At 31.8% G+C, this 72,089-nt stretch overlaps 7 protein-coding genes and 1 pseudogene across 8 annotated transcripts; 5 read left to right on the forward strand and 3 right to left on the reverse strand.

Annotated features, from left to right (window-relative positions):
- The first annotated feature begins 974 nt into the window (after positions 1-974).
- Positions 975-3,705, forward strand: LOC115697225 (large ribosomal subunit protein P2y). The gene is made up of 4 exons (XM_030624152.2): positions 975-1,219; positions 1,657-1,883; positions 1,979-2,032; positions 3,385-3,705. Exons 1-3 carry the CDS (start codon positions 1,132-1,134, stop codon positions 2,006-2,008), a joined length of 345 nt encoding a protein of 114 aa, XP_030480012.1. The 5' UTR covers positions 975-1,131; the 3' UTR covers positions 2,009-2,032; positions 3,385-3,705.
- Positions 3,706-5,806: 2,101 nt separating this feature from the next.
- LOC115696718 (beta-amyrin 28-monooxygenase-like) lies at positions 5,807-8,271 on the forward strand (annotated as a pseudogene).
- Positions 8,272-8,924: 653 nt separating this feature from the next.
- LOC115696719 (probable carboxylesterase 2) lies at positions 8,925-16,186 on the forward strand. Its single transcript, XM_030623605.1, has 5 exons — positions 8,925-8,929; positions 11,200-11,663; positions 15,835-15,888; positions 15,982-16,061; positions 16,157-16,186. The coding sequence occupies exons 1-5, from the start codon at positions 8,925-8,927 to the stop codon at positions 16,184-16,186; spliced, it is 633 nt and encodes a 210-aa protein (XP_030479465.1).
- Positions 16,187-18,548: 2,362 nt separating this feature from the next.
- LOC115697224 (large ribosomal subunit protein P2A) lies at positions 18,549-19,695 on the forward strand. The gene is made up of 3 exons (XM_030624149.2): positions 18,549-18,755; positions 19,139-19,368; positions 19,463-19,695. The coding sequence occupies exons 1-3, from the start codon at positions 18,668-18,670 to the stop codon at positions 19,487-19,489; spliced, it is 345 nt and encodes a 114-aa protein (XP_030480009.1). The 5' UTR covers positions 18,549-18,667; the 3' UTR covers positions 19,490-19,695.
- A 5,630-nt stretch (positions 19,696-25,325) lies between these two features.
- Positions 25,326-28,168, reverse strand: LOC115697222 (uncharacterized). Its single transcript, XM_030624147.2, has 4 exons — positions 28,027-28,168; positions 26,772-26,923; positions 26,042-26,196; positions 25,326-25,646 (listed from the first exon to the last, which is right to left on the reverse strand). The coding sequence occupies exons 1-4, from the start codon at positions 28,076-28,078 to the stop codon at positions 25,559-25,561; spliced, it is 447 nt and encodes a 148-aa protein (XP_030480007.1). The 5' UTR covers positions 28,079-28,168; the 3' UTR covers positions 25,326-25,558.
- A 1,728-nt stretch (positions 28,169-29,896) lies between these two features.
- LOC115697212 (protein ENDOPLASMIC RETICULUM-ARRESTED PEN3) lies at positions 29,897-33,443 on the forward strand. 2 transcript variants are annotated; one of them, XR_004007914.2, is made up of 3 exons: positions 29,897-31,565; positions 31,956-32,014; positions 32,575-33,443. XR_004007914.2 is itself a non-coding variant. In XM_030624130.2 (2 exons), exon 1 carries the CDS (start codon positions 30,139-30,141, stop codon positions 31,549-31,551), a length of 1,413 nt encoding a protein of 470 aa, XP_030479990.1. In that variant the 5' UTR covers positions 29,897-30,138; the 3' UTR covers positions 31,552-31,565; positions 31,956-33,443. The 2 variants fall into 2 exon arrangements, 1 of the variants encoding a protein (XP_030479990.1); XM_030624130.2 differs by having other exon boundaries at positions 31,956-33,443.
- A 17,998-nt stretch (positions 33,444-51,441) lies between these two features.
- Positions 51,442-54,454, reverse strand: LOC115697206 (dynamin-related protein 4C-like). The gene has a single exon (XM_030624122.2). It carries the CDS (start codon positions 54,206-54,208, stop codon positions 52,190-52,192), a length of 2,019 nt encoding a protein of 672 aa, XP_030479982.1. The 5' UTR covers positions 54,209-54,454; the 3' UTR covers positions 51,442-52,189.
- Positions 54,455-60,467: 6,013 nt separating this feature from the next.
- LOC115697205 (dynamin-related protein 4C) lies at positions 60,468-62,828 on the reverse strand. The gene has a single exon (XM_030624120.2). The coding sequence runs from the start codon at positions 62,664-62,666 to the stop codon at positions 60,612-60,614; it is 2,055 nt and encodes a 684-aa protein (XP_030479980.1). The 5' UTR covers positions 62,667-62,828; the 3' UTR covers positions 60,468-60,611.
- Between the last annotated feature and the right edge of the window lie 9,261 nt (positions 62,829-72,089).

The raw sequence follows: 72,089 nt of genomic DNA on the forward strand, positions 1-72,089 counted from the left end.
ATAACCTAGATATTTTTTGTAAAAATTTTTAAAAAATAAATTATATTTTAACATATAATTTAGATTATTATTCTTTGTTTATTATTATATTCTTAAAATAATAATTGCTGAACCACATCTATTTTAAAATTGGTTATTTTTAAATCATTTATCTTATTAGATATTTAATTTAATTTGATAAAAATAATTCAAATAAACTTAGATATTTTAAATTAGTTTGAATTTTTAATTTTTGAAAAGATAAAATACCACTTTTGATAATTCAATTAGTATTGGGCTTATTCAATGAATAACAATTATTTAATTGGGGTAAGTTGAAAAATGCCTCTTTTATTAATTAATTAACCAAATTTGCCTCTAATTTTATATTTATTTGAAACATACCTCTTTTTATATGTATTGTACCCAAAATACCCTGACATAAGAGAGTCACATGGAGAGTATCTTGAAGTGACAGGGGCAAAATTGGTACAATGTTTAAAAAAAGAGGTAAAAATGATAGATTTTAAAAAAGAGGGTAAAAATAAAAGAGGATAATATAAAAAGGGTATAGAGTGTAATTTCCTCTATTTAATTTAAAGTTTAATTCTTCTGTTTTGACCATTAGTAGTGGGTACGACGTACTGTAAAACAAAAAAAAAAAAATAAAAATAAAAATAATAGTAGAATAACTAAAAAAACAATAGTAAAACAACAGTAAAAACTTAATATAATACACAATATAAAACTTACCCATTATTTTTTTAAAAAATTCCGCCTAAAAAAATTAAAAATTTGAGTTATAGTGTAATTATCTATTCATTTATGCAAAAGTCCAAAAATCCAAATCAATTGCAAAAGGCCCATGTTATTAGCCCAACCGAGTGACACGTCACTAAACGAGTGAGATAGCAGAAAAAGCCAAAATAGGAAGACGAAACGTGGTGTGCAAGATTCTAGCCAAAAGAAAAAAAAAACCCACCAAAAAAACGTGGTGTGCAAGAAATCTACACATTTATACACTAAACGACGTAGTTTAGCGTTATGATTTGGTATTATAAATACTCCTTGAGTCTTCCAAACCCTACCACCACCAACCTTTTTCAAAGAAAACCCTAACGCCTATTACTCTCTCACGCTAATTTCATCAGGATGAAGATCATCGCTGCTTACATGTTGGCCGTTTTGGGTGGAAATGCTGATCCTTCCGCCGCTGATTTGAAGAGAATTCTCGGTTCAGGTATAATATAGGCCAATCTTTGGATTCTGTTCGTAATCACATATCCTAGGGTAATAATAGTACTGATCATGATGAGGAAACTGATCACATTGTTGGATGAACCAAACAAGAATAATAGCTATATGACATTTGATTTTTCTTTATTAATTTGTGTTAGGTTACGTAATTTGTTATCTGTATACAGAGGAAAGAGCTAATTTCTGTTGAATATTTCCAAGATTAACGAAAAATTTAGGGACATTTTGTTTGTTTGTTTTTCTTGAATGATTCAGTGTTTTGCTTTGTAGTTTTTGTTGATCTGATATGTACATTGAAGGAATATGAATCATTGTAGGCTAAGATGACTGCGCATTGTTAACATATTGTGAAATTTGGAGTTTGTTTTTTTGTATGATTGAATGAGAATGTGGATTGGTCTGTTTTGCTGTTTGTTGCAGTTGGAATTGAGGCTGAGGATGAGATGATTAACCTCCTTTTGTCTGAGGTCAAGGGCAAAGATCTGACAGAGCTAATTGCATCTGGAAGGGAGAAGCTAGCATCAGTCCCATCTGGTGGTGGTGCCGTTGCTTTCTCTGCACCCGCAGGTGGAGCCGACGCTGCCCCAGCTGCTGCTGCGGAGTCGAAGAAGGAAGAGAAGGTTGAAGAGAAGGAAGAATCAGACGAGGTAAGCTCTTTTAATTTATTAAGCTGTTTGGTTTTGATGGTTTAGTAATCTTTTGAATTTTCACTAATGGTGTGTTATGTATTGTTTTGTTTCAGGATGATATGATTTTCAGTCTCTTTGACTAGAAGCTTTGATTGGGAGATTTTGAGGTTTTGCTATTGGACTTTAGTTTTTTTTTTATCCTATTTTTATTTAGATGAGGAGGAAGAGAAATTTGAGACACAGTGAATTGCTAGTTTTCCACAGTTAAACCTTTAATATGAGTACATTGTAGTATTTTCCTTTTAATCTTGCTTTGGCCACCTTTGTTCTGTGCTCATTTTATAACTCTTCTTAATTACTTAGATTGTCTTTGTTCTTGTTAACTCAATTGGTTTGTTATCTGATGTTGTTAACGGCTTTAAGTGAAAACCTAGTTAATTGGATTCGAATTATTTCTAAACAAAACCTCTTAACTCTACTGTATTTGGTCAACTATATAAGATAAAGAATAGGTAATAGCATGTGCTATTTTCTTGAATTATCTTTCATTAGCACCAAGTCTTGTCTCATCACTATAAATACACAATAGTGTCAATTTAGTTTAATAGTACCAACTTTGTCAAAATGCTGAAAGGCTCAGAGTGTCCACTTCGTCCTTATCGCATGGTGCAATGTAACAGCCCCTTGACCTCACCCTCCTGTCACATGGTACATAGGACCATACACGTACGGAACAGGTTCCCAGCAACATGAAAATTTAGGAAGAGACACCACTGTGGGGTCCAAATAAGATGCACCATGCATGCAAAATTTAATGTTTCATACATAATATAAAGACAGATACTTTTATTATTTAATTATTTTTAACTGTAAAAAGATTTATAATTTAGGGATATTTACAGTGAAATTTTTAATATTTGCAATTGTTAAATATATGATACTAATAGAGAAGGTGATGCTAGAAAGATTTTGCCATTAATTTCTTTATAATTTAATAAGTTAATGCAATATTTAAATTTAATTATGTTTAATTAGAATTTTTGCTTCATATATTTTTACATGTATTAAATTACATTCTTGAACTATTTTTTTTTTTTCTTTTAAAGTATTGAGATTATTTAAAGATTTTTGTTTAATTTTTTTTCTTTTTATTTTATTAATTTAGTGATTGTTTATGTATTAAATTATGTTCTTTTAAATTTTAATATCTATTAAATCATGTTTTAATTAGTTTGTTAGTAAAACTCATAACAAGTCTTTTTTTTTTTTGAGATAACTCATAACAAGTCTTTAATTATAAGATATTAAAAATGATATAAAAGTAGTAATATAAAAGCATATAGGCTACTGCAAATTTTGCATAAGCCATATTGTTGTGATTTATATTTAGATAAACTTTTGTCATGTCGCAAATTTGGATAACTTTTGGCACACCATCATATTTTACAATACGAGCTATAATAAATCACCCATTGGAGACTCTAAGAAGCTCTAGACTAAGGCATCTCTATTTTTCTAGGAAACACTTAATGAGATGTGGGGTGACTTATTGGGAGCAAGTAAAAGTGTGGTGATGATATTGATACACACCTCAAAACAACATGTTCATAAGAAAGACGAGTACTAAGTAGTGGAGGCAGAAGATAGTACGAGCAGTAATAGCTCCACTTCCTTGGCGCCCTGACCATTCGTACTCCAACACCATCACCACCCTACGTCCTGTCAACAGGCTTTGCTTAGTACAAGCCACAAGGTTGTAAGTCACCAATAAAATTAATGTAAAAAAAAAAATACACATTTGACAGTAATAAAAGGGCAAGACTCCATTTTGAATTTGCAACCCATTCTTCCAAGTGCTCTTAAGTTTTCTAACTTTTTATTTTTTATTTTCCAACCATAATTGATTGACAATTCTCACGGCCGTGAATAATAATAATTTCATGTTAAATCGTTTAAATAATTACTAATCAAGTAATGTTTTTCAATGAAGTGTTTAAAAAATATCAATTCAATTCAATCAATTCAATCTGTGCCATTCAATTCAGTCTGCAAAGTGTAGATACTTGTGCGGATTAGATTGAATAAAGAAAAGTTAAAATTCACATTTAAACAGACTGAATGTTAATTGATATGTAAAATTAATTAATCTAATCCAATCCAATCCACACATGTTTGCATATATATATTAAAAATATTACATATACATTTAATATTTAAAAATATAAATTAGTAATTTAAAGTTTTAATACATATTATAATACAAATATATTTTAAAATTTAATTGATCAACAGAAAATATAATGTAAAATAAAATTACACATTTCTTTAAAATATCAAAATTTGTTTCTTTGTTATTTTTTTTGAATTTGTTATTTTTAATTTGTTTTAATTTATTGTTGGCGACATAAAATAATTATAATTTATTTTATTTTGTTGATAGTTATGTAAAAAATAATATATTTTTAATAAATACTATAACTAATTCAATATTTGTGAATTTGATGGATCGAATTTGAGCTATGATTGAATCTAAAATATAATATACACATTTAGTGTGAATTGAATGTACTATAAACAAAATAGTGTGAAACCATACCACAAGAAATATACATAGAATGGAACAACCATATAGTTTTGTAGTTACTAGACAAGAAAGGAAGGTATGCAAATTGATAAAGTCTTTTATATATGGATTTAAACAAACACTAAAGTAATGGCATGAAAATTTTGATGTGTTATGATAACCAATAACTTTAACATCAATGAGTGTGATAAATGTGTTTACATCAAAAACACAAAAGATGTACATCTCTCAGGTTTTAAGTAGATGAGTAGCTTACTCAAGTTAGTAATGTTTCTTTTAATTTTGTGAAACAGTCAGCTAATGTAGTCGCTCGTGAGTTTGCTAGAGCTTCTATGTTACATCCTGATCGTGTTTTCAGTATGGGAAATATCCCAACTGAGTTGCTTCCTAGTGTGGTTGTTGAATTTGAAGGATAAATAAAGTTGAATTTCCTTTCAAAAAAAAAAAAGTAGATGAGTAGCAATGAAATGTGTTATACTCAAAATTTGACATCAAAACATATATGACTCATGTAATTTTAGACTAACATGTCAAACCAGGTATTGCCATTAAAATCTACAACCACATTTTTGCTCAACTTCCAAAGAGATTAGCATATCATGAAGAGAAATAATGGTGGTGCAAAGTTATGTATTTGAATTCCAAGGACTATGAGAGTTTCAAAGCTTATCTCATTAACTCATCCGACACCACATATATGGTCTTCATTAAGGCTTCTTATATCACATTAGGGATGTTTATCAAACCGTCACATTCCATAAATTGTCTGTACCGCATCACAATATCACACCGTATAAAAAATACGATTTGAAATTTTTTATGGTACAGTTATAGTTTGCATTTTTACCTAATCGCATGGTACAATACAATTTGTGATTTTAAATTTAATAGTTATAATTCAAACCGCATCACAATATATATTATAAAGTTATTAATTTTTACAATATCATATTTTATTATTTTTCATATAAAAATAAATATATGTATATATTATATTATTTTTTAAAGACAATTCAATAAAATGACTTGATAATTAGTATACATGTTATAATGTGAATATTTTAATAATTTTTTTTTTTTTGTTAAAACTTTATAGATTAATTTTTAAATTTTACTATAATGTTTGATTATAATGATAGTGTAAACTGCTCAAACCGCACCGCACCATATCTTATTTTCGCAATATAGTTTTTACGGTTTTAAGATCTCGCGGTACGATTGTAGTTTAAGAAATTACAAAAACTGCATTTACTTTAAAAAAAATGTTACAAACCGCACCGCAAACACCCCTATCTCATACCCATTTTTTTTTATTTACTTCATTTACAAAGCTAAAATGGAAAGTGTATATAAAACCAAAGCACACTTCCTTTATTATCATTGAAAGTAAAACACCATGGAGACTCTTTATTACCTCATCATCCTCTGTATAGTTCCAGTTTTGTTAGTTCTTTACAAAGTCATTTTCAAATTTTCCAATGACGATCTTCCACCAGGCAACATGGGGTGGCCCATAATCGGTGAAACCATCGAGTTCCTATTTTGCACGCCGGAAAATTTCGTGCTGAAGAGAATGAAAAAGTATTCCCCAGATATATTCAAGACCAATCTTTTTGGAGAGAAAATGATTGTGATTTGTGGGCCCAAGGGCCTCAAATTCCTCTTCTCGAACGAGCAAAAGTACTTCACGAACTTCCGACCCGACTCCATGAAGCGCATGTTCCAATCTCACGAGAAAAAATTACATGGTATACCCATTTAATTTTTATTTCTATTTTCATATTCTTTAAGATATACCTATTTTTATTGATGATATCCCTATTAGACTGGTAAGTTTAATGTAAATTGTATATTAGATTTAAGTAGAGAGTGATGATATATTAGACAATCCACTTAAAAAAAGTAGATATATTTTAAAAAAGTTATGAGAGTATTTTTGATTAATAGATAAAAAAAAAGTATTCTTTAACTTATCCCATTCTACAAACCCTCAGGAAATAAGGCCCAAATCCAGCTCGATCGTGAGAAAGAGGCGAAGATCCTTCGCTCCCCGGGGTTCTTGAAGCCCGAAGCACTGGTCCATTACGTGGCGAAAATGGACTCCATAACTCAAGAACATATGAAGGCCCATTGGGAGGGGAAGGCCCAAGTCAAGACTTACCATGTAACGAAAATTCTGACTTTGACCTTAGCTTCTCAAATCTTCTTGGGTATTGATGAGCCAGAGAGGATTGCTAGGCTACTAGAGAACTTCGATAAAGTAACTGTAGGGATGCATTCTATGGTGGTGAATTTTCCAGGGACAAGATTTTATAAAGCCACTAAGGCTGCTAGCATTTTGAGGAGAGAGTTGAATGGTGTGATTCAAGAGAAGAAGGAAGCCATTAGTCGTGGTGGTCCAATGAATGATGTACTCAGCCATATGATTGTGGCCACTGACCCTTCTGGGAAGTATATGTCTGAGGCTGAGATTGCTGATAAGGTCATGGGTTTGCTTGTTGCTGGCTACCACACTGTTGCCACTACCATGGCCTTTTTCATCAAGTATGTGGCTCAAACACCTCATGTTTACCAAAAGGTTCTCCAAGGTACCTAATTTTATTATTATTATTATTATTATTATTATTATTATTATTATTATTATTATTATTATTATTATTATTATTATTATTAGGCTAATTAAGATTTTTGTCTTCCGAACTTTTACATGTAACAAATCATGCTTTTTGAACTTTTAAAATAGTTCAAAATGCTTCATGAATTATTAAGATTGTTGAATTTAAAGATTTTTGTCGAATTTTAGTAAAAAAAAAGTCTAATATGAATAAAAGTTCAGGGAACATAATTTAATATATGTAAGAGTTCGAGGAACATAATTTGGTAGACATCAAAATCTTAGCAGCACATGTTAGTACATATATAATCGCTGAAATAATAAAATTGAATGAAATTAGACAAAAGTCCTTAAATCTAACAATCTCAATAAGAATTTTTAACAACAAAAAAAGTTCAGGAACCAAAATTTGGTACATAGTTTAAGGGACAAAAATTCTAATTATTATTATTATTATTATTCAAAATAAAATAAATATATATTTTTTTGTTATATTTGATTCAGACTTAACGTACGTGAAATTCATATATAGATTCACATATATATAGATACGTACTTGTTTTAATTGTGATGTGCATGGGAATATGAAACAGAACAAAAGGAGATTTGGGAATCAAAAAAGGCAGGAGAATTGTTAGAATGGGATGACATAAAAAAGATGAAGTATTCATGGAACGTGGTTTACGAGGTTATGAGATTCACTCCTCCTATTTAAGGTGGTTTCAGAGAGGTTCTTACTCATTTTACCTATGCCGGTTTTACTGTTCCCAAAGGATGGAAGGTAATAATAATTAATAATTTTCTTAATTTTTTCAAAGTGAAACTAAATAATTAAATTTGATTTCACATATGATGCAGTTATATTGGACTGTGAGTACAACAAGTAAGAACCCACAATACTATCCAGAGCCAGAGAAATTTGAGCCATCACGATACGAAGATGCAAGTAGTTCTCCTGCAGCTTTTACATTTGTGCCATTTGGAGGTGGGCCTCGCATGTGCCCAGGCAAAGAGTACACTAGACTTGCTGTTCTCACCTTCATTCATAATTTGGTAAAGAAGTTCGAGTGGGAACTAATTATCCCTAATGAGAAAATTGAAGGTGATATGATGCCTTATCCTCAAAAAGGACTTCCAATTCGACTTCGATCCAATTCCATTCTTATGTGAACTTCTACCTACTGTTTACAATAATAATAATAATAGAAATTTCTATAGTACATACTAAGAGTTCGTTTGGTATGCCGTACTACACTGTAGTGTATTGTATAGTATTATATTAAATTGTATTTTATGCCATATTTTTACGTAAAAACTATATGTGGTATTAACTTTTATAGACACTTAAATATATAATATTTTAGTATAAATTAAAGTTTAACATAGTATTATATAAAAATATGATATATAATACAATACAATACGACTTAATACGACGTTACAAACGAGCCCTAAAAAAATATTCTCTAGTACACTCTTTATCTATTACATCATCGTTGTAGCTTTTTAGGACTAGTCTATTACATCATCGTTTTAGCTTTTTAGGACTAGTAATTTTTTTAAAAAAAATCTGAATTTTTTACACACTGCTAAAAATAAAAATATTTAAATTTTATTTTTCTTATTGTAAATTATTTAGAATTTTTTAAAAATTTACAGATTGATTCTAAATAACTATATCGTAGACGATTATAAAAAAATTATATAATAACAAAAAAAACAATAATATTACCAAAAAATTGTAGGCGGGCTAAATAAACAAATACATAGCTTAATAAAAATAATTACACAATTACCTCTTAAACACATCTTTAACCCACATGATCCACACTTCGTGAGATTGAAACCTTCGTGCAATGCAATGAGGTCTGCGATGATGAAAAATCTCCGACAGACGTGGAAGCACCATTAATTTCGACAACGCTACCTGATAAAAACAAACTCAAATCGAAAAGCAACCATAACTGACAGAGAAAAAATCTGCAGAAAAACTGGTATGAAACATGAATTCAACCCTAATTTAAAATTCAAATTACATAAAACCAACCTATAAACATAATAAAAGAAAGAGTTATTTACAAAAATATGAGAAAAAATATAAATTTTGATAAATATGGCATTAAAACTTAAGTGTACAAAATATGTTATTTTAAAAAAAAAAAAAAACTTAAAATGTGAGAAAAATCATTATATATGGAGAAATGCTATAAAAAAACTTTAAAATTGTGTTTTTTTTCCTTTTTTTTTTAAAAAAAAATACTAGAATAAAAAAAATTATGTCAATTGAAGTTTTTTTTTTTAATTTTTTTTTACAAAAACGGAAGCAATACTAAAATAATTTTATTAAAACAATAACTTAATAAACCAATTAATTCTATATAATCGAAAACCGATTTCTTAACGAAAAAAATAATTACAAATACCAAAACATATAAATTTTACATGCTTCTTAAAAGCTCTAAGACTTGACCACCAACGCAGTCGCAAGAGTTACTGTCGTGCCAAAAAAGTTGTCAGAATTTACTGACGGTGATGGAAAGTCACTGGATTTGCTGATAGTGCCGGAAAAGTCTCCAAAATTGGCATCGTTACCAGAAAAATCACCAAAAAAAATCATCTGAGTTATTACCGTCACCGGAGTTTGATGCCAAATTTGTCATCGGAGTTAGACGTTTGAATCTGTCTCACAGAAACTAATTACATTTATTAGCTAATTAGAAATCTGACAATGAAACTAGTTTCTTAAAATAACAAAAAAAAACTTAAACCCAATTACAGAAAAAAACTAACATTTAAATACGAAAATCAGTTATTTAATACAACTAACTATGGTGGCGTTTGGTAACACTTTTTTTAATCAGTTTTCTGTTTTTAAAATTGAAAAAGTGAAAATATTTTTCAAAAGCATGTTCTATAAAACTGTTTCACTTTTTAATTTTTTTAATTGAGAATCAAATTTTAAAAATAAAAAAAGTCACTTTCGATATTTTTTTAAATAGTTTTTTTTCTTAATCAATATTTTAGACTCCGACGAGACCCAAACCCAAATCCTCCCTCCACGGCCCTAGCGCTGAACACGACCTCTGACCCGAACCCGAATCCGACCCCAAATCTAAACCCGACTTAAATAAAATAAAAAAAATTAAAAAAAAATGAACTTTACAAAACACACTTTTGTTTTCTTTTTTTAAAATTGAAAAACAAAAGTAGTTGCAGAACGCAGTTTTGTTTTTCAAAAACAAAATTTTTAAAAGCAAAAATTTTACTTTCATTTTGTGATTAAAAAATTAGAAAATGAAAGTGTTACCAAACAGCACCTAAGAAATTGAATATAAATAAAACAACTAAAAAAAACCAATTTCAAAAACTATAAATAAACAACTAAGAAATTAAATAGACATAAGACACCTAAAAAAACAGTTCCATGTTAAGAAACATATAATATTATGAGAAGATAAATTAAAAATATGAACATACTTCATAAAGAAACAACAATGTACCGACGATGAATCCTTACAACTTGGATCAATTTGCTTTTTTTTCATCTTGATATGGAAGAAGTTTCTTCTTAGAGTCAGCACTTAAAATATTTAGCAACATCTTCCATTGCATTTTTACTGGAGGAATTAGATTCCTCCTGAACAAAAACATAAAAAATAAACTGAAACCAATTTCTTCATGCAACAACAATGAACATTATGAAACCAAACAAAAACTAGTTTCGTCGGACAACAACAATGAAAATTATGAAAACAAAACATAAATGATATACAATGAAAATAACAGAAACCAGTTTCGTTTTAAAAAAAGGGATATTGGCGGCTAAACCACCTGAACGTTACGGTTTGTAACAGTTAACCACAATAACCGAAATTTTGGCAGCATAACTACCTAAACCCTAGTTCCGTTTTGCTCTGTACACCTCTGTCCAAAAAGCACAGTTAAGTGCCACGGTGGACTGTCCATGTGTACACGTGGCAAATTTTTAGTGGTCAACGTAATTTTAATTTTAAATATACTAAAAATAATTTAAAAATTAAAAAAAAAACAATTTATAAAAAAAAAAAAAAATCTTTTTTTTTCTCTTTTTCTTTTTCTTTCTCTTTCTCTTGTGATGACTATTGGGAGGCGCTCAGGTGGGTCGCTTCACATTCCAGCAGCGGCGGTGGTGTCCGGTCTCCGCCCGCGAAGGAACCATGGCTGAAAAACCACGTTGATTTCAACCAGATTTTCCTCGCTGGAGATAGCGCCGGAGCCAACATTGCACACCACCTAATCTACCAAATATCAGAGCAGAACCCGGGTCGAAGACTGATCAAGATATGTGGGGTTGCTTCAATTCAGCCGTACTTTTGGGGAAAAGAAGCTATTGGGTCGGAGGTGCATGACTTAGTTCAGAAGAGTATGGTGGACCAAGGGTGGAGTGTGGTTTGCCCTTCAGACAAGGGAAATGATGACCCTCTCATAAACGTTTTTCCAGAGGAAGCTCCGAGCTTAGAAGGGTTAGAAACTTGTCCTAAGATATTGGTTGTTGTAGCAGGGAAAGACATATTGAGAGATCGTGGTTGGCTTTACTACGAAATAGAAAAAGAAAAAGAAAAAGAGAAAAAAAAAAGATTTTTTTTAATTTTTAAATTATTTTTAGTAGATTTAAAATTAAAATTACGTGGACCACTAAAAATTTGCCACGTGTACAAGTGTGTACACGTGGACAGTCCACCGTGGCACTTAAACTGTGCTTTTTGGACGGAGGTGTACAGAGCAAAACGGAACCAGGGTTTAGGTAGTTATGCCGCCAAAATTTTAGTTTTTGTGGTTAACTGTTACAAGCAGTAAAGTTCAGGTGGTTCAGCCGCCAATATCCTTTAAGAAAACTAGTTTCAAAAACTACAAAGAAATAACTATGAAATTGAACATGCATAAGATACCTAAAAAACTAATTAAAAAAACTATAAATAAACATATAAAACTGCGATAACATAAATCGACTAAAAAATAAACATACTTTAGAAAGAAAAAAAAATATACCAAATATAAATCCTTAGAACTTTGATCAAATACTTTTTTTTTTCTTATTGATATGGAGAAAATTTCTCCTCAGAGTGAGCACTTAATATCTTTAGCAACATCTTCCATTGCATTTTTACTGGAGGAAATAGATTTCATTTAAACGAAAATATAAAAAATAAATCGAAACCAGATTCATCATACAATAACAATGATCATTATGCACTACTACAGAAGTCAGAATTTGCGACAGTCCTAAAAATGCTTTATTTGAGGGACCGTTGCTAAAAAAATTAAGTAACTATTTAAAACCGTCGGGAAAAATTAGTATTCCCGACAGTTTATAACAGTAATTACTGGAATATGCGACAGTTTTAATTGGAATTCGTAAATTTATTAGGCCCTTATACCCAGGGACGGAGGGACTTTAGCCCATGTGTGGGCTAAAGCCCTCACTCAAATATATACATCAAATTTTTTATATGTAGATATATACATATATTAATTCACTTTGCTCAATTTATTAAAGTCCAATTCACAAAAGCCCTCACTCAATATCTTAATCATGATTCATGAGCCTACTCTTATTCTAATCAAGCCCATTTTAAAAGTAGTCCAATACAAATAATAAAAAAAATAATACTTTATTAAAAAATAAAATAATACCATTGACAATATTTTATTTTATTTTTGTCAACAGTATTATTTTATTTTGTTGAAGATGAAAATTTGAAAGATACATTTATCATTATTTTTATTAGTTTTGACTTAATATTTATTCAAGCCCTCACTCAACTAAATTTCTGGCTTCGTCACTGCTTATACCCGACGGTTTAAAATCGTCACCTATAATATAGGCGACAGTTTTAGACCGTCGGGTATAAGGGCCCAATAAAAAATCGTTCCCTACTTCTCGCCACATTTCTCACGTGCCCACCTACTTCTTTTTTATTTCTCACATGCCCACCTATTTCTTCTCCATTTCCAACACCCTAAAACAAAAATCTTAACTCTCCAAAACCCCACCTACGCCTCCGCACTGTTGGGAATATTTTACCAAGATATAAATTCAGTAACAAGTATGTTGAATTAACATTCTAAATATGAATTCTCTAAAACAATGAAATGAACACATAAGTGTTTAAGAAAATCTTACATTGATTGCAGCGGAATATAATGACTCCTTCCGTTTAAGATCTCTAGCCCTTGATTCCTTTTTGTAGCAGAGCATTATCAAGATCTGAACCTGAATCTCTTTCTCTCTTGGGGTTTGGTTACCACAGTCTTACTCACTATGATTGAGTACTTGACTTGCTATGTGTGGGCATGACACTCTTCCACTCGAGGTTCGAATATGGAAGAACAATGAAGGAGGCTGAAATCACTAAGGAAGGAACTCTCTCATCTACTAATTCTCTGACATAGAAAACTAGGTTTGATTTGGTTGAAGGCATCAAGTGGATGAGTGAGAGCATCATGTTCCTTTTATAGTGTTTCAACTAGGGCTTAGGGCTGAATTATATGGATTAAAAAGAATAAAATATTGGGCAAAATAATACCATATTTTATAATTCAATTCTATAAATGCCAAAACTATTTATTTAATAATTATAATTAATTATCAAATAAAATTGTCATTTATATTATTTATTAATTAGACCATACAAAGTCTCTTAATTAATAAATTGACCTTAAAACCTTTTTTCTTCACAATTAAGCCCTTTCTTAGTGAAAATTCATAAATAAAACATAGTCTAATTTTAGAATTATAATTGATTAATTAAAATCTCTGCAAGCAGTATTATCTCAACTAGTGGGGGACCATGAGCCTATATAACCGAGCTTTCAATAAGTAGATCTTGAATTTATTAAGTAAATTCCCTAACTTATTAATTCCGCCTTGCGCCACTATAGATTTGAAATTGAATAACACTCTCAATTATATAGAACTCTCTATATGTAAAATTGGTTACATATACAGTAGAACCTCTATTTAAGAATACTCTATTCAAGAATAACCTCTAATTTGTTATAAAAAAAATGAAGTCCCAATTTGGGCCAGTTATAAATAAAAATAACCTCTATATTGTAATTAGTTATACATTTTTCAAGTCCCGTATTAATAAAATATACCTCTATATAAGAATAATTATATCTTAAAAAAATATATACATATATTTTATAAATTTATTTATGTAGAATTAATAATTTTATTTCAAATTATAGTACATGTATAAATATTATATGTACTCGAATATAATTCTAATATAATATAGTATTAAGAATTGTTTATTGGTAATTTTGTTACATTGATATTTTTTTATATTTTGATTTTTTTTTCAAGCGTAACTCTATTTAGTTATAACCTCTCAATTAGAATATTATTTTCTTGGTCCCAAGTGTATTCTTGGATAGAGGTTCTACTGTATATAGATAAATAAAATCTATGTCTAGAAGTTGAAAAGCTTGTATAGATAGCCATCAAAAATTAGTTAAGTATCTTAATAAAGTAAGTTGCTTGCACTAGAGTAAGTAAATTACCAGACACACCACAAGCCACAGGTTTAGATAAACTCAAACCTTTAATACTAGGAATAGGAAGTTTTGTTATGTCCATTGAATAGACCTATTTTCAAAATTTCATTTCATGTCCTTGTAATAGAAAACTTTTGGTTACTCCATATGAATGGTTTTAACTATAGTTCTCTTGGCTTTGCTTCTTAGTTCCTTATTCTGACAATCCATTACTTGCTTAAACTAACAATGGATTTTGTCACCGGTGTCTTCCAAATTATAACAGGGTGAGTTCCTTGAAACCCTCCTTCTACGACAAGGTACCGTGACTTACTGTCTACGAACATAAGTGGTATTGTCCTCTTTGGTTGTATCAAAACAACAGAGGCAGTGGGACCATCTTATAAGAATAAGATGATAGAACAATTTGGAATCAAGAAAAAAAATATCTCTACTACTTTGCTACTTTATTTTCAGACTTAGTCATATTCTTAGAAAAGTAGTATTTGTTGAAATAAATACTTTCGTATCTTAATGACTATAGGATGGTCCACCCCTAATCACTTAGAATAGCTATCAAACATGCAAGCTTTAGTTAACAGTTCTAGCTTTTCTTAAGGTCACGATCAGGACATCTATGATTCTATTAATGGTTTACACTAAGTACACAACCATTTCATTATTCTAAAATTTTCCTATCACTAGGGTATATCCTTAGAAGGATTTAGGCAACTGCTAGTAACTAATCATAGACCTTATACTACCATCAATATGAAAATCGATTTTCTGGGGAGGTAAGTTTGAATACAATTCGAAGTTAAACTTAACGATCTTTGAACTGCATATCTACCAAATATTTCTCCACCCCTATCAGTTCGCAAGATCTTTAACCACTTACCTTAATTGTTTTCACCATTGCTAGAAATTCATGAAATTTCTCAAACATTTCAAATTTCTTTGCATAAGGTAAAATCTAGAGTGATCATTTTAAGAATTTAATTTCTGTTGAACATTTCCAAGATTAACAAAAAATTTATGGACATTTTGTTTGTTTGTTTTTCTCGAATGATTTAGTGTTTTGCTTTGTAGTTTTTGGTCCCATGGGTTTTTTGTTGATCTGATATGTACATTGAATGAATCATTGTAGGCTAAGATGACTGCGCATTGTTAACATGTTGTGAAATTTGGAGTTTGTTTTTTTATATGATTGAATGAGAATGTGGATTGGTCTGTTTTGTTGTTTGTTGCAGTTGGAATTGAGGCAGAGGATGAGATGATTAACCTCCTTTTGTCTGAGGTCATGGGTAAAGATCTGATAGAGCTAATTGCATCTTGAAGGGAGAAGCTAGCATCAGTCCCATCTGGTGGTGGTGCCGTTGCTTTCTTTGCACCCGCAGGTGGAGCCGACGTTGCCCCAGCTACTGCCGCGGAGTCGAAGAAGGAAGAGAAGGTTGAAGAGAAAGAAGAATCAGACGAGGTCAGCTCTTTTTATTAATTAAGCTGTTTGGTTTTGATTGTTTAATAATCTTTTGAATTTTCACTAATGGTGTGTTATGTATTGTATTGTTTCAGGATGATATGATTTTCAGTCTCTTCGACTAGAAGCTTTAATTGGGAGATTTTGAGGTTTTACTATTGGAATGTAGTGTTTTTTTTATCCTATTTTTATTTAGATGAGGAGGAAGAGAAATTTGAGACACAGTAAATTCCTAGTTTTCCACAGTTTATTTCTACAACTTCTTCTCTCTAGTTCTACCCGAAACTAAACCTAGAAAAATCCACTCACTCACGGCTCCAACTACTCAAAACCTAACCCAGAAAAGCTCACAACGTCACGGCCAAAAACCAAACTAAAAATCACCAAGAACACCAAACACACACAAATACAAATATAAACAATATAGAAATTAAGATGAGAGATACAAACAGAAATGGTAAAGATGGAGACACCAAATTTGATCTCGGAGTTCGCCCAAAACAACCGACCACTTCTCCGTCAAGCTCTCAGCTTGATTCCATTAATTATCAAATAACAGGTTACACTCTTGATTTACAACTGTATGATTTCTCTCTGTTTTTCTCTCTTTGGATACTAACACAACTCTCTCTTTTCTTTTACATGAACACACAAGTGATTCTCTAGGAGGAGCTCGCAAGGAGATGACAACTCTCAGCCAAAATGCTCTCTTTTTCTCTGTTGTTGTTATCTACTGGTTGTGTATATTTACTCCTTGTTGTATCTCTTGTTTTGTATCTGAGAAAAAATACTTCTTTTTATACTGATCTGTGATTCTGATCTAGGGCAGAGCCCTAGTGATATTTGTAACTGTTTCAGTTGTAACTTATTTTATGTTCTTTAGTCTTGATCTTTGTTGTATTTGATGTAAGGGTATATTTGTCAAACCCTGTGAGTAGTGTTATACAACTTAAGGGTGTGTAAGTGAATCTGTAACAACAAGAACCAAGAAGGTTCAATGTAACAGTCGTGAAACAAGGGACCTGGAACAGGGGAAGTATCATAATAAGGCATGGGGACGGGGGAACACTCCTCGCCAATTCCCCGCTCTGTGTAAAGCATCATTTCATAGTTTGGCAATTGATGAATGAACACTTGCTTAGAAGAGATAAACTTAGTCGGGTTATGCATCTTGATTCAATTTTTTCTCCCATTTGTAGTGTTGGGCAAGAGAGTCATCAACATCTATTTTTTACTTTCTAGTTTTCTCAGAAAGTGGTTCAGGCTGTTCATCTTTAGTTGGGATTTTGCATTGGTCGCTTGAATTTGGTGTTTGGGTAAATGGATTCGTTGGTTTAGCCAAGATAAGTTGAGTATGACCTTAGAGATTGTTAGAAGAACAATGGTTGCCACTGTCTATATGTTGTGGTGTAATGGGAATACTTGTTATTTTGATGATAGATGTAATAATGTTCATGTTTTTAGTGAGTTCGATTAAATAGGTGGTTAAGGCTAAATCTAGACTTAAAAAATTGGATCACCTCATTCGATATTGTAATTATTTTGTGTAAATTGTTGCTCTAGCTATTGTTGGTTTTGTTTGAATAAATTTTCCATTCCTTTGCTTAAAAAAAAGATAAAAATAAAAAAATAGATATTTTTATTTTCCAATAATAGTAACACCTCCATTAATTATGGAATTAAGATCTCCGGTTAAAAAAGTGGTGTTTCATATTGTGTTAAACTAATTAAAATTTGACACGTCAATTAATTTATTAAACTTCTAATAAAGTCAACAAAATTAGTTAACATATTTATATAAATTAAATTAGTTAATGTAGACCAATTTTTAACAAACAATCTTGATTCATTAATGTGGCATGGACATTTTATTAGGCAACTCATATTATTACATAAACATTAATTCCATATATTAAGCAGAAAATAAAAGGTAAATACTATTTTGGACTGATTGTTTTTCGTTGTACAATTTGTATAGATACATAACTTAGGCCTGTTTTTTTTTTCAGGTGCTATTAGGATGTAAAAAGTTTGTGAGCTAATACAATTTTCCTGATTCATCAAAAAAAAAAAAAAAATACTATTTTGGACTCTGTGTTTTGCCAAAGTTATTGATTGGACCATGTGTTTTGTTAAATGACAAAATAGACACTGTATTTTCCAAAATAGTAAAAATAGGACCCTGAGCTTAATTTTTGATAATTTTTTTTTAATATAATCAACTTGAAAATAATTCCTAATACGAACAGATACAGAAAATGTAAACAATTTTGTCATAACACTTTTAGATCGGATTATAATTAAATTTTATTTTGACAAAAAATTAATTCAGGGTCCTATTTGTACTATTTTAGAAAATACAGGGTCCATTTTGTCATTTAACAAAACAGAGGGTCCAATTGATAACTTTTGCAAAACACAGGGTCCAAAATGATATTTATCTAAAAATAAATAATAATAATGTTAGACTAAAACGACGTAGTTTTGTGTTATGGTTTGGTATTATAAATAGGCCCGAATCTTCAAAACCCTAGCAAAGCGACTCTCTCTACTCGTCCTCATTTCTCTCTCTCGCTTCAGCTCTCTTTCTCGATAACTTCATCAAGATGAAGATCATCGCCGCTTACTTGTTAGCCGTTTTGGGTGGAAACGCTGCTCCTTCCGCCACTGATTTGAAAAAAATTCTCGGTTCAGGTATGATTAAGTGCCAATCTTTGGGTTCTGTTCGTAATAACAGATCTGAGGATTATTAGTAGTAATAATAATAGTAAGAAATTGCATATCTATGGAACCTTAGATTTTTGTTTTATTAATTGATATTAGGTTATGTTAATTTATATCTCTGTATATACAAGGAAAATAGCTTATTTTTGGTTAACTCCATTTCCATGAATATTGGAAGATTATTAGCGTTTTGCTTTGCAATTTTTGTTGTTAAGGGTTTTCTAGATCTATTATGAATCTTTGGAGACTAAGATGACTGGGTGGTATTTAAACTTTTGGGTAAAGTTTTGATTTTTGTTTTAATACGAGTATTATGAGAAAGAATATTGAATCTGTTTTGTTGTTTGGCTTAGTTGGAATTGAGGCAGAGGATGAGAAGATTAGCTTCCTCTTGTCTGAGGTTAAGGGCAAAGATCTCACTGAGCTAATTGCATCTGGAAGGGAGAAGCTAGCTTCAGTCCCATCTGGTGGTGGTGGTGGTGCTGTTGCTTACTCTGCACCCACAGGTGGAGCCGCTGCCCCAGCTGCTGCAGCCGAGTCAAAGAAGGAAGAGAAGGTGGAAGAGAAGGAAGAATCAGATGATGTAAGTTTTGTTGGTTAAGCTATTTGGTTTTGATTGTTTAGTAATCTTTTGGAATTTTCATTAATGGTGTGTTATTATGTATTCTTTGTTTCAGGATATGGGTTTCAGTCTCTTCGACTAAAAGCTTTGATATGAAGATTTTGAGGTTTTGTTATTGGAATTTTGTTTTATTTTTAGATGTTTAGAGGAGGAAGCAATGTTGTAACACTTAAGGGATAATTTATCTTGAATTTGTTTCCTCTGCATATTTTTCCTCAGCTTAAGCTTAATATTTGTAACATTGCAATTGTGCCATTTAGTGTTTTATTTTATTCCTGATTTTAGTCTTGTGCATTGGCTTTCCTTGTTCTATTCTCATTACCATCTTTTTCAAAAAGAACATTTTAAAATAGACAAGCTCTTTTGGTTTAGTGGTTATGTTTTTTGTGAGGAGGAGCTCAATCTTTTATGGGTAGTGTTTGTGGTGAAGGTAGGAGTGAGGTTTGAGGCTTTGTGCGAATTGATGACTAATTATTTATTTAGTAAAGTTATGGGCAGTTTTAAGAAATTAATGACTATGTATGTATGTATTAAATAAGAAGTTATATATATATATTTATATTTAGGGATACGATTTTGTGTCATGATGTATTTTCACGGAATGTATTCTGTGATGTATGATAGCATGGGGGAGAGTTATTTGATCTGAGCGTTGAAGTTGATTTAGGGGTAATTAGGGTTAAAAAATGATAACGTACCTTGAAATCCATCTTATGTACTACGGAATACATTCTGATGAAAGTACATCACGAGACAAAATTGTTTCTCTATATATTTTTATTCAGCATTTGATTGATTTTGAATGTGGAGTTTGACTAAGAGGTTGAAGTTCTCATATTGTATTGACAAAGCCAAATTTATCCATTATTTTCAATATATATATGGGTGCCTAATATAAGTATATTGAGAATATATTTATTAAAGAAAAATGCTAATTACAACTTCTTGTTACTATTTCTTAGTCAATTTTTATGTTTGAAACCACATGTTGAAATATTTTTTTTCAATTTTTTTTTAGTAGTGGTATTCGTTATAGTTATAGTATTATTTTTGTAAATTTTTGAAATATTCTGAATAGTTTACAATACCGAAAATAGAATTTTTAATATTTCAATTTACCATGCTTGTTTAAAAAATTTCAAAAATATTTTTGACATTGTAAACTATTTGAAATATTTCAAAAATTTGTAGGAATGATGTTGTAACGCTCTCGTTAAAAAAAATATTCCATGTGTTTTCGGACGTGAAAGTTGACTAAGAGGTTATAATAAGAGGTTAACGGTAGCACTTCTCATATAATATTTTTTTTTTTGATACAATTCAAAATTTCATATTGTATTATACAATACAACATATTTTGTAATTTGTCATAGTTTTGGTATTTTTTTTGCATAATGGTCATAGTTTACAAATGAAAAATGCACAATTCGACTCAAGAAAACAGCATATTCATTTGTATAAAAAACCATAAAAGCAGGGGCGGACCCACATTGTAGCGAGGGGCAGTCGACCCCCCTCCCCCAAAAAAAAATCGGAAAAAAAATGTATATGTATTTTAATTAGTTACAGCATATATTTGTATTAAAAGATGATATTTATAGACATAATAATAAGCTTAGTATAATGGTTAAGGTAGATGACAAATAGGTTAGAGAGTAAAGGTATAAATCCCACTAACTACACTTTATATTTTTCTTTTTAAATTATTTATGTCCCCCTCACTTTAAATTATGGGTCTGCCACTGCATATTAGTATTTCATTAGTCTTTGCTTATCCATATTTCAATCAACAAAGAATGTCGAGTACAACTTGAGCACTCCCAACAAGTGTTTATTTCAAAGAAGGCAACTCTGCATCTTTAGATGTAGAGAAGATTGTATTTTTTAATTAATTACACACTCTTGTTTTTTTTACTTAATTACACTCTTCTCTCTTCTTGTTCTTTTCTTTTACTGTATGTTATATATATATATATATATATATATATATATATATTTATATAAAACTAGTAAAAAGTTACGTACGAGCCACGTATACTAATTTTATGTTAGTATATTTTTCTAACGCTCTATTTTTCTGGGTTGGCAGGGTGTAATCCACAGGGATGTCAAACCTGGAAACTTCCTCTTCTCTCGTAAGGCCAGTAAAGGTTACCTGATTGATTTCAACCTGGCAATGGTAAGCTGCACTTGCCCTGCTATTCCGCCATGTCTATTATCTAATTTAAGCCTACTGATTCTTTATAAAGCCTGCATAATACACGCAATGATATGTTATCTCATTAAACTCATTTTTTCTATCTTTGGCATGACTTACATCAGAAATATGGAAACACTGGTGAGTCTTCATCTCCACTCTGAGATCTAAATGAAATTAGCATTAGTGTAATCTTGATACCTGTTCTTAATCTATCTCTTCATTTTCTCGGTCATGTTATTGCATGAAAATGTGATCCACTAACCAAAAAAGACGATGAATTATGTGTTTCACAGGCAAATCAAGGGTAGGATGTAGTGCTCGCACTGATCAAGTCAAACTTCCTAGCACAAGTTCTACTCAAACCAAAGATAGGAAGTTACCAAATACTAAATCTTCAGAAACAGCTCGCCTCAAGACAACAAATGATTACAAGTCAACTTTAGATATGAAGAACATTAGAAAAAGGCTTTGATTTCTAAAACTCGTAATAATGATTTGGGTGGCTGGAATGTTAGCAAAAGTCAAGGTGCAGATGGCTCTGGCATTACTTCAGCTGACAGATTGAGGGAACCTTTGCCATGCTAAGGTAGGAAGGAGCTCATCAACCTGGCTCAGGAAGCAAGGCAAAATCTAAATCATGAGTCATCAGCTGTATTATCTCCCATGAGAAAAAGAATCGCTGCTTCTCCTCAAAATGTGGATAAAACACTTGTTTATCTTACTCCAATGCCCCTGGTTTCAACAGGACCTGGTGCTGGGAGTTCTCAATTGATGAACAGAGGTATGTCTTCTACTGGTTTTTCAAAAAAAAAAAAAAAGGTATGTCTTCTACTGTAATTTTTGACAATATGGATTCCCCCAGTAAGAAAGCTTACTTGAATCATTTTTTTACCTTTTCAACTTTAGGGAATCGGAAATTCAAGAAAGAAGGTCATTGTGTTGGAACCAAAGGCTTCCGGGCTCCCGAGGTAAAAAGAAAAAAATCTTTCAATCTTTATATATCTTAGAAGCAAACCTATGAAGATAACATAAACCACTTTAGAAATGGAATACCATCTCTTAGAGCTTCTCCCAAGTGACTTCTTTATTATAGTGAAATGATGGGTCAAGATTTTCAACTGAATTTTATATCTTGTTGCCCCAAGATATTTCTCATTCGACTCAAATTTCATGTTGGGGTTAGAAACAGTAATAATGTCTCATTTCAAGGGTTCTGTTTCTTGCAGGTTTTGTTGAGATTTCCATTACAATATAAAGGCATTACACTAAACTAAACATACTCGTTTGGAATGGTAGTGTGCACTTTTATTGCTTAAAAATGTTGGTTTAGAAACATGGCTATTATGTCCTTGGATGAGGATATATTATTTATTTTTAACTTGTCATTTCTTTTACAAATAATTTAAAATGAAATTAAGTATACGTGCTTTGCACATTTTTTTTAATTTTTGTTACATAATATTTACTTTAAATTTTGTAAAACCTATATCTTGTTCCTTTAAATTTTTTATAAGTAAATAATAAATATTATTTTATTATGATTTATATATACACAATTATATTTTACTAATCAAATATAATAGTACAAATATCAATTTGATACAACAAATCATTCTTATAATCATACCTTTAGTTATAGAACTCTAAATAAAAATAAAGAATTAAACTTTAAATAAAACTAATATTTACGTGCCTCGGCACGTAACTTCTAACTAGTATATATATATATATATATATTTATATAAAACTAGTAAAAAGTTACGTACGAGCCACGTATACTAATTTTATGTTAGGTATTTTTTATTTTATTTAAAAGATATAATTAACAATTAAAGAAAAAATATTATTACTTATTAGGTGAGATTATTATTATGTATATCTAAATAATGTAATTTATAATTTTGACAATTAAAAGTAAATACTGGATGTAATATATTATAGTGTTTAAGAAAACTTGATAATTTAAGTGTAATATGTTCTTAAGATAATCCAAAAATTAACTAAAAATTCATGTTCAAATACTAAAGAAAACACAACTTAAATGTGTGTGAAATAAAAAAAAAAATTAAAAATCAATCTCTAAATTATTGATAACTGAAGATAACATCTATCTAAAAGTTATAGATAAAAAATCTCTTTTTCACAAATTATAATGTGAAATGTTTTAGTTAAAATACTTTATATATATAGAACACTTCTAAATGGGTAATACCCATTGATGGGCACTAACAAAAATTAATAAGGTAACAATCTAATAACCTTTTTATGGCAAGTTTTTAATAATTATTTTTTTAAAAAAAATTATATTTATTTTTTATAAAATTGGAAATAATAATTATAACCAATACTTTGAAAAAATTATAAATTATTTTTAAAAATTAATTGAAATTACTACTTTATAATTTTATGAAATTGTGAGTTTATTAATAATTTATTATTGTAAAACTAAGAATCATTTACATGTATATTAATGTGTTTTTTTTAATAGGAGAATAAGAGCTTGATTGTAGAATCCAATTGTCTTAATATTATTCATGCTCTTAAAAATAAAACGGTACAATATTTCTTAGTTCTTACTTAGAGTATCATTGTTAGAGAAATATTATTATCATCTAATGATTTTTTTGACATTACCATGCATCATTCTCCTAGAATAACTAATGAGGTGTTGTTCATTATTTATACTATTCGGATTGGAAGATGATAATCTTGTCTAGGGATCAAGTATAATTTTTTGTGCTGAAATTCTTGTGTTGGCAATCGCCATTATTCAATAATGTTTATGACACTTTTTTTCTTCGTTCATTTTTTTGTTAAAATTTTCTTCATTGGTTTTGTTCTTATAGATTTTGGTAAGTTCAAGTATTTTTTTAAAAAATAAAAACAGATAAATGATAAACATCAAATATCAGTTCAAATATTAATCAGATTTGTTTTATTTTTATTTTATTATTTTATTATATATAAATAATATTTTATTATTTTATTAAATATAAATAAAAAGTCACCCACGAATTTCTCATAACCCAGAATTCAGTTATATAGACATACTTTATATAGAATAGATATAATTTAAATGATTGAGATAAAGAAATAAAGAAGAGAAATCACATAATTCTATGGTATAATGTAAAAATTTACTTATCTATTTATTTATTTTTTCCTAAAACGAGCACAATTTCGTTGATAAAGAGGTAAAAGCCTCAACAATCAAATGATCAAAATAACATACAATTAGTATTCTCAACTGTGCACATATTTTCGCACTCTCTACTCAGTATCTCAAACTCAAACTTTTGTCACATAAATGGGCAACTAAAACCCAACCCTATTCCCAACCTTTGAGAACCACAAACTAGCAAAAATTATTAAGCGTATTTAATCAAAAATTGACAAAATATTTACAAAAATAAGGATATATATGCAGTTTTTCAACATTTTGATAGATTTAACTTTTTTTTTACGAAAGTACAGTTATGTTTGTGTTTGTAATTATACTTTTGGTATAAGAGAGATAATATGAAGAAGTTGAAGAATTGTATTTATAATACATTTTTGGTATTAGAGAATATCATAATTCTCCACAAGAAAGAATTATATGTATACAAAAGCATTATAAGAAGGTTGATCCTATTCCTATATGAATAAATAATAATATTGCAATAACAAAAGTACAATTACAACACAAAATATGTACATTCCTCATCAAATGAAGCTATTGAAAAACAAAACAAAAATTGATTCTAATGGTAAAGTCAAACAGGTACAATAGAAAAATTAAAAGGAAAAACAATGTATCATTCTAATAGCCTAATATATTACATAGAGTTAATGAGGAAACTAAAGTGCATGAAATCATAAAAAACTCAGATGCAACCTTACCTTCATGACTCATATGAAAGATCTTGTCTCCTCTGTTGGGATCTCTGCACAAGGATGATTACAAACAAACTAGTAGCTTATCTTCCCACGACCGCCACACGTACTACACGACCGAGCAGAAGAGCATTTTGTACAGTAACTCCATTTCTTTGGAAGCCTGAAGGACAATGAAAGTTACACAATCTCAGTTATAGCATTTTATCAAAGAGGGCATGGATTATGTTTAGCTTCTTAGGAATGGAAGCCCTTTTCGACAAATTTCCAAAAGTTAATTCCAGCTAAAAGTTAAAATTCATTGGTTACTTAACTAGCAACAAAAGTGTTGTTGGAACTTCAGAATCCCAAAAGCAGCTTTTAAAAGTAAGTTAAGAGTTAGGAAAGGAAGGAATAGAAACTCAAGGCTCTCTTTTGTTGTGGGAGAGAACGAGAAAGAAAAACTATTTTCATTCCAATTCCTTTCGTTGCAAGTAATCTAATGACTTACTTGATAAGCCAATTCCAAATTGATATGAATTGAAATGGTATAAAAGAGGAAAAGAGCAGATAACATACGCTGCAGTATATCGAGTGGCTGCATTTTTAGCTGTCAGTCTTGCCTTCTCTGCACTCTCGTCGGATAGTTTCTTAAGCACAAATCCTTCACCTTTGCATTCAGAACATATACCAGAACCATCACAATCTTCACAGGTCTTCAGAGGCACTTCAGCCTTGTCAAAAAGCAAAAAAAATTTAGAACTCCAACAGTGAAAGAGCCATACCAGACTAAACAGATACATCTTATTAGGGAAGAGAAGAGACTTTCTAAAGCTCATTTACATAACCAAAACTCTTACACCATATTATTTACTAGAATAAATAAGTTTTGTTTACTCTGCACTAAGTTTTGTCCCTAAATGTTTTTTTCTTTTGAAAAAAATTCTCTGGACTATACAAATTATTTCAAATGTTCCCATTAGTTGCATTCTATTCATTGTTCTAAAAAGCTTGTTGATGTAGTACTAATGTGATACTAATGTTGTGAAGTTGAAGGAGATTTTCTTCAAGAAAAAAAAAATGAACTATCTCTTCCTGATATATAAGAAGCACATGAATTTCAAGCATAATGATGAATTTATAGTAAAGAGAAACACTGCTGCTGTTTTCATACCCTTTGCAGCTCAAAATGGATTATCATTCTTCACCAATGAAATAGGGGTGTTAACAATTTCATCAATGCATTTATTTAATATTACTAATTTCATTTTCTCTGCAAAACTTTCATTTGTAAAATCAAAGTACAAACCTCAATTGTTTTGGCAGCTTTGTTTCTCTGCACAAGAAGGGTAGCTGCTGCACCAACGACTGTCGCGGCAATTGCAACAGAAGCTGCTGTTTCGGGGAGAGCAGATGTTCTGATTGATACTATTTTCGCTTGTTCTTGTGATTTCGTATCAACTGAAGAACAAAATCAGAATTCAGTGCATTCATTCAAGGTGAGAAGCTCACAATAATAATATCAACTAGATAAGAACTCACCAAGCAGATGAATTAGCCCATATATGTAAAGATATGTATGTATGTAATATGAATATAGCAAATTTAATCAAATCCATCTGCAGTCTACTAAGACAAGGTTGATTATCTGATTTACTAAGATTATTACCAAATCCATCTGCAGTCTTATTTGTATCCCAACAAAATAAAAACAGAATTACCAACATGAAATGAAATGACAACAAAATAATCGAAGTTTAAAATGAAATATAGACTAAGAACAGGTCAGGAGTTCAATTACTAAGCACTACCTTGGTTCAATCTTGTATAAGATTTGTACAGAAATAACTCTCAGTGAATGCAGTATGATTTTTTCCATAAGAAAATTGTGGTCAATTATCATTGAAGATATGAAAGAACATAATGAGCATCAAGGGACCATCTGTTATTGGTCTCTTATAAACCTTAATTTGCAATGAATAGATTGGAATGGCTTATCAAGTGGGCTCAAAAATGAAATGTTCAACTACATTTTGTGAGCCTCACCTAAAAATCCTCAAAAGATCTGTGTATACAGTATACCCAGAAAACTTGTTAAAGAGTTTCCTACCTTCTATCTTTACAGTTTTCCAAGTATTGGAATCTTAGTTTCCACTATGTCTAGGAACCAATCCTCATTGTTCTATTCTTCATCTCCCTTAAACTAATGATATTACCTCTTAACAATGTCACTCATCTAAGTGAATTACTCTCTTCCCTCCAACTAAAATTTACTAATCAACAAATGGGTTTCTCCATATAAGAACACCAATCTTTTTTTGACCTTAAACATGAGAACCCATTACAACATAAACCTTAATTTCCTCCCCATAAAGGACTACAATGAGTAGGTATTCTGGAATAATCACTCTTATCACAAGAACCCACCTTCCAAATTCTCCTCCCCAAATGCTCAAACATAAAACAAAACACCCAATTATAGTTCGAATAATTCATATCAACAAGTATCTCCCAGATTGAATATAACAATAATAATAATAATGAAAAGAGATGTGAAAACTTACCAGTCTTAATAAAGGTAGAAAATGAAGAAGGGTAGTGGAGAGCGAGCTTCATTATTATTTACAATAATTTTTTTGTTTCTGTGGGTCTAACTAACTAAGGATTATTCATTAGTTATCGCAACTGTCTTATCCTACAAGCTATAGCTATATCAAGCCTGTGGTTTGATTGGTTGCTGAATTTGTGGCACGTGTAACAATACTCCATAATCTCCACCAATCCAAGTTTTTCTTAGGAAAAAACGACATCTTTCTTAATAAACGACAACGATAGTGTCACAAGAAAACTACATTGTTAAGAAAAAAAAATTATATTAATGAAAACTCTCAGAAAAATGTTAAAGATTTGGGATTTATATTTGGAGAGAATTGCTATTTCACATGTTGTGGTGTCCAATACCATATTATAATAAGTGTTTAGCACTTTTTTATATTAAATTAAAATATATGAAACCTGTTATTGAATTATACCAATAATAGTATGTTATTTTTTATGGTGCTTGACATTTAAGGTGTTCCTTAACATTTCTCTATACAATAAAATCAACATTAGATATTTAAGTGTATAAAATCTAAAACATTAGGTATTTATACCGCAATTTACCCTTTTAAATATAATCTGTTTGTTATTGACTTTTAGCAATTTTAATCAGGGTGTTAGTTTGTTATTACTAGCCAAAGGGTAATACCTTTGGCTAGTTATTCTTGAAATTTTGTTAGTTTTTTAGTTTTTAGTAATTTTGAGCTAGTGATTTGGGTTGTGTGTTAAATTTTAAGTTTGTATTTTAGATTTTATTTTGAAGATTGTCATTCTAATATAACTGTGTTTTTTTGGTTTGGTGTTGTGGTTTTTTTCAGTCCCGCTAACTCTAGTGACAACTATTAATAAAGGGAATGTGTTTTTCAAGGTGATGGGGTATTGTTCAATTCAAATACGTTATAGCTTTATTGTCTATATTTCCGGGGGCAGTTTTGTTCTATGTGGCTTGTGTTTTGTTTTTCGCAGCTCATGGTTTGGCAAAACATGCCCTTTCGGTTAGACGATGAGCTATCCTGGTTCGAGGGGCTCCACCGCCGATTGTGGTGTGCTGCATTGTTAATCATGTGTGACTTTGTTCACCACGTAAAAAAAAAAACACTTGTTACTAAGCAAATTTTTTTAAAAAAATAATCAAAACACAAAAAAATATATAAGAGACAATAATATTTTGGACCTTGTGTTTTGCAAAAATTATAAATTGGATTCTCTGTTTTATTAAATGACAAAATAAATCCTGTATTTTTTAAAATGATATAAATGAGATTCTAAACTCAATTTTTAACAATTTTTTTAATATAACTAACAAAGACAATTTCTAACACGGACATGTGTAGAAAATTTAACGAGTTTTGTCATAACACCTCTAGGCTAGATTATTATTAAGTTCAGCGTTTTATTTATACAATTTTAGAAAATATAGAGTTTATTTTATCATTTCACAAAATAGAGAGTACAATCTATAATTTTTGCAAAATACATGATCTAAAATAGTATTTGCCTAAAATATAAATATAACAACAATAACAATAAATAATCTTTAATACTACATCCTAATAAAATTATTTTTAAATAAATAATGTCTATACATTTATTAAAATTTAGAATAAAATTATTAATTATACATAAATAGATTTATAAACTATATCTATATAATTTATTAAAATTAATTACTCTATTTGCATCCAAAAAAAAAATTAGATGAACACTCCAATATTTTTTTTAAAAAATAACTTAGACTTAATTCTAAATAGACTCTTAATATTTTTGTAAATTTATCTTTCACGTTACTTTTGTGTTTTAATAAATTATTTTTAAAAAGCTTTCATCTTTTTTTTTTACCTTAATATTTTAAGATATATTTTATATTGATTAGAAGATAAGAAGAAATAGATATTTATTCTGTTTGTTTGAAAAAAATTATTATAAAGTTAATTTCTATATAAAAAAAAGTTCAAAAGCTATTAAATAAAAATAATAATAATTAATAAGTGAGTGAAGAAGGAGCTAAAGCTGAACCAACCAACGACAACGAGCGCTTACTCTGTTTCCGCCATTAGTAGAGACTTCAGAGCTTAATGGAAGACCCAACTTCCCACTTCCTCAACGACCGTATCAAGCTCAACGTCGGCGGTAAGCTCTTCGAGACTACCGTTTCCACTCTCCGCTCCGGTGAACAAGACTCTCTCTTATCTGTCCTTTCCAACCGCCCAACTCCCGACCCCAATCCCATTTTCATTGACCGCGACCCGGCGATCTTCTCCGTTCTACTCTCTCTTCTCCGATCGAACCGTCTACCTTCTACGGCTCGTCGCTTCTCCAAACAGGAACTCGCCGATGAAGCTCTCTATTACGGAATCGAATCGCAGCTCAAGTCTGCCATGTCTCCCCCTCCCTTAGATGGAATCGATGCTTCAGTCGTTTCCACTGTGCGTCCCGCTTCCGAGGGTATCGCATCAGCCTTTACCACTGTAGTCGATGATGGATCGCTTTGGATTGCCCATGGCGGCCAGATTTCGAGCTACGATTGGAATCTGATCCATACGGCAACAATTCGAACGCATTTGGAACACGTGACCTCGATTTCCCGAGTTTACTCGGAACTCGCAGTGTTAGGGTCTGAGACCGCCGCGGGACTCCATTTCTACGATTTCTCCGGAGGCCGAAACGTCGGTTCCGTCCACTGGAGGGACCCGACTGATCCGCGTATATTCAAAGCGCGCGTGAGTGCAATCGCCAACTCGCCGAGCTCAGTTTTCGCTTCTTTCCATTGTCCTCATAAAGAGAACTCAATCCTCGTGATCGATAAGTCAACTCTTCAAATACAGTCCGAGCTTGGACGGCAGTCCGGTAGCTCGGCAAAGAATTTGGTTCCCGGAAAGCTGACGTGGCTGCCGGAAACTGGTATTGTCTTTGCAAGTTCTGTAACCTGTGGAGCATTTGGGTTTTCTGGGTACATTAGATTGTGGGATCCGAGGTCTGGGAACGTGGTTTGGGAGACGAACGAGCCAGGTTCGGGGCGAAGCGGGAGGTTTGGTGACCCATTTGCCGATGTAGGAGTCGATGTAGAGGATTCGACATTGTTCAAGGTCTGTTCCAAGTCGGGAGATTTGGCAATGGCGGATTTGCGTAGTTTAAAAGAGGATCCATGGATATACTTGCAAGACAACAACCCAAGCTTGAGGACTACTACTGCACTTGGTAACATTGTGCTACACTGTTATAACAAGCAAGTTTTTGTTGGAAGAGATGGTGGTTTAGAGGTTTGGTCCAAAGTTCCCAACTGTAAAAATGCAGCCATGGAAAAAGAAAGTGGGGTTTGTGAAGGATTGTATAGAAGGAACTATATGGATAAAGTGGAGGATTCTGAGAGAGGGGTCATTGAGAAAATTGAAGGTGGAGGTCAAAGATTGTTTCTTTGCAGACAAGATGTTGAAGGCATTGAAGTGTGGGAAAGCTCAAATTCTTCCACTGTTGTGTCACTTCTTTGAGCTTTTTTCATTTGGTATGATTCCTGAATAGACTTTTTTTTTTGCTTCAAGTTGGTGTTGTTGCTGTTAACTTTGACACCTTATTGTCTATAGTGTAATAATGGAAACTCTCGAAACTTAATATGACTAAAATGAAAACACCTTTTTCTACACGTTTCCTTAATTTATGGATTTAATGTTACAGCTCGAGAATGCTTAAGAATAATGTATGTAACTTTGTGCATATTTATAAATTGTAACTTTTTAGGAAATTTAATGTTTCGGTCTCCTTTTTCCAGTTAGCATGATGAATTTCAATTTTGAGAAATTTGGTTGGACTTGGATGCTAATTTTAGAACCAATCTTAGAACCAATCGTATGTCATTTTCTTCCTTTTAATTGAATGTGGCATTCATTTTGTTCAGGGCCTAATTTTCATTAGGAAGTGGAAGAGAGGCTTGAGTTTGGATCTGTGAAGTTTGAGGTATTGCTTCTCTTCAATTTATGCAGTGTGTTTGGTATTCATGATAAATTGCATTGCACTACAAGCCAATATAGTAAATATAATCAGACTTTTATGACTTTTACCTTTGTATACCATTTACTGCATATAATGCTAGTCAGAAACTAATGTACTTGTAAAAGATTAAAAAAATTCGAGTCCTTTCCCGACCAAGAAAAAAATGCTGTACATTCTGAGAAGTAAAAGCAATGTCTGCTATATTGATCAATATCATTGTTCAACAACTAGGCTGCATTTGTGCATTTGTGCCTCTCTGTATCTTTGTTTCGCGAGGGTACGACGTACATTTGACAAGTGGCTCATGGCTTTCACTCCTTGGAAAAATATTTTGTGGATGCTAAATGGAAGTAGTATTTGAGCACAAGTTTACTTTATGTACTGATTAAGTTGTATGCTGATTGTAGGTAGTAAATGTAACTAAATTTTTAGGAAAGAATTGAAAGAATGGTGATTAAATTCATGAATGGAACATGTGTTGACGCTTTTTTTTTTGTTTATACATGTGTTGACTCGTACTGCAGCATTTTCAGAATCTCTCGAGTTAAAATCAAGCTTAAATTTTGGTCAGCCAGCTTCCATATTTGCTCTTGCACAATCTGAGCCAGATTTTCTTACAGCCTCCTTCTCCAGACTGACTCTCAAGAATAAATCACCTTCATGGGAACTCGTGAACACATTGATAGCTGTGGAAGCCAATGGAAACCAAGTAAACATAAAAAAAAAAAAAAACAATCAAGAATGCAAAGGCCCACCCCAGATCTTAGGCTTCATCCTTAACAGTCAATTTCTAGCCATATCTAGATTGTCAACATATCTGATCCAACCGTCATTGTTGATTGTCAGTAGAACCAATTGACCATCCTATGATTAGTACCACAAAAATGTTGTAAATTTGCTCAAATGAGATTCTGATGTATCGCCAAAGACGGGATCACCTCAGTACTAAAGTGGATGCGTCACAGGCAATGTGAATGAAGTAGGAGCTTGTTCAATGAGACTAGCTAACAGATCAGTACTATCAATGTAATTAGTCAAATCAAATTCATCTCCATTACTACCGAAAATTGAGTATTGGTATGGATGTGATTGTTTGTGGTTGTGCTGCTACTTCAGGAAAGAACATTGTGGCTGCTAGTAGGCAGTACACTTATACTGAACTTCATTGGAGCCAATCCCACTCGGTGTTGTTCACCTCCTCCCCCATCATAGCAGCCTCTCAAATCTGGAAAATGTAGAAGAAGAAGAGCAAAGATACTGATATTGATACCTTGATACTGATATTAAGGCTTCTTGTTGGTGTAGGGTAAAAGAGTAAAATTCCTACAAAAAAAAAAATCTATATTATCACTCAATCAATTAAATCTTAAATATGACTTTTTTCCATTGACTACTACTGGTGACTAATAACTTATCCTTCTCAATTTTAAGAGATAATTACATAACACTATCTTTTTAAAAAAAATATTATTTTTTTTAAAAAAATTATATTTTTACATTTATAGAATTTTTTTTTATATATATTTTTATAATTTTTCATAGAAATAATACAAAAACAACAAGAAAATTATATAAAAGTAACATGAAAATAATATCTAAATAACATTAAAATAACAACAAAAAATAACATACAAATTATAAAAAATCAACAACAAATTAACAAGAGTACAACATAAAAATGTCGTATTTTCTATAAATAAAATAAAAAAAAATCGTAAAAATATTTAAAATTTCGTAAAACGTATTGCTGTAATTTTTTTTTTTTTGTTATTTTTATGTATTTCTAAAATAATCTCTTAATTAATATTACCAACTATTTTGTAATACATGTATTAGGAAATTGCCAAGAAAAGTTGCACATATATAATTAAGCTTTATTAGTAGCTTTATTAGTGTTTTTGTCATTTCTATTACATTGTTTTTTTTTATCAAAATTTATTTAATTAAGGAGATAATGAACGGTTTTCTTAAAAATTGATTTTTTTCATAATGCCAAATACCCACTCTTTACTCCTAAATCTTTCATGACAAATAGTTTTCTATAATAATTTAGAGATGTGTTACCAAATTTGGTACGAAAGTTACAAGAATAAAAAAAATTATAACTTTGAACTGTAAAATTAATTATTATAATTTTTATATCTAATTATGCGATTACTACACTCCATTTCCACGAGTCAAATCTAATTATACAATTGGTTTACTAAAAATGTACTTTACATAACAAGTTTGTTAAAAATGTACTCTTTTCTTTGTTAAGACCTTAGATTTTGATGAAAAGTTCAAGCCAACCGTTCATTATCAGGTGCAGATAATTCTGTTACTTTATCTAATGGATTCTTCAAAGCTCATCGTCTCAATGTATTCAAATTGACTTCCAAAACCTTGACCTTGGTCTAGTTTTGATTTGTTGAATTTTCAAATTGACTCCTGTTGGATTTGAATCCTGTAACTATGATCTCTCTAACCTGTTGACAATCGAAAACAGTTCTATGGCAGTAGTGCCATACACACACAAGAACAGAACTAGTTATCTTAACAAGGAATATTGAATGCTTTCTTTATTGATGATAAAGTGTGTCACATAACATAGCTTCATTGTACAGGTATTAACCTATTTATAGGAATCTTTGAATAGGGTAAAATAGGCTTAGACTAAGTGAGACAGTTAAGTTAGTTAGAATAACTAACTTAACTGTCACTACAGTAAAAAACCAGAAAAGAACAGTACAAAAGCAAAATACAATGTGAAGACAACACCTACATATATCTACAATTCTCCACCTTGGCTTCAATTGTATTTAGTAGTTTAACACCTTTAGAAAGCATAGCAGATCTTAAACACTTCAATTCGAGATCTGCAACAGATTGAGACAATGCTGAAATTTGTCTCTTGGTAAAGCTTTTGTAAGCATGTCAGATGGATTGTCTCTGGTATGGACCTTTAGAAGCTTGACTTTTCCATCTGATATAGTGTTTCGAATGAAATGAAACCTCACATCAATGTGTTTGGTTCGTTCATGAAACACTTGATTCTTGCTGAGATGTAGAGCACTCTGACTGTCACAGAAGATCTCTACAGTTTCATGTTGAATTCCGAGTTCCCTGGTGATGCCTTTCATCCATAAAGCTTCCTTGACTGCCTCAGTACATGCTATATACTCAGCTTCAGTTGTTGAGAGAGCAACTATAGACTGAAGATTTGCCTTCCAGCTAACTGTGTTATTGTTCATTTTGAATACATAACCAGTTTGAGATTTCCTGGAATCCATATCACCAGCAAAATCAGAGTCTACAAACCCCACAACACCTGTGTTTTCAGTATTTGGTCCATAGACAAGTCCTACCTCAGAAGTACCCTTTAAATATCTCATTATCCATTTGACAGCTTTCCAATGTTCAATACCAGGTTTTCCCATAAACCTGCTAACTACACTAACTGCATGACAGAGATCAGGTCTTGTGCAGACCATCAAATACATGATGCTTCCCACTACACTTGTGTATGGGACCTTTTCCATGTAATTTTCTTCATCCTCTGTGCATGGAGATTGATCACTTGTCAATCTAAATTGTTGACTGATTGGGGTGCAGACTGGTTTTAAATCAGCAAATCCAAACTTAGATAAAATCTTTGAAGTGTATCCTTGCTGAGTTAATTTGATTCTTCTTTTAGTTCTATCTCTGACTATTTCAATTTCAAGAATCTTCCTTGCTGCCCCCAGATCTTTCATAGCAAACTCTTTGCTCAACAATTTCTTTATTTTGTCAATTTCAGTGTTACTCTTGCTTGCTATTAGCATGTCATCGACATATAGCAGCAAGAACACTGGACCTTTTGTGTTTCTCACATAAACACAGCAATCATAGGCACTCCTTTTGAAACCAACCTTGGTGACAAACTCATCAAAGCGTTTGTACCATTGCCTAGGTGATTGCTTCAAGCCATATAGAGATTTTCTTAATAAGCAGACATGATCCTCTTTTCCCAATTCTTCAAAGCCTTCTGGTTGCTTCATGAAAATCTTTTCTTCTAAATCTCCATGTAAGAATGCAGTTTTCACATCTAGTTGCTCAAGTTCCAAGTCATCACTTGCTACTAGACTCAACAGCAACCTAATAGATGTGTGTTTTACAACAGGAGAAAAAATCTCATTATAGTCTATACCTTCTCTTTGAGAGTACCCCTTTGCTACAAGTCTGGCCTTGAATCTAGCTTGTGTCACTCCTTCAATTCCTTCTTTGTATTTGAGTACCCATTTGCATCCCACTATTTTCATACCAGCAAGCTTTCTGATCAGAATCCATGTCTGATTTCTTTTAAGTGATGTCATTTCATCTTCCATGGCTTGATTCCACTCATGCTTGTATGCTGAATTCATAGCCTCTCTATAGTTCAGAGGTTCATCTACTGCAGCAATAGACAAAGCATAGTGAACCAGGTCTGCAAAGCCAAATCTACTTGGTGGTTTGATGGCTCTTCTTTTCCTATCTCTCACCAATTGATAGTCCTGACCCTCTTCTTCATCATTATCAGCATCATCATCATCTTCAATTATATCTTCATTAACCTCAGTTGTTCCTTGTTCTTGAATTTCTCTCTGGTTCTGTGTTTGATCACTTCTAGGCTCCACCTCAAACTGGCTATCCATATTCTGTTCAGAAGAGATTGGTACATCTTGCTGAGGTTTGAGAGTATCCCTATATACCCTGTTTTCATCAAAAGTAACATCCCTACTGATAAAGTACTTTTGGTGATCTCCACTCTCAATACTCCACATTTTGTATCCTTTAACTCCCTCGGGATAGCCCAGAAAAATGCATTTTCTGGCTCTTGGTTCGAGTTTATCTTGCCTCACATGAGCAAATGCTACACAACCAAATACCCTCAGATGTTCATACTTTGCATCTCTTCCAGTCCATGCCTCAATTGGTGTTTTGAACCCTATTGCAGAACAGGGACAATGATTTATCAAGTAGCAGGCTGTTGAAACAGCTTCAGCCCAGAAATTCTTTGGTAAACCTGAGTGAATCAGTAGACATCTAACCCTTTCTAAAATGGTTTTATTCATCCTTTCTGCCAAACCATTTTGTTGTGGTGTTCTTGGCACTGTCTTGTGTCTACTAATTCCAACCTTTTTGCAAAAATCAGTAAAGGCATCTGAACAATATTCTAATCCATTGTCAGTTCTAAGCTTTTTAATTTTCTTACCAGTTTGATTCTCAATCATTGTTTTCCATTCTATGAAAATTTTCAGAGCCAAGTCTTTAGTTTTCAATATATGGACCCAAACAAATCTTGAGAAATCATCTATAAGGGTAAGAAAGTACCTGGCACCACCTCTAGAAACTGTTCTTGAAGGCCCCCATAGATCTGAGTGAATGTAGCTGAGAATGCCCTTTGAAACATGCTTCCCAGTTCCAAATTTTATCCTTGTAGCCTTTCCAAGTACACATTGCTCACAGAACTCTAAATCCATGATTTTGTCCTTCCCAAACACACCTTTCTTGTTGAGAATCTTGAGTCCACCATTGCTGATATGCCCAAGCCTCTTGTGCCAGATTTCTGTCTTCTTCTTTCCTTCATCTTCTGCTACATTTGCTTGACTCACCAAAGTATTTCCAAGCAAGACATAAATGCCATTTTCTTTTGAACCCTTCATTACTAACATTGACCCTTTGACAATCTTCATTATGCCATTCTCAATTTTCACAGAATGTCCTTCTTGATCCAACATAGCCACAGATATCAGATTTCTTTTTATTTCTGGAACATGTCTGACATGCTTTAGCTCTGCAACTCCTCCACCTTTCAATTGCAATTTGACAGTGCCTATACCAGTTATGGGGCACGATCTGTTGTCACCAAGCCTGACCATACCACCATTAATTTGTTTGTAATTACTGAACCGAGACTGTTCTGGGCAGATGTGAAAGGAACACCCAGAATCGAGTACCCAGTCAGTTCTTGAACTTTCCTTAGACACTACCAACACCCCTGCACTACCATATCCATCACTATCACAATCAGAAACTAAATCAACATCACCAGATGACTGTTTCTGGTTATAATTCTTAAGAACAGGGCAGACTTTCCTTAGGTGTGTGGTTTTGTTGCAGACAAAGCATTTTCTTTTAAATTTTGAGTCTGATTTTCCTTGATTCTTCCCTGTGTGTTCTTTGTTTCCCTTCTTGAAATTCTTTCCTCGCACAAACAGTCCATCACCATTGCTATCAACCTTATGGTCTGATTTCTTCTTTAATTCTTTAGACATTAGAGCATTTTGAACCTCTTCTAGAGTCAATGACTCCTTGCCATACATCATAGTATCCACAAAGTGTTCATAGTTTTCTGTAGGAAGAGAGTTCAAAACGATAATAGCTTGGTCTTCATCTTCTACCTTTATTCCAATGTTTTCGAGATCAAGAATGATCTTGTTGAAATCATCAAGATGATCTTCAACATTTTTCCCAGTCAACATCTTGAAAGAGTACAATTTCTGCTTCAAGAACAGTCTATTTGCTAAAGACTTTGTCATGTAGAGACTTTCCAATTTTGACCATATCCCAGAAGCTGTCTTCTCCTTCGACACCTCACGCAGAACTTTATCCCCCAAACTCAGAATTATAGCACTGTGAGCTTTGTCGAGCATCTCCACCTTCTCTTTCTCTGTCAAACTCCCTGGTAAGTTCTCTTCTCCTAGCAAAGCTCCCTGGATCCCTTGCTGAACCAGCATTGCTCTCATCTTTACCCTCCATAGACCAAAATCGTTCTTTCCAGTAAACTTTTCAAGATCATACTTCGCACTGCCCATTTTCTTGGATGTTCACCAGATTCTTGAACTGAGATCAAGATGATCTTCTTCGAACTTCCTCTCCACGGCTCTGATACCAATTGTTGGATTTGAATCCTGTAACTATGATCTCTCTCTAACCTGTTGACAATCGAAAACAGTTCTATGGCAGTAGTGCCATACACACACAAGAACAGAACTAGTTATCTTAACAAGGAATATTGAATGCTTTCTTTATTGATGATAAAGTGTGTCACATAACATAGCTTCATTGTACAGGTATTAACCTATTTATAGGAATCTTTGAATAGGGTAAAATAGGCTTAGACTAAGTGAGACAGTTAAGTTAGTTAACTAACTTAACTGTCACTACAGTAAAAAACCAGAAAAGAACAGTACAAAAGCAAAATACAATGTGAAGACAACACCTACATATATCTACAACTCCCAAAACCTTGACCTTGGTCAGTCTACTCAATTACTAGTCTCATTGACATTTATGTGTTACTTAGTTGTCACACTTATTAAGTCATGCCATTTGTGAAATTTTATTGAAACATTAAGAATTGGAATTAAATGTAATTGAAGGTAATTACATAGTATAATATATTTATTTGGCCACGTAATAATATAATAATTGTATAACGGGAGATAATTGAGAGGTTTCAATTACTCTCTTCTCGTACTTCTATGAGAATTGACTGTAATCGTGTAATTATATACTAATTTTTTTTATATTATTTAATTAATATAATAATTATTTAATATGATTTAGTCCTTTTTTTAATTTTCTTTTCTTATATACAAAATTTAATTTTTTATTCTATGTATGATACTATTTTATAATATATAAGTACGTGCAAGTCTTATTCCAACACACTTAAAATAAATAACAGATAGATGACAATAACATATTTCTATATAATAATTGATTTTTCTCCTTCAGAATAAATACTGCCAATTATTTTTTGGTAGGTCTAAGATTAAATTGCACATATATAATTGAACTGTATATTATTATTAGTGTGATTAGTAGCTTTATTATTAGTGTTTTAGCCATTTTTGCAGATTATTTTGTACCAAATTTGTTAGCACTTTTGATTCATTTTTATGAAATAGTTTTTATGTTTATTTATTATAGACTTTTCCTCCACCATAAGTAAGGACTCTATTCTCTCTTTTCAAAAATTTTTGTATCACATTTGAATTAATTAAGGGGATGACTTACTCAAATTTGGGTCTGCTACTGTCCAATTCATTTCTTTTTTTTTTTTTTTTGAAAAGGACTGTCCAATTCATTTCTAATAACTACATTTCATTTATTTTTGACCAATTTTACCTCATTTCACACGTTCCAAACTATATTATTACATTACCCAAATATTTACTAATTAATTATTATTATGTCAAAATATTGAACTATAACACCTCATTTTTTTTCTTAATAGTATAACACCTCATATTAGTAATATATATATATATATATATATATTTATATTATTTATAAAGATAAATAAAACACTCACATATATAGTTATTTAAGAATTTAGAACACTTTGTTATGAGAAAAATGATTGGGAAAGATGAATAGCATGATAAAACAGAACAAACCATTAATTCCACATTTTTTGTAAGATTATTAAAAACTGTAAGTTGTCTTTACTAAAAATAGGATTGTCTTTAAGGTGGCCAGGACTGCTGCCCATAGCCCCTCAACTCAAGGGGCCTCCTAATAGTAATTTCTTTATTTTTTTTTAACATTAACCCATAAGACCCCAATCAAATGTTTGCTAGAAAAATATTTTATAAAACTTATTTGAAGTTCATTTTATTTCTTAATAAAAAACCAATTTTCAAAGTTTTACTCAATACCCATAAAAACTAAAAACAACCCTTGAGAGTACTTACAAGTTTGAAATTATTATATAATACAGTCTTGAATTAATATTTCTCATTTCATATATTCCAAACTTAAATTAGAAATCTATATTATCAAAAAATTGGTGAGAATCACAAAAAAAAAAAAAAATAATGAAAGAAATCTATGTTATCACTCAATCAACTCCCAATATTAAATCTTAATATCAGACTTTTCTCCATTAACTACTGATGATTCGTAATTTCTCCTTCTCAATTTTAAGGGATAATTACATAAGGCAATTTTTTTTTTTAAAAAAAAATTACATTTTTACATTTATAGAATTATTCTTACATTTTTTAAGTTTTCCATAGAAATAACACGAAAACAACAAGAAAACTACATAAAAGTAACATGAAAATAACATCTAAATAACATTAAAATAACAATAACAAATAACATACAGATAATAAAAAATCAACAACACATTAACAAGAGTACAACATAAAAAGACAGTATTTTCTATAAATAAAATAAAAATTCGTAAAAATATTTAAAATTTCATAAAACCGTATTTTTGTATTTTTTTTGTTATTATTTTTGTGTATTTGTGAAATAATCCCTTAATTAATATTAACTATTTTGTAATGCATGTCTAAGAAAATTGCCAGAAAAATTGCACATATATAATTAAGCTTTATTATTAGCTTTATTAGTGTTTTTGTCATTTCTATTACATTGTTTTTTTTTTTTATCAAAATTTATTTAATTAAGGAGATAATGAACGTTTCTCTTGAAAATTGATTTTTTTTCATAATGCCAAATATCCACTCTTTATTCCTAAATCTTACATGACAAATGAGCTTTCTATAATAATTTAGAGACGTGTCACCAAATTGGTACGAAAGTTACAAGAATAAAAAAAATTATAATTTTGAACTGTAAAATTAATTATTATAATTTCTATATCTAATTATGCGATTATTACACTCCATTTCGACGAGCCAATTCTAATTATACAATTGGTTCTCTAAAAATGTACTTTACATAACAAGTTTTTAAAAAATGTACTATTTTCTTTGTTAGGACCTTAGATTTTAAGGAAAAGTTCAAGCCAACCGTTCATTATCAATGGTGTAGATAATTCTGTTACTTTATCTAATGGATTCTTCAAAGCTCATCGTCTCAATTTATTCAAACCTAAAAAAGAACCGTAAATCCCACAAAACTACAATCAACATATGACCTTGAAATCCGAGCTAAACAATGAGCAACACTATTGCAAATTATTTAATAAATTGCAAATAAACATTATGCATAAACTCAACACACAAAAACTTACTGTCTTCAATCAGTAAACCAAAAACACACCCGAAAACCATACCGAGCTTCCTCAGAAAAAACTGCTGCATCAACATTTAGTTTGACACCTAAGTCATCAAGTATTATTAGACAAATGAGTTTTGTAGAAACTAATATAATGTCATGCATGAACTCTAATATATAATCCCACTGTCACATAATTAATATGGTTACGATGGTGTGAGTGTGACTAGGATCAACAGACTTCATTTGCTGAAAAGACCACCTTTAGAATTAATGCTACTTCATTTGCTATTCACTTCTGCATTGTCACAATGACCATTGTTAGATATGTTTGTTTTCATGGGAATGGCTTGAAACTTTGCGAAACAGCAGACTATTTGGTGGAAAACCAAGAAGCATTACTGTTAGGACCTAGGATTAGTGTGGTGTTCTAACATATATTAAATAAAAGGGTAATTGGGTCATTGTATTAAGAAGAGTGTTGAGTGAGATTACAATAGTATATATAGAATACTTAGGAGGATTGGGGGGTTAGGCAATGTTTTGAGTAAATACTCTAATTGCACCAAAGGAGCCTAAGGGCTCCTATCTTTTGTAATTGGTTTCTCAATACATTTAATATACAATTCCTACTGTTTTGCTACTGTTTTATTGTATTCTTGATCGGAAGATCTCGGGGCTTATCAATTACACACAATGCTTTTTGTATTAAGCCAAATAAACTAAACATTACATACCAGAAAAAATCATATGAAGATTGAGGTGAGCTACTTCAATTTTACAGGTCCAAATGACTTCATCAGTAGTGAAAAGGAGAAATTAATGTAAGTAAAATCGGACAAGTCTTCTCGGGTGATGAAAGAGTTTGTTACTACTGATGATGCTATGATAATGAAGAATTGAACAGCTGAAATAGTCACATCAGGAAGTACCTCATGGAAGCTACAAATAGGAACTAACTTTCTCAGTGGCACTCTTATCTCCAACATTCGCTCTGCAATAACAAATAACAATACCTTTACACAGAAGATGCTCCTTTTCCTTGTTGACCTGTAAATGCTGCCTTTTAAAGTTTCAATGTTATTATCTTTGCTTGAATGGGTTTCTTAGTTGTTAATTATAATGCTGATTTCTGAATATTCCTGAACAGAAAACATATGTTTTCTACTTCTTAAATGATACTGCAGACTGCCCATATCATTATTAGTATTAAAATTGTGAGAAGAAGTGCAATGTGGTCATTTTTAGAAATATTAAGTTAAAAAAAAAAAAAAACAGAATAAAGAACTATACTGGTTTGTTTTGGCCAATACCCTTCAAAATTTAGATATGTACTTTCATTCTTAACTTACCCCTTGTTCATTCAATTCTGTACAACTTTCTCAAACACATCACTTGCTCGAGATGGTAATACTAAAGCTTCAGAGACTGATTATATGCTTCTGGGAGAGGCATAACAAAAAGGGACTGAAGATATTCTCTGTTCTTCTTAACTTATCTAATAGAAACCACTTCGGAATCCAATTATGTACAACTTTCTCAAACTTCCTCACGTACTTTCTGACTGAATGCCACTCTTAAAAAGAGGAAAAAAAATGGTTACTATAAGAGAGGAAGGGGGGCTGCACTCGGTAGAGCTGCCTACATACCCTTTTCAGGGATCAAGCCCAAATGTAGTTCTGTCTCCCTGCATGAGTGAATATTTGCTAGAAGTAGTGCGTGGAGAAGAGTAAACAAAATAAATGTAAATAGAATAGAACAGTAGTTTGGAGTTTTAAGTGCGATATTGCTTAAGATGAACAATGTTCCAGTTGTTGTTAATGTCACGCCCTTCATTCGTTTGGAGTTTGTATGTTCTATTACCAACTACCTAAGTGTTGGAATTTATTTTACCAGGATCTTAGATCTACTCACAAGTATGTTTATTAACATCCTAAATAAGAACTTTCTAAAACGATAAATTAAACACATATAAAGTTTAAGAAACCTTACATTGGGTGCAGCGGAATTAAATGACTCCTTCCGTTCAGATCTCTAACCCTTGTATCCTTTCTGTAGCAGAGTATTATCAAGATCTGAACCTGGATCTCTTTCTCTGAATCCTTGATGCTGAATCTCCTTTGCTGATGATCTTTCTTCACGATCTTCCTCACTATGATTGAGGTATTGCTTGCTGTGTGTGGGCACTACTCTAATCACTAGGGTAAGTTCGAAAATCAAAGGAAGAAGAGAGAGAGTGAGTGGCGGCTAGGGAAGAGAGAGAGGAGGCTTAGTTTTTTCTGATTCAGAAAGTGTAAAGTGTAATTTTCCTGAAGCCTTCACTATCTATTTATAGCATTCCACTAGGGTTAGGTTTGAATTATTTAGCATTAAAATAATGAAAATATCAACTTAAAAAGCCTACAAAGGTGGTCGGCTATGGCTTAGTGGATTGGGCCTTGCTTTTTGCAATTTTGCAATTTTAACACATTTTGTATCTGATTTTCTCAAAAATGCCAATTTCCTAATTCAACCATTTAATGCCAATTCTAACTATTTAATAACTATAAATAATTATTAAATAATATTGTCATTTATCATATTTATTAATTGAACCATACAAAGTATCATAATTAACAAATATGTCTCTATTAACTCTTTCTTTATAATTTCGCCCTTACTTAGTGAAAATTTCACAAATAGACATAGTCTAACTTGTGAATTATAATTGATTAATAAAAACCAATTACATGAGTCTTACAAACAATATTATCTCAACTAGTGCGGGGACCATGTGTCTATATAACCGAGCTTCCAATAAGCAGATCAAGAATTTAGCACTAAAATTCACTAACTTATTAATTCTTCGTTGAATCCACGCATAGAACTTAGAATTGCACTCTCAGTATATAGAATGCTCTATATGTTCCACCATATAGACACATCATTAGTTATCCATTGTTATAATCCTAATTTGATCAATGATCCTCTATATGAATGATCTACACTGTAAAGGGATTAGATTACCGTAACACCCTACTATGTATTTTATCCTTAAAACACTTGACCCCGTATAAATGATATTTCAGCTTATGTGAAATGAGATCTCCACCATTTATTTTCGTTTGGTCAAGCTCGAAGGAGATCATCCTTTGCTTACTATTCGCCAGATAGAAGCTATAGATTCCATGTTTATGCTAGCGCTCCCACTCAATTGCACTACCGTGTTCCCAAAATGTACGTATCACCCTGACCTAAAAGTAGGCTTAACTAACAAATCAAAGAACACGAATAGCCTTTCAAGATTGAGCCTAAACATAACAGGATTAAGATCATTTGATCTAGGATCAACTTGGCGATATTGACTTGAATAGATTTTACGGTAAGTTTAATTAAATCTAAGTCAAAGTTCAATATCGGTCCCTTCCGATGCATACTCCATGCATCCAACCTGAGCTTTACTTTAACCAATGTTCTGGAAAGAACATAGTATTTCTCCAAATACAAGTAAACTCTTGTTGTAGATTATCATATCAGTAAAACCCTATGTCTGATAAATCTAGGAAACTTTATTCACATAGTCATGTTTACTTTCCAATGTGATGACAGCACAATAAACATGATCAAGTATGTGAAAAGGGTTTAAGATGAATTTATAAATCAAATAGACAAGCAATTGATAAAGTGAACCAAAACATACACAAATGAATGAAAAATACTTCTGTTTCTTTATTGATGTTGAATAAAATAGATTACATTGAAATGGAGTTTTATTTAGGGCATAAAACCTAACACTAAGTGATCAGGTTGGAATACTCTTCAAAATACCTAGTCTCCCACCTTGAATGATCGAGTGCTAGCGTGCTTGTTGTTGCTAAACCTATGAGTTTATTATCTGAATACTCTAATTCTCTAAACCTCAAATCTGTCCAAAGTATTCTTACATTTTAAACCTCAAATTTGTTACAATATACTTTACATTTTAAACCTCAAATCTGTACATAGTATTCTTACATTTTAAACCTCAAATCTGTTACAATATACTTTACATTTTAATCTATACTAAGCAATCTTACTCTCTAAACCTCAAATCGGTACTAAGTACTCTTACTTTCTAAACCTTAAATCTATACTAAGTATTCTTACTTTCAAAACTGCAAATCCATTCAAAATATTCTTATTTTCTAAACCAAATCTGTACTAAGCAATCTTACTGTCTAAACTCGAATTAGTACCAAAGTATCCTTACTTTCTAAACCTCGAATCTTCACCAAGTAATTTTAATTTTTGAACCTCAAATCTGTACCAACTATTCCTACTTTATGAACCTCAAATCTGTAATAAGTGATCTTACTCTCCAAACCTCAGATACATAGCTTGCTCTCTAATTTTTGTCCAAGATTATAACCTAAGTAGTGAACTTCATCCGTATTTATAGTTGTTTCCCGAGGCACTAGTAAAGCTTTTGAGGCAACTTAATGTGCGAAGTCCTTTTCCAACTTATACAAATCCATTGAAACCACTTAACAGTGTTGCTATGAGGATTACACACAATATAGGTTAACAAGCAAGGCCGAAAAGATGAAACTTCAAACTCACGAGGAAAGAGTGCATCGAAATAATCAAAGAGCACATGCACTAAAGAATAAAGTTAGTAATGGAAAGATCACGAAATAAGATGTATGAAGCAAATGATAAGAAATGTCATGACTAAACAAAACACAAAGTTGACAAAAAAATGACCAAAAAAGTGAAACATATATGAATAAGAAGAAACTGGACCACAAGCTATTAGACACATAAACCAATCGAATTTTCCAACCTATTCCCCTTGTAATATATCCTAATCATAGAAACCATTATATCAAAGGTAGTCGCTTAAGGAGCAATTCAACCACAAATTAGGTAGCCTTCTTACTAGGAAAGAGTGGTGTGTGCGATTGTGCCTCATGTGAACCGCAATGGCCCCCTCCCTCCAATTTCTTTTTCCACTCTCAACTCACTTATTGATTTCACCATGCACTGAAGAACCCTTCACCCTTTGTTCTTATGATTTTTAATGTTGTAGGGGTAGAACGGTTAGCTTTTCCCTTTAAACTTTTTGATATTTCATTTTGTACGGGAAGCTTTCACTCATCGATGCATGGTAGCCATCTTAACAAGTTGGTGCATTGTGTGATTGTGCCTCATGGGAGCAACATTGGCCCCCTCTCTCAATATTTTTTTTCTCTCAAATCCTCCCCATTACAGCTTTCACTCTAACTGTGGTGCCCAACTCAGCTTCGCAACCGTCCTTAACATAGGAGTCGCTATGCAAATAATAATTACTTAGGGAATAGAGAAAGAAATACTCTCAGTAAATCATCCAAATAACTAATAATCAGGTCTTTCTATAGAAAATAGAATCACAGCTTCAGCAGTGAATGATAGTCAGCCAAGTGTCTTAAATAGAAATAACATAAACTGATCATAAAATTCATAAAATGTGATGAGTGATACTAACCATAACATTGAGCTAAAATTATGCAGATGCTAACAACTTTTTCTTTGCACAAAACCAAGTGAATTCAAAGTTTTGATTAAATAAAACATGTTTGTGTTTCAGAATGGTGTGTTAGTTATAATGATTAGCAAACAACCGTCTCAGTAGCCAATGCATTGTTCTCTTTGACTTGCAACACATTAATGTCTGGTGCTGCAGTGTGATTTGATCATTAGAACTTAATAAGTATGAGATAATAATTAAAAAAGTGAAGAGACTAACCTTCATTAGGCGCCAACTCAGGAAACACTAAAGACATAGTTGTGTTTGGTTGGATAGTGAAGTTTGGAATTGGTAAAGAGTTGGGGGTGGTGAGTTTGAGTAGGAAGGTCCATCCCAAAGCTCAAGAAAAGGTAACACTTTTACTTTTTTAGTTAAGTATTTCTTGTTGTTGTTGTTGTTGTTGGAAACTCTAGTGCTCATTTTTCTATTAGTTGAATGAACACAATTGAAGGTATTTCAGGAGATGAAATCCTTTAGGTACAGATTCACAGTTAGGCATCTATGGAGATGGAAGCTTACCAGCCTTGATTCCTCCAAAGCCTTTGGACCATTGTCTTTTGGTAACCACTCCATTGCAAGGCTGAAAATAAATGTACTCTTTTGGTTCAAATATTCTCTAACAGGTTATAATTGGTAACTAATCAATGAATTGAAATTCATGTGGGATAAAATTTGAAACAATACATCTCTCCGATCAACAACAATATCAAAACATTGTTTCTCGATGTCATCAAATCTTCTCGAACAGGTTATAATTGGTTACTAATCAATGAATTAAAATGTGGGATAAAATTTGAAACAATACATGGTACTCAAAAAATTCCAATTCAAATTGCCTAGAAATACCATAAATTAGGATTTATTCTAATTCCAATTCGAATACACCAAAATATAGGAGTATCCCAAACTTATTCCCACACAGTACATGAAAGAAATAGAAATCTCAGAACCATAAATTAAAATGGCATAAATGAAATGGATGAATCAAGAAACAATGAATTTGGTACCTCAAAGAAACCAATACAAAAAAAGCGTGTCTATTTTCTGTTTTTTTGGTACCAATAAATCTTACCTGTCCATAAACCCTTCATTATATACATACACAACACTAGTATGGATGCGTGCAACCCAGGCGTGAAAAATTTTATATTAATTTAAAAGAGCTGTTATAATATTTTAAATCAAACAATAATATATACTTAAAACTTAAGGATTATTTACAAATACATAAAAATAACAAAAAAAAATTTATAAAAATACGGTTGTATAAAATTTTTAATATTTTAACGATTTTTATGATTTTTTTTTTTACAGAAAATATGATATTTTTATGTTGTACTCTTATTAATTGATTGTTAATTTTTATTATTTGTAAGTTATCTTTTGTTGTTGTTTTAATGTTATTTTTCTGTTACTTTTATATAGGATTTTTGTTGTTTCTATAAAAAATCGAAAAAATATATATAAAAAAATTATAATTTTTTTACAATAAATGGTAATTTTCCCTAAAACATACCTAAATAATATTACATTCTACAAAAATTTGACACACCAATTAATCATAACAATTTTTATGTTTTTTTGGAAATTTACACATTACACTTAAAATGGATTTATTTTCTTACGGATTTTTTTTTATTTTTACATTTTTACGATTTTCTTATTATAATTTTTTACTTGTTTTTTTTACAAAAAATGTTACTTTTATTTGTTTTCCAGCAACAACAACAACTCACTAGGAATTGAAATTAGATGTAATTGGAGATAATTACACAATTTAGTGTATTTGTCTGGCCACGTAATTATACAGTAATTGTATAACGGGAGATAATTGAGAGGTCTCAATTACTCTCTCCTATTCTCATACCTCCATGAGAATTGAATATAATTATACTATGTAATTACATACTAAAAAGAACTTTAATTATTTAATTAATATAATAATTATTTAATATGATTTAGTCTTTTTTTATTTTCTTGTCTCCTATACATAATTTAATTTTTTATTCTGATGCTATTTTATAATATATTTTTTTAGTGTGCTTTTTTTTTTTGTATTATTTGAAAATAATAATAAAAAAACAAAAAACTAATATAGAAATATATGATATATGATTTTCTTAGTATCATTTTTGAGTTGTCTTTTGAATTAGATATCTAATAGCTTATTCATGATTTGGCATAAATTTTAATTAATAAAATACTTAAATTTGTCCTTTTATTAATTTTTAATTGAGAATGACAAATACTCAAATTTTTAAATTGGAAAACCACACAATAAATAGAATAGCTCAAGAGATATGGAGCAAGGGCAATTAGATAGTCCTAATAGATTATAATTATTTTAAATATTTGTTACAAAATTATTATGAAATTTAAGTTTATTTAGGAAGAAATTTTTATTTATTTTAAATATTATTAAAAGATAAAATTTATTTTAAATACTTGTTATGATAATAATTATTATATAATATAATATTAATTTATTGTATAAGTACCAACTGTCTTGACAAACATGACAATATAAATTCACATGTAATTTCCACTTGACTAAAGCTGTACATTCGAGCGGCCCAACTCGTTTTTATAAAAGCCCATTTTTTATGTAGGCTCGGCCCGACCCATATTATAAAACGTGTCGGGCTGAGCTTGGCCCATATTTTTGAAGCAAGCCCATTCTGGCCCATAAACACATATTACTTATATTGGGTCGGACCCGTGTTGGGCCAATCTATTTTTTTTTATGAAATGATTGACTCATATTTATTAAATGGCCCCTAAACTAAATAAGCTTATGGAAAATTGCTTTTTTTTTTTTTTGTACTTTTCAAATTAATTTTTAATTCTAAAGTACAAATAAATTATTTTAATTAAAATGAGCTTCAAAATCACAAAAAAACCATAATTACAATTACATATTTAATAACGAAAATTATATCACCTTCATAGTAGTCCATTAATAAATTTTCACATAAAGTTGTCAATAATATTTAACATAATCTGTTTTAGCAAAAAAAGAAATGTTGAACATATAAAAATATATCAACTATTATCACTGATTCATAAAAATGTGCCAACATAATTTAGAACTTTCGCCTCGCAAAGGATATATTAAAATAATTTAACATTTTAGAAAATATATATAATATTGAAATATATAAATAAAGTATTTTTATATGAAAGAGTAGATGAGTTATTAAATTAAAAAATTATTTTATGAATTTTAATTATTTTTTATTTTGTGCTTACATGTTGTGCTTTCGTGTTAAGAAATTCGTATTTTCTTGTCGCGTTTTCGTGCTTGTTGTATTGTGTTGTGTTCAAGCCCATATTTTTTGTGTCGTGTCTGGGCCCATATTTATTCGTGTTGTGTTGGGCCCAAGCTCATATTTTTTCGTGTCGTGTCGTACTTGTATCACCCGTGCTCGTGCCAGTCTCATGCCGTGTCAAAAAGCCCGACCCTAGTCTACAACTTTACACTTGACATCCAAACACACCATGTATTTTAAAATACAGTATAACTACTGTGCATTATAATTATTACCCTATAGATAGTAATTACACAGTTGCTTCCAAAACGCACTTTTATGGTGCATTTTGAAAAGCCAAGAAGGAATTAGAATTATGTATAATTGAAGATAATTACATAATTTTGTATATTTTTACTATTGTATTTCTTTTTATATCATTGATTTAATCTTTTATTCTTTTAGTTATATTTTTATATGAATAAAATTTCACTCCATTGAAATAAACTATTGAAAAATTTTAATAATCTACTTCTTTTCTTTATCCTCTTTTTCATAATAATTTTATAACATTTATTTATTAAATATTATTTTTATTAACAAAAATATTTTTTAAATTATACGTTCATGGTAGAAAAAGTATGTATACTTTATTTAATTTTGTAATGCATCAAACATGTATAGTACTAATATAATTCAGTTCAATTCAATTCAAGAGATTCAGTCAAACATTTATTAACATGTATTTGTGCTCTTTTCTTTTCTTCTTTCGGTAAGGTTGTGCTCCTAAATCTTTGATACATTTTTCATTTAAAAAAATGAAAAATCCTTGAATATCATTCATAAATTATACCATTGAAACGATAATTGATCCTAAAAAAATTAGTTGTTACTAAAAAATAGTAAGTGAAAACAAATTGTCAATAGTTTGTCACAATTTGCCAAAAAATATATATATAGACTAATAAAAATTGTTGCGATTAAGTAAATTATATTTAAGAATTATAATTTTTGTCACTAAATACTTTTAGCACAATTATTTTTTGAACACATTAATATTGATAATGATTATTTAACAGCAGCTCTAATAAAAAGCTCCATACATAATACAGTTCTTTCTAAAAGGCCAAAATATAAGGCAATGTAATATATATCAAATGTTAATAATGGATTAGTAGAAGGCACACATATATAAGATGACAATAAACTATAACTTCATTGAAGGAAAATCACTGTAATTTCACACATTCCAAACAAAAACAATAAAATACCCCAACAGAAGTTTAAGACATTTGATTAAAGAAAAACTAAAACTCATGACTAAGATGACACATAAAAAACCCAAGTTCAAAATCAAAACAAAACCATCTAAACCAACAAACACATTTCCTAATCACCATAAGCAACAGTGTCCATGATATTAGCAAGAACACCCTTACATTCTTGCAACTTCTTCAGACTTCCAGTAAGCTTTGAGCGCTTTGTAGCAACCGAAGGCGATTCCTCCATAAGCCTCTCAATGCCGCCGCCAATAGGGGTCATCAGCTCTGTCACTATCTCAATCTCCAAATCCTTGTTGACAAGGTTAAAAACAGAATGCTGCAAGTGAAGAGCCATTGAATCCACCAATCTCCTCAGCACAATCTTCCAATAAGCTATCATTCTCATCTTCAAATCAAATGCTTGATGTAGAAGATGAGGATACTTCCTTAAGTGCTCCACTTCAATCTCACCAAAGCCATCCAAATTCACCTTAAAGGGTCTCTTTTCATCATGCAAAATGCTATGAATGAATCCATCTTTCTGCAACATTAGCTTATTCCATTCTGTAAGAAAATCAGGATTACAAGTGTAATCAGTCAGCTTTTCCATCTGAACCACTTCCATCATCCAATTCAAAGACCTTTCCTTCATTTTCGCGATCAAATTATGACCGGCTCGCTTTGCAGACAGCTGAAGCTGATAGTAATCCTCAACATGATACATGAAGACTGTGATCAAAACTTCACCTACATAATCCCATAACTTGTCAACAAAACCAATAGGAATGCTAGAAATTCCATTCACCTTACCTTGTAGAATAGTAAGAAAAGAGCCTCGAGGCAAGAAATTCGGAAGTGAAATCTCTTTTGCTTCCTCCAAATTCCTTATCTCATCCATTAGAAAATCTCTCATGTGATCACTTTCAGTACACTTATGAAGCTCATCATTGTACTGGTTTAACATCTCAACCAATCTAGCAGTACAATGCATTCTCTTGTTATTGGGATACTCATCAAACTCACCTCTCAAAAGAATCTTCCTAAGAGATTCTTTCACAAAACCAATGATTCTCATAAAAGCAGTCATGGCTTCAGCAACAGAAGACATATGTTTAGGCAACTTGTGAAGTTCAGCCAAATTAAAATTCACCTTATCATTAATCTTCTTAACAATCTCAGGCAAGTTTCTAGCTATACTTGAAGCTTGAATATGAACCAATTTCTGAGCCAAAACCGGTACACCAACAATCGATTTATCAATCTTCGAAAGCAAAGGATGCCCTGCAAACAGCCTAGCTTCCTCCTTCCTTGCCTCCTCATAAGACTCATCACCAATCCTGTTCCTAACACAGACATAACCAAGTCCAATATTAACATCATCAGCTGTAACTTTCTCAAGAAGCCCTTCGGGGGCCTTATCGGCTTTGGTAACCACAGCTAGAGTCCTCTCCCCAGTTTTGTCCACACTCTGAGACATCCTAATAGACTCACAAGTAGGAAAATCAACAGTAGCAGATAACACATTGAGTATTATACTAGCTTCAGGTTGTATATACTCCATAATAATGTCTCTAATCTGATCATAAATATTCTCAGGTTGACCATGAACAGGTACTCTAGTTATACCAGGAAGATCAACCATTGTTAAATCAGGAACACCTTTCTTTTTCACAACTAAAGTCAGTGGAGCATTAGATATACCTTTTCCACTACCTGCAATCTCATCAGTTGCTATGTTAATGGCTTCAGAGATGTTATTTTCATCAGTTGTTACCACTTTCCCATTGAACTCCAAGAACAGTTCCGGCTCGGGATTCGAATGGTGTTGCAGCCTCATAATGAGAGGGACTCTCGTGCATATTCCTTGGCCACGAGGGAGACTTATGCCAGCAAGGGACTCAAGCACACTAGACTTGCCTGAGGACTGATCTCCCACCACAACAATGGTGGGGAGTTCGATCCCTTCATCCATAACCATGAGGTTTCTGAGCTTGTCCACTGCATCTAGCAAGGGACGAATTCTGTCGTTGTATGAAGAAACGATTGGTGCGTTGATTGGCTCATTTGGGTCGATTTGAACAAGTGCAAGTGATGATGATTCTTCTTCATACTGTGCCTGAGATGATGATGATGACTTCTTCTTCATTGTCAATGCCTTTGTTATTGAAAACAGAGAAAACAGAGGAGAGAGTGTTTTAAGGATTGAGTGTGAAGAGATGGAATGGAGAAGGGATTTATATTTATAGAGAGACTTTCGAAAAAAAAAATTATTGAAAGGTTGGAAGTTGATAAGGCTCTCTCTTCATTGAATGTTTAACGTTTGGAATTTTGAAGGATATGATAATTTTGTAAAATTGGAATTGTTGATTTATTATTGTTATTAGTATTAACAATTAATAATGTGATTTATTGTTAAGATTCGAGATTAATTGGTTTGCTTTTATTGAGTATGATACGTTTTCTAATATCGAAGTAGAGTAGAAGAGTCCCTACTTAACTACGGGTGTTAATAATATAAGAGTGTTGTTATTGGATATTAATGTTGCTTAATACATTTCAGATGGGTTAACGATACTTTTAAAAAATATTACATTAAATTATATAAAATCTTCTACTTAATTAGAAATTAAGCTGTTCAACTTTTATAATCTTCTTATATTTTCTTTTTGTACTTATTGAGTTATATATAATCTAAAATATAATATTTTTATGTATATATATTATAAACAAAATAATAGTATTAAAATTAGAATGGTAATTTGCTATTTTAAAAATATATAGAAAGATAGTAATATTATTTGTGACAAATACTAAAAATAGTGAAATTAACATATAAATTACTTCTATGTTCGCATCTTGGCTTCAACAATGTGGAAGTCGAATCAGATTGTCAACGTGTTATCCATATCCTGCAGAAGAGAAACTTCTTCTGGGCTGAGTTTGGCCTAATTTTTAAAGATATTTATAATATTTGTAACCGTGTTAATATTTCTAAGTTTCTCTTTTGTAATCGTTCTGCGAACTTTTTAGCTAACAATCTTTTTAAACTTGCATTGTCTTTGGATATGGTAAGAGTGTAGTGGCCGATTTTACCGGGTGTTCTTTGATAATTGGTGTTGAAATCCCTTTATATTTTAATTTTATACGCTTAATCCCTGATCTTTTTTGGGTGGAAAAACCCTCATAACTTTACCATTTTTTTTTTTTTTTTACAAATTTGAGTCGCCAATGAAATCTTACCACTGTGTACACATGTGTATATATGACATATTTTTATTGGCTTTGAAATTTTACTGTCACGTGTACACATGTGTACAATCCCAGTTAACATTTGACAGTAAAATTTAACTGGCATCTTAAATTTGTAAATAAAAAGAAGTTATGGGGATTAAGTGTATAAAAATTAAAATATATAAAGTAATTTATAAATAAATATAATAAAAAAATGTTATTCCAAATAATTATTGCAAAATTATTAACTAAAAATAAAAAGTTATGAAAATAACTTATTAACTTAAATTAATTTATATAAATAAATTTAATTTAAAAGTAATTATTACAAAAATTATTACTAAATAATTAATGAAAAGTTAAAATTTTAAAATAACTTTTCAAATTTATACATATAATATATATAAATAAAATTAGAGACTAATCTTTAAAAAAAATATAAACTTCATTTGTATACTACGTTAAGCATTATAACATAAATTTTAAACAATGTGGAATTTTTATTTACCATTACATGTGAAGAAAATAAATGATGTACATAACATATATTTTTTATAAAAGATGAAACTCTCTCAAAATTAGAAAAATAGAGTAGGAATACTATAAAATTCTACATCATCACTCTAACATTTAGCTTTATATAGATAATAGATTTAGATAGATAGGTATACATAGATAGATTTATAATCGTATTAATATTTGTAAGTTTCTCTTTTGTAATCATTCTGAGAACTTTTTAGCTAACAATCTTTCTAAACTTGCCTTGTCTTTAGATATGACAAGAGTGTGGTGGCCAGGTTTACCGGGTGTTCTTTGATAATTAGTGGTGAAACTCATTTATGTTTAGATTTTATACACTTAACCCCTAATCTTTTTTAGGTGAAAAAACTCCCTTAATTTCAATTTTTTTTTTTTTTTTTAAATTTGAGTCGCTAGTGAAATCTCAGAGTTAAATATCAATTGAATTACCACTGTGTACACATGTGTATACGTGACATATTTATATTAGCTTCGAAGTTTATTGTTACGTGTATGCATGTGTACACATTGACAATCCTAGTTAACATTTTACAGTAAAATTTAACTGACATCTTAAATTTGTAAATAAAAGTGAAATTAAGGAAGTTAAGTGTATAAAAATTAAAATACAAAAGGTAATTTATAAATGAATATAATATAAAAATTGTTATTCCAAATAATTATTGCAAAAATTATAAATTAAAATAAAAAAAATTGTCAACATAACCTATCAACTTAAATTATTTTATAAATAAATGTAATTTAGAAGTAATTATTACAAATATTACTACTAAATAACTAATAAAAAATTTAATTGAGCAAGACTAAATTAGTCACCCATAGAAATAATGCAACATTAATTTCAAGAGAAACTAAAGTGGAACAAATAGTAAACTATATATAGGCTATAACACAACACGCACAAAAGTTTCTAAACCATGTGGAATTTTTGTTTTTAATAAAATTTACTAATGAATCAAATCAATGTATGATATATGGAATTAAAAATTAGAAAAAATAGAAAAATTGAGAAAATAGAAACTTTGAAAGAAAGCTCTTATGTAATGCCCCATCACTCTCAATAAGTTTCCTTTATATATAGAATATAGATATAGATTGAATCAATAATAATATTAACATGTAAAAATATATTAAGGCAAGTTCGTTTTAGTATTTCTCTAATAATAATAATAAGAGAAATTTGCGGCTAAACCTCTTTATGTTTCAGTTTGTATACACATAACCCTATTTTTTTTTAGTGGTGAAACCCCCTTTAGTTTAGTTCTATTTCTAAACCTAAAATAACAGTTAAATTTTCTAATTAAGTGCCAATTAGGACGCCAACTAAGACTGTCACCATGTACATCTATGTACATATTGCATATTCTTATTGGTACCAAATTTTTTTGAATTATTTCAATCTTTTTTCACAAATATTTAAATGATAAAATATATGTATAACCCTAAATAAATATTTTAAATTAAAAAAAAACTAAATAAATAAATATAACCCTAAAATCTAAATTTCAATCTTCGCGCTTCTTTCTTTTGCTCTTCCTCTTCTTCGCAGGTGACTGGCAGCTAGCGGCGGAGGACGGCGAAGGACGGATGATCAAGGGGAAGAGATGGGATTGAGATTTCTGGGCCTTGGGGAAGCCGATGGTGCTTCGTTCATCTCTTGACCGAGAATCGTGAAGGGGAGAACAAGAGAAGACGCGACAAAGTGAGAGTATCTCTAGACATCAAATGTGTTTAGCTCCACCCTCCGAAAACCTTCATAATTATGATTTGGAGTCTCCGAGTCTCGGGACAACCGATGGAAAAGTCCCCTTCCATGGTGTATGATACCACCCTTCTCTATGATTTATTGGAGTTGGTGCAGACACTTCAGGGAAGAGTGTCTCCCGTCTGCCTCCCAACCGGTAGCTTGGTGGACATGATTCCACATCAAAAATCGGGCAATTCAAGACATCTGCCAATGTGATCACTCGGGGTCCCGCAACCCCTTCCATTCGCTTGGAACCCTTCTTGCCTCCTAGGTGGACCATTTTGTTTTTTCGTTCGAGTATAAAGATAGAATTTCTTGATCAAAGGAGTAAAATCCGTGGGCGTGAAGTTCCCGAAGTGCTTTGCTCATATGGGAACATGAAAGAAACCCATCAATTAGCCCCCATACTAAACTCAAAAAATAAATATAGGAATGGGATCCTCTAATTACCGAGAAGAGGCCACATCTAGATACCAGCGACCAAGAAATATATAGACAAGGTATCGGGTGCTGAACACACGGGTTCCAAAAATAAGAACACGAAGCGTAAAAGCGAAGAAGGAAAAAAGGCAGTTTTTCATAAAAACATAATAAACGAGCCTGGAAAAAGAAAACTAGGCATATACATGCATATTTAAATAGCAAGAAAAGAAGAACGTGTATTGCGAATTTTCCCAGTTCAAAGCACAAAATGGCTAAGGCACACAAACCAAAAACCTGAAAAATAGAAGTCATTTGAAAAATCTCTACTCTCTACATATGTTCGTAGAATTAAAGCGTTCTTTCAATAAAAGAAAAAAAGAGAGGATAAAATCAATTGTAAAGAAACTTCGATACTTACAAATTCGAGGTAAAGACAACGAGGATGGCACAATCAAACTATGATAATAGTACTATGTCTAGCAACGTCGAAGGAACAATAGAAGAAAATTTGGTTTGCTTGAAGGTTTTTCCAGTTTGAAGCTCTAAAGAAAATAGCAGGAAAGTGAAAATGTGAAAATGGAGATGGCAAGTGGTATTTATAGCCTTCAACCCTCGGTCTTGGCCCTTTTGTGATCCTACAATTCCCTTCAAATTCCAATCAACACATATTGGTCCAACGGTTGGGGAGGGATGCAGAGAAATACATTTATGAGGGGACGTGTAGAGTACTCGATTATACAGTTGTCACCCAACATTTATTGCATGTCTCGAGATTTAATTTCAGAAATGAATCAACATCACTAAAATTGAGGAATAAAAAGCATGCAGGACTGTGAACCATCCACATCAAGGCACGTGGCATGTTCATAAAAACATGTGTGCTTTGTATAACCGTGATGTCATATTGTAACCCTTCCGGAAGGAAATTGAAAATTCAAAATAATAGTAAGTCCCAACTTACAAAATTGCAAGTTAGAACTTAGGGATAAATGTTGTTCGTATTTTTTTTTTACCAAAAACACGTGGCAAATCGAGAGTTGGCCACATGTCCATAGGCCCCACACATAAGACATGATAAATCAATATTAGTGCCCTGGATCTAGAGGGCATTCGAAAGACGTGTTAGCATCCAGGAATGAACAAATAATTACCTGGATGGGTTCCCAGAGCCGAGTCACAACTTTGGCATCTAGGAGAATGATAACCTCCCGGACCATCTAGCATCCACGATTCATGCATACCCCCGACACATCTCCCAAGACAGAACACTGTAGATGACTCTTTCAACATAAACGACAAAATGAACTTGCCACAAAAATAGGGATGCTTCGTGAGAATTTAACCTATACTTTTCTAACATTGTGTGTCCCCATAAACGATTATTGATGGCTACTCCTTGCACTCTCCCATTAGTTGTGAACACGTCTAGTCTTATCTCACCAAACTCTTACTTCAAATCCAACCTGAGACATTTATCGTAAAATATCATTTTCTATACCTAAAAAAGGCTATATAGAGCCTAAAGGTAAAAGGAGGATGTACCCAATAACTTAAAATATCACACACCTTTGCCTATAAATAAAGAAAGAGTGTTAGAGGAAGGGGATTGAGGAATTTTCTTGGAGAAAAAAAAAGAACTATTTAATATCAAGGTTACACTGATAAATTCAAGTGACTTGTGGATTAATATTTATTAACACTTGAACTACATAAACATACTCCTTTTTACTAACAATTATTTTTTCGTAAAAGAAAATTAAGTAGGTACTAAAAATCTCAGTCAATAGATACGATATAAACAACAACTAAATGTTTATAATAGCATGAATAAGACATAAAATTAAAAAAAAAAATCGTGATTTGGGCCGAAAACCAAAATAGCGTACATGTATATACACATTTATGTAGGGGGTAAGTTGAAAAATGCCTCTTTTATTAATCAATTAACCAAATTTGCCTCTAATTTTATATTTATTTGAAACATACTTCTTTTTACATGTTTTGTACCCAAAATACCCTGACATAAGAGAGTCACATGGAGAGTATTTTGAAGTGACAGGGGCAAAATTGGTACAATGTTTAAAAAAAGAGGTAAAAATGATAGACTTTAAAAAAGAGGGTAAAAATAAAAGATGACAATATAAAAAAAGTATAGAGTGTAATTTCTTCTTTATGTAGTGATATTTCTTAAAAATAATGAGGGATTGATAGAATAGTTTATTCTAATTAATATCGTTTAATAAAATGAGAGATTTATTGAAAATGATAAATATGATCGAAAATATGTGTATATAGGTATAACAAGTTTATACATATATTATATAATTCAATTACTAATTAATGATTAATTATTACTTTAAACACTCATCAACTACTTTTACAAAGAATATATATAAACAAAGCATATATATATTTAGTCTCACCGCAAACGTTTCTTCATAACAATTTTCTTCTAAAAAAACAATAAAAACAAGGGATAATTTATTATATTAAACATGCCAATTAAGACAACAAAAGCACACACACAACACAAACACTTAGTTCTAAATATACATAATAACAATAACACACATCAAACATGACCAAACAACTTAATTAGCTTAATTAACTAATTATAATCAGAAGAAGTTGTATTAATTCTTCCTTTAATCTTAGCCAAAATCTCTCTACACTCTTTCAACTTATTAACAGTAGCAGTAAGCCTAGCTCTCTTTGCAGCCACATTAGGAGCTTCCTCCATCAATTTCTCAATTCCATTCCCATGAGGATCCATTAACTCACTCACAATCTCCATTTCCAATTCCTTATTAACAAGCTTATCAAGACTTAATCTCATATTTAAAGCCATTAAATCAACCAACCTCCTCAAAACCACTTTCCAATAAGACACAATTCTCATCCTCAAATCAAAAGCTTGGTCCAAAAGATTAGGAAAATGCCTCAAATTCTCAAACTCAATCATTCCAAACCCTTCTAATTCCATCCGAAATCGCGATTGATTGTTCACTTCAACCATGAATTCTTCCTTTTGACACATGAACTTGTTCCAATCCCTCATAAACTCAGGATTACAAGTGTAATCTGTTAGCTTTTCCATCTCTATTACTTCCAAAACCCAATTCATTGACTTTTCTTTCATTTTCTCAATTAGATTCAGTCCTGCTCTTCTAGCTGAAATCTGAAGCTGGTGATAATCCTCAACATGACTCATTAACACTGAGATCAAAACCTCTTCTATATACTTCCATAGTTTTTCAACAAAAGCTATAGGAATGGTTGAAATTCCGTTGACTTTTGACTGAAGAAGTGACAAAAAAGCTGTTCTTGGAAGAAAATTAGGCAAAGAGATCTCTTTAGCTTCTTCTAAACACTCAAATTCCTCCATTAAAAACTTTCTCTTGGGATCACTCTCAGGACATTCATTAAGCTCATCAGAGAAACTATTCAACATCTCAACCAACCTAGCTGTACAATGCATGTTCTTCTCACCAGGGTACTCATGAAACTCACCTCTGAGAAGGATTTTCCTTAGTGATTCCTTAACTGAACCAGTAATTCTCATGAAAGTTGTTAATGCTTCAGCAGTTGAAGAAATCGACTTGGGAAGCTTTCGAAACTCGGAAAGACTCTTGTTTAACTTGTCATTGATTTTCTTATCAATGTCAGGTAAGTTTCTGTCAATACTCTTGGCTTGAATCCTCATAAGTTTCTGAGCCAAAACAGGAATTCCCACAATAGATTTATCCATTTTCAAAAGCAAAGGATGAGTTTCGAAAAGCTTAGTTTCTTCATCTCTAGCTTCCATATAAGATTCATCACCAATTCTGTTCCTAACACAGACATAACCAAGTCCAATATTAACATCATCAGCAGTTACCTTCTCCAAAAGCCCTTCTGGAGATTTATCAGATTTGGTCACAACAGCCAGAGTCCTCTCTCCTGTTTTGTCAACGATCTGAGACATTCTAATTGACTCACAAGTAGGAAAGTCAACAGTTGCAGATAACACATTCAATATAATACTAGCTTCAGGCTCAATATACTCCATTATAATATCTTTAATCTCATCATAAATATTCTCAGGCTGACCTTGAACTGGAACTCTAGTGATCCCAGGAAGGTCAACCATGGTCAAATCAGGAACCCCTTTCTTTTTCACAACGAGAGTCAAAGGGGTTTTAGATATTCCCTTACCATTTCCGGCTATGACGTCAGTAGCGGCGGTTATAGCTCCGGCGAGGTGCTGTTCGTCGGTGTGAACCACTCTGTTTTTGTACTCCAAATAAAGCTCTGCCTCTGGCTCTGTGTGGTTCTGTAATCTGACCACGAGTGGGACTCTGGTACAGATTCCTTGTCCACGTGGCAGGCTGATACGTGCTAAGGACTCGAGCACTGATGACTTGCCGGAAGACTGGTCGCCGACGACCACGATGGTCGGAAGCTGTACTCCTTCTTCCATAACAGCGAGTGTTCTGAGCTTGTCTACTGCGTCGAGAAGAGGACGAATGTGGTCGTTGTAAGATGAAACTATCGGAGCCATGAGAGGAGGGGCTTGGTTGTGATTCTGAACAACTTCGTCTGAGGTGGTCTGATCATGGTCGATATCAGTGGAAGATGATTTTGTGTCTGAGTAGTAAGTAGTCTGTTTTTCAAAGCTTCCCATTTTGTTTTCTGGGTCTGTGAGATTAAAATGATGAAATATGATATATCGGATGAAGAAAATGAGTAAAGTTGCAGAGATGGTATTGTTGGTGATGATTAGGGTTTTAATGGAATTATAAAGGAAGAAGGTGTAGACTGTAATTTTAAGTTGGATACTTCGACGAAAGTGAAAAAGAGTTTCAGTGAGATTTCATTTACGTTGTACGGATAGGGACCCGCACATGCATGCATTGACGTAAAGCATTGACCATAATTGTACTAAAAATTAAGATGGTTGTTAGAGCATCACCATTACAAATTTAGAGGATGATTATGATGAGAGTTAGGGCAACTCATTTAGGGTTAAATCAACACTAAATGGATATTATTTTAACACTAATTTTTTTTTTTAATTCCAACCACAACACTAAAAATTACACTAAAAAATATATTTTTTATAATTTTATTAAATTATCTCACACTATAAATATAAAATTTAATCATAAATATATTATTTTATATAAAAAAGGAAAAATAAAATTTAGTGTAGTCTATAAATAGTGGGACACTATAGACTCCCACATATATAATAGGATAACATTTTGTGTCAAAACTTCATTATTTTTAAAATTTTAGTGTCCTGTTGGAGAAGCCTTATACTACTGTCTTATTGGGTTGTGAAATATGAATTTTTTCAACATTGTTTCTTATCTTTTTTTTTATGTAATATTTTTTAGAAAATGCTAGTTATAATTTTTATAATTTACGATAGTATAACCATATTTTATTTTTTACCCATAAAATAAATAAATAAATAGACGCTTAATATATGTTAATGTTAACTCCTATTTTAACATATGGTGGTTTGTTAATACTTTTTTAATATATTTTTTATTTTTAAAATTAGATTTGTGAAAATATTTTCTAAAATCATGTTTATAAAATTATTTTCACTTTTCAATTTTTTAATTAAGAATCAAAATTTCAAAAAAAAAAAAATCACTTTTAAATATTTTAAACAAATCTTTTTCTTGATCAATATTTTAGACTCTGAGTACTCCAGCTTAAACCTTGAAACCCAAACAAACCATGGCCCGACTCTAAACTCGGACCCAACCCTCGATCCCAGTGCTTCGAACCCGAACTTAACTTAAATAAAATCAAGAAATAAAAATAAAAATAAAATTTACAGAACATATTTTTATTTTTATTTTTAAATTTGAAAAACAAAAGTGGTTATAGAACACATTTTTATTTTTTAAAATCAAAATTTAAAAACAAAAATTTAATTTTATTTTTGTAATTAAAAAATTTAAAAATAAAAATGTTACCAAAATGCAGCATACGAAAAATTTGTAAGAGTACTATTATATTTAACACAATAATAAAGAGTTAGTTAATTTATTGTATATGTTAATTCCATTTTTGGCATATTTAATTGACAAAAATATTTTATTATTTAATGTATATTTCGGCTGGCATATATTGATATGGTTTCCATATTTGTGTAAATCAAACTTGAAAGGAAAGTTGTCTAGCTTTCCTATTTTTGGAAAAAAGGTAAAAATGGTAAGTTTGGTTACCCATTTCGTTTTTATCTAACCAGCTGTGTAATCTAATCTTGTGTTGAGTTTCCCATTTTCTTAGATCAGGTTTCTTGAAGAGAAAACCGGAGCTAGACTTTCCTTTTCTATAAAAGGAAAGTTGTAGTTACTGCCCACGATTCTGTATGTACAGAAACGGAAATTCTGAATTTGATTGAAGAATTATTTTAGGGAAGTTTCTAGTGGGTTGAGGTCTTGTTCAGACCGAATGTAAGCTGTCTATGAGATGTATATTCATTATAAATACATCTTATAGTAGCTAGGTTTTGTATCTCTTTCATACACTTAGAATTGCTTTCATATCTTAAGGAAAGAGTGTCTTTGTTTAGTACCTCTCTTGGTACCTCTCTTGTATCTTTGAATTTCATTCATATCTTTAGAAAAGAGAGTCTTTGATTTGTAGAGAAGAGTTGTTCTACTCTTACTCTGTTTATTTGTTGTTTGTATTGTCTTGAGTCTGTATTCAAGTCTACAACGAAGAAGAACATCAGTGCACCTTCGGGAGAAGGGTATTTACAAGCTTTCGGGAGATTGCTTTTGAAGTCTTGCATCGGGAGGATACAAGCACACAACCTTCGGGAGATGGTTGTATAGGCTTTCGGGAGATAGCCTTTAAGCCTTGAATCGGGAGGATTCAAGCACTCTTCAAGGTGATCGAAGGGAGTTCGAGCTCTTGGAGTTTTATCAAGATTCGGTTAGTAGGTGGAATACATCAAGCTTGCGGCATACAATAAGAGGGAGTCTATTTATGCATAAGTCAATTACTTTGTATTTTTGATACCGATCTAATGAATCTTATCTCTCGGGCGTGGCCCCGTGGACTAGTAACAACTGCGAAAGGATTGTTGAAACCACGTACAAAAATCTTGTGTGTTTTTACTTTTATGCACCGTTTGTTTTTCCGGGTTTCTCTCGGAGTTACAGAGTTGCATTCGTAACTACGTAAAATCATTTTCGATACCGGTTTTATTATTCCGCATTTAATTAATCATTTAATTAAATAATCAAACTGGGAATATTAAAATACGGAATTTCAATTGGTATCGTAGCAAGTCACTAAATTCTTAGTGAGATCTCGAGGTTATTCCGTTTAACTTGTTGTGTGTGAGATGTCTTTGTTTGCAGAAGGAAGTTCCATCTCTAGACCTCCTCTATTGAATGAGTCGAATTATCCTTATTGGAAGGTCAGGATGAGAGCTTTCATCAAATCGCAATATGAGAAAGCATGGAGAGCTATTCTTACGGGTTGGTCTCAACCTACCGAAAATGATGAAAAAGGTAATACTCGGGTAAAATGCGAACTCGGTTGGACCACCGAAGATGAAAAGCTCCGGTTATAATAATAAGGCTTTACATGCTATTTTTAGTGGTGTTGGTGAAGGTTTTATTAAATTAAGCTCATCTTGTGAATCTGCAAAAGAAGCATGGGAAATCCTTCAAATTCAATTTGAAGGTACTGCTGATGTAAAGAGATCACGATTTACCATGCTTCAAACTAGATTTGATGAATTGAGAATGTCAGATACCGAAACTTTAAATGATTTCTATGAAAGATTATCTGATATTTCTAATGAGTTTTTTGCCTTGGGAGAAAAACTAGATGAATCTGTCTTGGTTCGAAAAATTGTTCGAGTTCTTCCCGACGGAGTTTGATACAAAATTGCTTGCAATGGAAGAGGCTAAAGATTTTGGCAAAATGAAGGTTGAGGAACTCATGGGATCTTTAAGAACCTTTGAGTTGAATCAACAAATCAAGAAAAAGAGTAAGCAAAATCTCTCGAATGAGAAAAGCAAAGGTATTGCCTTTAATGCTTCTGAAAATATTGTTTCTGATGATGAAAATAATGATGAAATGGTTCTATTGGCAAAAAATTTCCAAAAATTCATGAAATCTGGTGGAAATAAAAAGTTCTTTTCAAAGAACCCAAAAGGTAACATTTCTGGTAACATTCCCTCTAAACCTTTTCCATCTAACAATAAAAAGGGTATTAAATGCAGAGAATGTGAAGGTTTTGGTCACACTCAATCCGAATGTGCTAATACCTTAAAGAAAAATAAAAAGGGATTGAATGTTACTTGGAGTGATGATTCTGAGAGTAGTGAGGATGAAAAAGAAAAAGTTGTCCTAACAAGTGTTTTGTCAAGAAATTTGCAGGAAAAAGGAAAAAGCATTTGCTTGAACAATATCCTGATCAATGACAACAAGGAAGAATCCAGATCTGAATCAGATGAGTCAGAAATTGATGAGGATTCCATGATTGAATCCTACAAGGTAATGTTTGGTAAGTGGTTGGAAACTAGTGCTGAAAATCGCTCCCTGGTTAAAGATAATAAAATTTTGTGTAACAACATTAATGAGTTGGAAGATAAACTCAAATGCTGTGAATCTGAATTGTCTTTAAAAGAATAAAAAATTATTTCTTTAACCAAGGAAATTGATAACATTAAAAAGAATGTTAAAATGTTAAATCCAGGTTCCACCATCTTTGAAAAAATTCAAAAATCTGGCCAAACCAATCATCTTTGGGTCAAGGGTTATGTTCCAAATCAACCTGTGTCTAATACCACTAATAGTTTTGTTTCTGGAAGAACTATTTCTACCTCGCAGGTTTCTGGCTCGACAGCAAAGCACTCTGTTGCTACAGAAAAGAAGCAGCACGGTAAGTTTGACAATTTCAAAGGGAAAGGAAGACGTTTCATTCCTATTTGCCATTTTTGTGGAGTAAAAGGTCACATTCGACCTAAATGCATAACCATGCATAACATGTTTAAATCTAATTACATTGGAAATAAACATGTTTTACAAAAATAAAAATGGGTTGTCAAAAACAAATGCTTGGTAGGTTCTACTTGTTTTAAAACTGTTGCTTCTAACATGTGGTATTTTGATAGTGGTTGTTCCAAACACATGACAGGTGAAAAAGAATTTCTTGTGAACATAAGACCAATGCACTGTGGAGAAGTTACATTTGGTAACAGTCTTACTGGTAAAGTCATAGGAATGGGAACTCTCAAGTTCGAAGGGCTTCCTAAACTAAAGAATGTCATGTTGGTTGAAGGACTAAAAGCTAATCTACTTAGCATTAGTCAGATTTGTGATCAGGGTTATACTGTGAACTTTGATAGCAATCATTGCTATGTATATAATATTCTTGATGAAATTGTGTTACAAGGGCTGCGATCTAGTGATAATTGTTATACTCTCACTACGCATGCCACTTGTCATTCTGTCATTGAAAATGTTACTGACCTATGGCATGAAAAACTTGGGCACATTCACTTTAAAAATCTGAAAAAATTATCTGTTTCAGGGATTGTTCGAGGATTACCTAAATTAGGTAAAGAGTCATTGGGAAAATGTGGTCCATGCCAGTTAGGTAAGCAACTGAAAATTTCTCACAAGAGTGTCCCAGATGTGAATACTTCTAGAGTTCTCGAACTCTTGCACATGGACTTAATGGGTCCAATCCAGGTAGAAAGCTTAAATGGTAAAAGGTATATTTTTGTTTGTGTTGATGATTTTTCTCGATTCTCATGGGTGGATTTTTTGAGAGAAAAATCTGATACTTTTGAAGCTTTCCAATCTCTGTGTTTGAAATTACGAGTTGAAAAAGATAGTAACATTGGCAAAATTGTTAGGATTAGGAGTGATCATGGTAAGGAATTTGAAAATACCGTATATGATGAATTTTGTAAAGCTAACGGTATTTCTCATGAATTTTCTGCTCCTAAAACTCCTCCACAAAATGGAGTGGTTGAAAGAAAGAATCGTACTCTAACAGAAATGGCTAGAGTAATGTTGAATAGCAAGAAGCTCACAAAGCGCCTTTGGGCCGAAGCCATTAACACTGCTTGCTATACCATCAACAGAGTATTCTTGCGTCCAGGTAGTCACAAAACACCATATGAAATCTGGAAAGGTAAGAAACCAAATGTAAGTCACTTTCATGTGTTCGGATGTAAGTGTTATATCTTACGAGATCGTGATTACATTGGTAAATTTGATTCTAAAAGTGATGAAGGTGTTTTCTTAGGATATTCCACAAATAGTAGGGCATATCGTGTGTATAACATGAGAACCCAAACTATTATGGAATCTGCTAATGTTGTTGTTGATGATCTAAAAGATTTTTCTGAGTTTTCCACAGAAGAACAGATTGAAGATTTGCTTGAAAAGCCTGCTGCCGAGGAAAAGGAACCTGACGAAGCTTCAGAAGCAGTCGTCGAGGTTCTTGTGCGGGAATCTGTTGCTACAGAAAATCCGACAACAAAAGAATCTGAGTATCCTTTAAATTCAATCACTGATCCAATACAGAGGGAACCATCCTCCAGGGTTAAAAAGAATCATCCTTCAGATCTCATCCTTGGAAACTTGGATGAGAGCATGATTACAAGAAGAAAATATGCCAATATAATTCAATTTTTATGTTTTATTTCTTCTTTAGAACCTAAATCTGTAAAAGAAGCTTTAATGGATGAAGATTGGTTTTTAGCTATGCAGGATGAGCTTCATCAGTTTGTTCGAAACAAAGTCTAGAAAATGATTCCAAGACCACCGTTTGTGAACATCATTGGAACCAAGTGGATCTTCAAAAATAAGAGTGATGAGTTTGGCACTATCATTCGAAACAAGGCAAGGTTGGTTGCCCAAGGATACACTCAAGTTGAGGGTGTTGACTTTGATGAAACATTTGCTCCAGTAGCTAGACTGGAATCGATCAGGTTACTTCTTTCCATAGCTTGCATTCTTGGTATTAAATTGTACCAAATGGATGTCAAATCCGCTTTTTTGAATGGGTTGTTAAAAGAAGAAGTGTATGTGGAACAACCTAAAGGGTTTGAGGATCCACATTTTCCTGATCATGTTTATAAGTTAGACAAGGCATTGTATGGTCTAAAACAAGCACCACGTGCTTGGTATGAGCGTCTAACTGAATTCTTGCTTTCTCATGATTACAAGAGAGGAAATGTGGATAAAACACTTTTCATCAAAAACATTAATTCTGATGTGATTGTTGCTCAAATATATGTTGATGATATTGTGTTTGGTTCTACCTCTAACTCTGAAGTGCAGGTTTTTGTTTCCCAAATGCAAAAGGAGTTCGAAATGAGTATGGTAGGTGAACTCACTTATTTTCTCGGTCTTCAAGTGAAGCAATCAGATGAGGGAACTTTTGTCACTCAAAGCAAGTATGCAAAGAATTTGGTGAAAAAGTTTGGTCTTGAGAAAGCCAAACATACCAACACTCCCATGAGCACAACTTTGAAATTAAGCAAAGATGAACAAGGAGTAAAGGTAGATCAAACTTTGTATCGAAGTATGATAGGAAGTTTGCTTTATCTTACTGCTAGTCGTCCTGACATTTGCTATAGTGTTGGTGTTTGTGCACGTTATCAGGCTAATCCCATGGAATCCCATCTTTCTGCTGTGAAAAGAATCATTCGCTATGTAAATAGCACTATTGATTTTGGGATTTGGTTTTCAAAAGATACTAATTCTAACCTTGTTTGCTTTAGTGATGCTGATTGGGCAGGTAATGCTGATGATAGAAAAAGTACTAGTGGTGGATGTTTCTATCTTGGAAACAATTTGGTTTCATGGCATAGCAAGAAGCAAAACTCAATCTCTCTGTCCACAGCAGAGGCCGAGTACATTCTTTGCGGGTAGTTGTTGTACCCAATTGTTATGGATGAAACAAATGATGGCAGATTATGGGTTTGATTTGAAAACTTTAACCATCTTTTGTGATAACACTAGTGCTATAAACATTTCTAAGAATCTGTTCAACACTCTCGCACTAAGCACATAGACATTCGTCATCACTTTATTAGAGAGCTTGTGGAAAATAAAATTCTTGTCTTAGAATATGTTGAAACTAGCAAACAAATTGCAGATATTTTTACTAAAGCTCTTGACTCGGTCCGATTTATTTCTCTAAGGAAATCCTTAGGGGTTTGTACTGTTTAATGCTTTTATTTTTCCATAGTCCTTGATATTTGAGTTGTCTTAGAGTTCATAATGTCTTGTCTTTGTCCTAGAAGAAAATTTCAACCTTATAAGAATTTCAGTCATTATTTTATTGCTAAAGTTGTAATATTATGATGTCATACAGGTTTGTCAGGAAAATTGTCCACTCCTCACAGGAATATTCAGGTTCATCAAACAGTGTTATGTAAGCTACCATTTTCGAATGATGTTGTTCAAAAAACTGTGTGTTCAAGCTCCATTGGATGAATAGAGCTACCTATCTCAATGTGTGAAAGCCATCTCTGAGTAAGTTGGAACTATGTAATTAGGAGTTATGTAGAAGATACGCTACCATTGAAAAGGGCTACCATTGAGGTAGTGTGACAGCGTCTCCTATGGGTACAATTTATCAGAAAAAGTCTTTTTGACAAATTGGGCAATGTTCCCTGCTTACACTTTCACACACTAATGCTTGACACAGTTTGTGGTAAAATTTGTTTATTCTCGAAAATGGTGTTATAAAGCTATTACATACTGTTTGATGTGCTTTAATATTCTTGGTGATGGAGTCAATTTTTCCTGTGAACCGGTATGACCTCATTCTATTACTTCATTAGTTTGATAAAATAATTTCTGATTATTCTTATGAGTTTGATTTTTTCATCAGGGACAAAGACAAATGGACATTGTGAATTCTAGTTGCAAAAATATCAAGGTTATTTTATTTTTCTGTCTTTTAATCAAAAAAAAATAATAAAAAAATAATAATAAAAAAAAGGGGGTTCGTGATCGAGTAGTCAAGTGAGCTTTGTTAAAAATTTTGTTATTTTTTTTGTTATGTTTCATTATGTTCTTAGACACAATTTTTGCTCTTAAGTGGTGATTAGTGCCTTTGTGTCTTGGTGTGTTCTCTTGTTCCTTATTTGCAATTTTTTTTTGGGGGGCATTTTTTGAAAAAATAAAAGAAAAAGGGGGGCATATTCTTTTTTCGAATTCTTTTTCGAATCCTTGTATATATTTTTTCTTTTATTTTTTTTTTCATTTTATGGAAACATGTTTTAATTGTATTTATTTATTTAGAATGTTTCCTTTATTTTGTGGAGATTTGGTCTTTTTGGTGGCTATTTCGGTTTTGGTAAGGGTTTTTACTTCTTAGATTTTGTGGGAATATTTGGTTTCCTTTTTCCATTTAAGGAAACATTGACCACATTTGAAAAACCTTTCTTTGGTTTCCTTTTTTCTTTCCACACGTGGGTCAAAGGTAAGGAAGTTACCTTCCTTTTCAGTTTTTTTTTAATTGGGTATTTAAAATTGAAAGTTATATATTCTCAACTACCCATAAACCCACGATCACCACTTTCTCTTCTTCTTCTATTTTTTTCTCAAAGGTCTAACATTGTTCAAAGTGTAAGAGGGTTTGTGTTCTAGGGTTTCAAAGAAAAATGGCCAAAACTAAGATTGCCCAACCATCCAAGAAGCCCACTCGTGGATCTGCTTCTGCTTCTCCGGTGACTCCGCCCGCGCCGCCTGCTCCAGCAACCGGAGCTTCTGGTTCGTCATCTGTTCCGATGAAAACTGCCAGAAAGTCGAAGACCAAAGCTTGAAAGTCGACTTACAACCTTGCTTCCCTTGGTGTTACTGTTGAACCTGCTGCTGCTTCTGCTTCTACAGAAATGGCTGAATTCAACTTGTGTTTGGGGAGAATGGAGACAAGTCAAGCCTTACTTCTCAGGAAGATGGACAACATCATGAAATACTTCCGACCAAATGATGATGAATAAGTGGTTCAATTCTCTATCTCTTGCTTTTTATTTGTGAATGCTTAAACTACTATGTCCTTGTTCATGGTTTTTGTTATCTTTGGCTCCTTGAT

Source organism: Cannabis sativa, chromosome 7 (assembly GCF_029168945.1).
Source record: "Cannabis sativa cultivar Pink pepper isolate KNU-18-1 chromosome 7, ASM2916894v1, whole genome shotgun sequence".
Taxonomy (NCBI): domain Eukaryota; kingdom Viridiplantae; phylum Streptophyta; class Magnoliopsida; order Rosales; family Cannabaceae; genus Cannabis; species Cannabis sativa.

Excerpts from the sequence above, each read along its gene's own strand:
- LOC115697225 (XM_030624152.2), top strand. The coding sequence starts at position 1,132 with ATGAAGATCATCGCTGCTTACATGTTGGCCGTTTTGGGTGGAAATGCT. Across the intron at positions 1,220-1,656 it reads GAAGAGAATTCTCGGTTCAG|TTGGAATTGAGGCTGAGGAT; the intron begins GTATAATATAGG and ends TGTTTGTTGCAG. Across the intron at positions 1,884-1,978 it reads AGAAGGAAGAATCAGACGAG|GATGATATGATTTTCAGTCT; the intron begins GTAAGCTCTTTT and ends GTTTTGTTTCAG.
- LOC115696719 (XM_030623605.1), top strand. Across the intron at positions 11,664-15,834 it reads AATAGAAAAAGAAAAAGAAA|TTGGAATTGAGGCAGAGGAT; the intron begins AAGAGAAAAAAA and ends TGTTTGTTGCAG. Across the intron at positions 16,062-16,156 it reads AGAAAGAAGAATCAGACGAG|GATGATATGATTTTCAGTCT; the intron begins GTCAGCTCTTTT and ends GTATTGTTTCAG.
- LOC115697224 (XM_030624149.2), top strand. The coding sequence starts at position 18,668 with ATGAAGATCATCGCCGCTTACTTGTTAGCCGTTTTGGGTGGAAACGCT. Across the intron at positions 18,756-19,138 it reads GAAAAAAATTCTCGGTTCAG|TTGGAATTGAGGCAGAGGAT; the intron begins GTATGATTAAGT and ends TGTTTGGCTTAG. Across the intron at positions 19,369-19,462 it reads AGAAGGAAGAATCAGATGAT|GATATGGGTTTCAGTCTCTT; the intron begins GTAAGTTTTGTT and ends TCTTTGTTTCAG.
- LOC115697222 (XM_030624147.2), bottom strand. The coding sequence starts at position 28,078 with ATGAAGCTCGCTCTCCACTACCCTTCTTCATTTTCTACCTTTATTAAG. Across the intron at positions 26,197-26,771 it reads AAGCTGCCAAAACAATTGAG|GCTGAAGTGCCTCTGAAGAC; the intron begins GTTTGTACTTTG and ends CTTTTTGACAAG. Across the intron at positions 25,647-26,041 it reads GCCACTCGATATACTGCAGC|GCTTCCAAAGAAATGGAGTT; the intron begins GTATGTTATCTG and ends ATTGTCCTTCAG.
- LOC115697212 (XM_030624130.2), top strand. The coding sequence starts at position 30,139 with ATGGAAGACCCAACTTCCCACTTCCTCAACGACCGTATCAAGCTCAAC.
- LOC115697206 (XM_030624122.2), bottom strand. The coding sequence starts at position 54,208 with ATGAAGAAGAAGTCATCATCATCATCTCAGGCACAGTATGAAGAAGAA.
- LOC115697205 (XM_030624120.2), bottom strand. The coding sequence starts at position 62,666 with ATGGGAAGCTTTGAAAAACAGACTACTTACTACTCAGACACAAAATCA.